Source organism: Heterodontus francisci, chromosome 12 (assembly GCF_036365525.1).
Source record: "Heterodontus francisci isolate sHetFra1 chromosome 12, sHetFra1.hap1, whole genome shotgun sequence".
In the NCBI taxonomy this organism is placed as follows: domain Eukaryota; kingdom Metazoa; phylum Chordata; class Chondrichthyes; order Heterodontiformes; family Heterodontidae; genus Heterodontus; species Heterodontus francisci.
In genome coordinates, this window is record NC_090382.1 from 58,594,929 (window position 1) to 58,667,017 (window position 72,089).

Genomic DNA, 72,089 nt, shown 5'->3' on the forward strand with positions numbered 1-72,089 from the left:
ATCGGTGGCGGGTGGCGGGAGCCGCCACCCCGGCCATGCTAATGAGCCTCTGCGTTTGGAGTTGTGGCGGCTCCGCGACATGTCCACCGTGTGTGCGGGCTGCCATTTTCTTCGCCCATTGCCCATTTCGGCGGCGGGCATATAAAATCCAGCCCATCAACTTTAAGTTGCATTAACCTTTTTGATATTGTTTTCTTTTTTAATATTTGTATCTATTTGTTGTTCCTCATGTTCTCTTCTATTACTCCCGTTGTCTTCATTCAACTTCCTCTCAAACCAAAATACTTGTTAAGCATTGCTGTCATTCTTTTATTCTGTTATGCCTTTTCATCCCTCTGTGGCCCTATCTCTTCTTTGACAAGCTGCTTGCTTTTGATGTGCTTATAAAAGCCTCTGCTTTTACCCTTTATGTTGACTGCCAGTATTGATTTATACACTCTCAGAGCTCTTAAGCTGTTTTTGCTTCTCTTATATGTTTTTGACATTTTTCCTGCTTTTTTTTCCTGTGTTACAAAGCTTCATTTTACCATATGCTTCTTATATTTTATTTCCAGGTTTTATCAGGGTGACAGCGCTTGGGGCCTATCAGTTCTAAGTATGAAATTATGCTAACAATTTATTTAGGGTTTAGTAACCAGAAGGCTATTGTGGGGAGGTTGTCTGTCCAAAAGTAATTATATCAAAAGATTATTTAAATTAAAATATATTCTTAGAATCATATAGAAGTCACCACATGGAAAGATGACATTTAACCCAAGCGGTCCATGTTGGTCATTAGTTCTAATCCCATGGACCCACCCTGTTCTCTGTTCTTTCAGATTTGTGTTGATTCTTGATGCATATATATCTCATTGCTTTCTACTGAATTTTCAGCCTTCATAAATTGTATAGGCGACAGAGAACATTATTATAGCAAAATACTTATGAGTGTTGTAAGTGCTTAATACCATTAGTATACCGAGGTGATGGTATATTTCTGTGAATAACCTGGAATTTCATAAAGATTAAAACATTGTTATTTCTCAGTTCTGGGGCAGAAATTTGTTCTGCCCTTGAAGATGGGCACAGAGGCGTAGGAGCAAACAAAGTGGCAGGGGATGCCATTTTCCGGAACCCCTGCCATTTTGTCCGGGGCGGGAAGGCCGAGGGCAGCCTTCCCACCCTAGGCCAATTGAGCCCCTCAAGTGGCCAACTAATGGTCACTTCAGGGGCTCTTGCACATCAATTTTGCGGAAGGCAGAGGGGCCCAACGCTGCCATGGGGTCAGAGTCCCTACTTTGGGGGCAATCCAGGGCCTCCGGTGGGCCCCCCAGGGGACAATCGCTCACCCCTCCCCTCCTCTACACACCTCCACCCTCAGCAACTACGTCGCCAGGGCCTGCATGAATGGATCCAGCGACCTCGACCCCACTCACTTTTCCCGGGCTCTCCGGACATCTTCATACTGCAGGGCCTCCTGCACTTTCCACAGTGGCCACTGCTCCTAGTGGCGCTGCTGCTACCGCAGACTTCCGGCTTTCCAATTAGCTGGCAGCTCTGGAGGCAGGAGCTTGGGTGGCCATCTCCGACAGCGGGCAGTTAATTACCTTTCCACTGTCAAATGGCTTCCGGGGTCCAAGGTCTCCCCCACCTTTTGGCCCACCACTGGGACCTCCAGCGCCCTAATAAAATGCAGCCCTGGTTTCAAAACCTAGTGCAAGTGATAGTGTTTTTTGGCTGAACATATGGTCATTAGTAAAATGAGTTTAGATTGTCTTAGTTCAGTTCCTAGATGGCTCAAATCCAGAACAGAATTTTCATAATTGGATGCCGAAGATTATTGTCAACACTTTGGGAAAATCTCACATTGATACAGTAGAGTTTGGATCATACTACAGTATGGCTTCCCTATCTAACCTAGAAATACTAATGTTGGACAAAACAAAATGAAGGTGAATTCCATTCCCTTCCCCCTTTTTGGGTGCAACATTTATCAAATATTTCAAATAAATAAATGAATAAATTATCCCCCCGAAATGGAAAAGAGATCACAAATATAGAAAGGAAGAGAGTCTTAATTGTTTCATATGCAGTGTCCTATAAAGTTGGAAATATGGTATAACTGATCAAATTATAAATGTGTTCCTTTTTATTTAATTAAGTGATGCAGTTATTCTTTTGTATGGGAGTACGATGGAATTGGAGACAAGTCCTAGAGAGATACAGCACTGAAACAGGCCCTTCGGCCCACCGAGTCTGTGTTTACCATCAACCACCCATTTATACTAATCCTAATTAATCCCATATTCCCTACCACATTCCCACCTACCCTCAATTCTCCTACCGCCTACCTACACTAGGGGCAATTTACAATGGCTAATTTACCTATCAACCTGCAAGTCTTTGGCTGTGGGAGGAAACCAGAGCACCCGGTGGAAACCCACATGGTCACAGGGAGAACTTGCAAACTCCACACAGGCAGTACCCAGAACCAAACCCAGGTCACTGGAGCTGTGAGGCGGCAGTGCTAACCACTGCACAACTGTGCAGCCCCATGATCAGCAGTTTCTTGTCTGGATTTCCTTCAACCACTTTAACCAATTTGGTTGATATTTTGTTATTAAGGGTTGTTAACAATACTCTATATGTTCATTCTTCTTTTAAAAATATATTTTTATATTTGAACAATGTGCTTTAACTGCAGTTTACTGTACCAATGTGAGATTTTCCTTGTCAGTCATCCTTTGTATGCTGTAAGTGAGTATCATTGATGTCAAATGACACTTAAATGATAGCAAGTCTGTGCTCCTTAGAAAATTGAGTGGGGTGTACAAAAAGTGGCTAATCCAATACTGCCTGGTTCATGCACTCATCAAAGTTGAACGTTCTCCCTATTGCTGTAGTGTGTAAAATAGGGATAATGCTGTCTCCTTGGTACTTTAATATGTAAAATCAAGACTAAAAAATTGATTGTTTACTTTTTTAATTGTTAAAAATATTGGATCCATCTGACACATTTAAATTTTAACAAATGTTACTGGTGTAAAGTGGAAGTGTGTGTAGGGTAAGGTTACTTGGTATTTTTAATTTTTCATCCTTTTTGCCCACTTAATTATAAAGTCTCAATTATATTAATGACAGCTGCAGAACTTTCAAAATAATTGATGTCACCAGAAATACCTGCACGGTTGAATTTTGCTGAATGTGAATATTGCCTTACATTTTGGGAAAAGCTTGAGGGTTAGTACAGAATGTTGATTCTGAATTCTTGCAGCATTATCTGAAAGAATAAATAAACTTTTAATAACTTTTAATAAATAAACTTTTAATCAACATGAGAGATGGAGAAAGTGACAAGTTGAGATATAGGCACAAAGGGAGAGACCGAAAGGAAGCTGCAAGATTTGAGCTAGTGATCCATCCTGAGCTTAGTTATATGCAGCTGACAGAAATGAACTGGATTAATTTCAAGTGGAGAATGAAAGATATTGTAACAACTGAAGTAAGGAGATTTAAAAAGAAAGGAAATCAGAATGGAACTATAAAAAAATCTATATATTCAAGTCTACTTTGAGAAGAGCAGGAATAAGCGACAATTGCTTTTTATAATGTGAAGATGGCGAAGATTCCAGATGGCGCTCTTGATGAACCTTTTTTTTTAACTTTGCTTTTGAGACTCTAAGATGGCAGCAGGAAGAATTCTGTATTACAGAATTGATGTTAATGTCATACAGATTAATACAAATGCAGATGGTTGATATTGTACACAAGACTGGTTGGGCTTAATTAGTGTATACAAATAGAGTTAATCAGAATGACACTAAAATTATTAATTCTCACAGTGATTTTTCTCCCTTTTGTGTGTAGAGGGCCAGATAGAACGTTAATGATAGGAAATGTAATATTTCAGAATGTTCAAGTGCATAGAGTGTTTGATTCCTGGCAGATTATTTACTGTATTTTCTGAAGAATTCTGGAAAGTTCATGGGTTTAAGAGCTAAGGGATTCTAAGAAAATAAGGATCAAATTTTGAGCAAAATAGCTTTTTATTCTGAGACAAATTAATTTCCCATGTACTCTCCGAGAAAAATAGCTTTTATTCTAATTGATTCAACAATCAAATGGCTGTTATTAAAATTATTCTACACAATGGGATTGATTTTTGGAAATGTAGTTTTCATACTAGTAACCTGATCTCCTTGGTGCTGAGCAGTTATAATAACAGCAGCCTGCTGCATTCAGGATAGCTATGTCTAAATGTGGCCTATCCGGTGGTCCTTAAAGTGAGTCCCTCACTTCCGCCCAGAAAATACCTGACGGTTGCTGCTGGGGAGGTGGCTGGTTCAAATTAACCCTCATGGAATCATGCTCAATCTGATCCGCAACATGTTGGAAATATACAGTTGAGGCCCGATGCCCAATTGCGGGTGAGCCTCTGACTTCTGCTGCGTGGTCCCAGCGCACTGCCTATTTCAGGTCTGATAATGGACAGAAACGAATTTCCACCTCAACGTGCCTCCAGTTGGTTTGTGAATACTACGGGGGAGAAATCCGTTCATGTAGCACTGCTTCCAGGTAGCAGCGCTACACAACCAAATTTCTCCCCCTATTCCTTTTCTTATATTATGTTTCTATGCATTCTTTAATTTGTCCATCAGCCACCAGTTTCTTTATACGAAATCCATATCGTAGCTATTTAAGCTAGCATGATGTTCAAGCAGATCCAAGGAAACTAATGTTTTCTCCAGACTGTAAGCTGGGTAATAGACGAGAAGGATGATGACCAAGATATTTGTCAGAATGTTACCAGAGATAACAGGTTGTATTTATGAAGAGACAATTGAGCAGTTAGGGTTTTTTGCACTAGAGCTGAGAAGGTTAAGAATTGATCAGATTATGAGGGATTATGAGAGTAAATTCTTCTTCTTTTGGGCCTCCTTATCTCGAGAGACAATGGATACGCGCCTGGAGGTGGTCAGTGGTTTGTGAAGCAGCGCCTGGAGTGGCTATAAAGGCCAATTCTGGAGTGACAGGCTCTTCCACAGGTGCTGCAGAGAAATTTGTTTGTTGGGGCTGTTGCACAGTTGGCTCTCCCCTTGCGCCTCTGTCTTTTTTCCTGCCAACTACTAAGTCTCTTCGACTCACCACAATTTAGCCCTGTCTTTATGGCTGCCCGCCAGCTCTGGCGAATGCTGGCAACTGACTCCCACGACTTGTGATCAATGTCACACGATTTCATGTCGCGTTTGCAGACGTCTTTATAACGGAGACATGGACGGCCGGTGGGTCTGATACCAGTGGCGAGCTCGCTGTACAATGTGTCTTTGGGGATCCTGCCATCTTCCATGCGGCTCACATGGCCAAGCCATCTCAAGCGCCGCTGACTCAGTAGTGTGTATAAGCTGGGGGTGTTGGCCGCTTCAAGGACTTCTGTGTTGGAGATATAGTCCTGCCACCTGATGCCAAGTATTCTCCGAAGGCAGCGAAGATGGAATGAATTGAGACGTCGCTCTTGGCTGGCATACGTTGTCCAGGCCTCGCTGCCGTAGAGCAAGGTACTGAGGACACAGGCCTGATACACTCGGACTTTTGTGTTCCGTGTCAGTGCGCCATTTTCCCACACTCCCTTGGCCAGTCTGGACATAGCAGTGGAAGCCTTACCCATGCGCTTGTTGATTTCTGCATCTAGAGACAGGTTACTGGTGATAGTTGAGCCTAGGTAGGTGAACTCTTGAACCACTTCCAGAGCGTGGTCGCCAATATTGATGGATGGAGCATTTCTGACATCCTGCCCCATGATGTTCGTTTTCTTGAGGCTGATGGTTAGGCCAAATTCATTGCAGGCAGATGCAAACCTGTCGATGAGACTCTGCAGGCATTCTTCAGTGTGAGATGTTAAAGCAGCATCGTCAGCAAAGAGGAGTTCTTTGATGAGGACTTTCCGTACTTTGGACTTCGCTCTTAGACGGGCAAGGTTGAACAACCTGCCCCCTGATCTTGTGTGGAGGAAAATTCCTTCTTCAGAGGATTTGAACGCATGTGAAAGCAGCAGGGAGAAGAAAATCCCAAAAAGTGTGGGTGCGAGAACACAGCCCTGTTTCACACCACTCAGGATAGGAAAGGGCTCTGATGAGGAGCCACCATGTTGAATTGTGCCTTTCATATTGTCATGGAATGAGGTGATGATACTTAGTAGCTTTGGTGGACATCCGATCTTTTCTAGTAGTCTGAAGAGACCACGTCTGCTGACGAGGTCAAAGGCTTTGGTGAGATCAATGAAAGCAATGTAGAGGGGCATCTGTTGTTCACGGCATTTCTCCTGTATCTGACGAAGGGAGAACAGCATGTCAATAGTCGATCTCTCTGCACGAAAGCCACACTGTGCCTCAGGGTAGACGCGCTCGGCCAGCTTCTGGAGCCTGTTCAGAGCGACTCGAGCAAAGACTTTCCCCACTATGCTGAGCAGGGAGATTCCACGGTAGTTGTTGGAGTCACCGCGGTCACCTTTGTTTTTATAGAGGGTGATGATGTTGGCATCGCGCATGTCCTGGGGTACTGCTCCCTCGTCCCAGCACAGGCATAGCAGTTCATGTAGTGCTGAGAGTATAGCAGGCTTGGCACTCTTGATTATTTCAGGGGTAATGCTGTCCTTCCCAGGGGCTTTTCCGCTGGCTAGGGAATCAATGGCATCACTGAGTTCCGATTTGGTTGGCTGTATGTCCAGCTCATCCATGACTGGTCGAGGCTGGGCTGCATTGAGGGCAGTCTCAGTGACAGCATTCTCCCTGGAGTACAGTTCTAGGTAGTGCTCAACCCAGCGGTCCATCTGTTTGCGTTGGTCAGTGATTATGTCCCCCGATTTAGATTTGAGGGGGGTGATCTTCTTGATGGTTGGCCTAAGAGCTCTCTTCATGCCATCATACATTCCTCTGATGTTTCCGGTGTCTGAGGCCAGCTGAATATGACTGCATAGGTGTTGCCAGTAGTCGTTTGCGCAACGCCTAGCTGTTCTTTGTGCAGTACTTCTGGCTGCTTTAAGTGCTGCGGATGTTAAATCGCTGGGGGCTTTCTTGTAGTTCAAAAGTGCAATGCGCTTAGCGGCTATGACAGGTTCCAGCTCTTCATTATGAGATTGAAACCAGTCTGCATTTCTCTTCGCACTTTTGCCGTAGGTGGTCAAAGCTGACTCATAGATGGCGTCTCTGATGTGGGCCCACTTGGTCTCAGCATCCCCTGTGGGAGTGTTTTGAAGGGCTGTTACAAGTGAATTTAGAAATTTTTGTAACAGCTGTGGGTGAGAAATTCTGCTCGTGTTGATGCGCGGGTGGCCCTTCTGCTTGGAATGATGCAACTTCTTTGGTCTGAGTCTAACCTTGCTGCACACCAGGGAGTGGTCGGTGTCGCAGTCCGCACTGTGGAAGCTGCGTGTGATTTGAACACTGTTTAAGGCGGCTCGCCTTGTGACAATGAGGTCTAGCTGGTGCCAACGACGTGATCTTGGGTGCCTCCATGAAACCTGGTGACAGGGTTTAGTGTGAAAGAACGAGTTGGTGATGCAGAGGTTATGATAGGTACACAACTCAAGCAGTCTCTGCCCGTTCTCATTCATCCTTCCAACGCCATAGCGCCCAAGGCAGGAGGGCCATGAGTCATGGTCGGCTCCAACCCTGGCATTAAAGTCCCCCAGCAGGAATAGGTGTTCGGTGTTGGGGATGCTGCTAATGATGTTATGGAGTTGTTCATAGAACTGGTCTTTAGCTTCAGGTGCGGAACAGAGTGTTGGAGCATAGATGCTGAGTAGGTGTACTGGACCAGAGGTGGTGAGCAGTCGGATGGACAGTATGCGTTCCGAGCCATTTGAGGGAGGCTCTATCATGCTGAGCAAGGAGTTTCTGATGGCGAAGCCCACTCCATGCTGTCTTGGTTCTTCAGGATCCCTGCCCTGCCAGAAGAAGGTGTAGTCTTGCTCTGCTAGAGAGCCACTCGCGGGGAGGCGAGTCTCCTGAAGTGCTGCAATGTCCACATTGAGTCTACTGAGCTCGTTGTTAATGATGGCGGTCTTCCGAGAATCGTTGATTTGTGTAAGGTCTTCCGACAGGCCAGGACACATAGTTCTGACGTTCCAGCTTGCAAAGCGAAGGGCTGGTACCTTCTTTCCTTTTTTCATGTTGTTTGGTGCGGTGTATCAGTCCACCTTTCGGGCAATGACCCTGAGCTCCAAGCACCCATTGAAGCAGGCAGACTGTGGCGGGACAGAACCTTATTGACCGGGGGCTGCCCGGTTTGAGGCGGGCGGTAGCTGTCCAGTGAGGTGCAATGACCTCTCCCACCGACAAAGGCAACCCGTGGCGCCCAGTTTCTACGCCAATTTATCTGGACTTATAACCCGTAACTGCTGCCTTCCGTGTTGTTTCAGTCGCTGTGAGGCAACTATGGAGTGACCTCTCCATGGCGCATGCCTGGGCAAATTTATGGAGGTTGAGAGTTGCCCAGTCGTCAAAACCCCCCTCTCGGCCTTTCTGGTGGGGTCCAAAGGAGTGCAGGACACGACGTTTGGCACCAGTATGGCTGCAGGAACTGCCGGAAACATGCCAAAGGTGACACATGACCGCCTACGGGGTTCCGCTCCGGATTTTCTGTTAGGGTTTACTCCCTTAGCCTTGGTCTCTCCCGAGACGCCCACAAGGCAGTGGGGTTGTTGGGGCCCCTACACAGGTGTAGGATGGTGCCGGTGGGAGGAGGGGATGCAAGGGGGAGGGGTAGAGGGAGGGGGTGGGGGGGGGGCAGGGGAAGGGGGTGCGGGGTGAAGATGGTGCGAGGGGGGGGCGGGCTGGGACGGGGTTGTGAGGGGGTGAGCTGAGAGGGTGGAGCAGGGAAGGGGACGGGGGTGGGGGGGGGTGGAAGGGGGGTAAAGGGGGGGGGGGGAGGGGAGGTGGAATCTGGTGCAGGTAATAAGCCATTTCCTCAGTGCCCACCATCGACGTCCGGAAAGCTCATCCACGTCCTTCGGGAGGTGAAGCATCATTTGGCAGACTTAGAGGTGATTACATTTGCTAAGGGTTTTTTTTTTGCAGTGGTTTAAATAAAGGCATGCAGCATTGCCGACAGTGCGCTGCAGATGCTCTCCGAGCCATCTCCCGCGGGCGCTTTGAAGTTGCGGCCGGGGGGGCCGTTCGTGGATGTTTTGGGTGTTCGGGGCACCTTTTCACAGGACTTCTCTCGGGTCCCGCAGCTCCTTCTTCACCTCAATGGACTTACCGCATGCCGTGGCTGCAGACACTCTGGACTGTGAAGACAGCAGGATCGGAGATTAAAGTATCGGCAGCTGTGCTCGTCAGTTTCATCCGGATCAATTTCATTGAGAAAACAAAGAGCAGGTGTGGCTGGGGGAGGGCAGTGGGCCCAGGTAAATAGTGATCGATTATTTCCAGTCTTTCTCTGTGCTGTAACAATCTTTCATTCTATTGGGCTCTTCAGAGGTTAGAGTGCAGAGAGATGGTCTGCTTAAGAGCAGCCGGTATCAAGCTGGATAGGGAGCACAGTATTCTAATCGCTGTTATTAACAATCACTTGGTCATCGTTTCCTCCTGTCTGTGTTAAAACCACAGTCAGCTGAAGTTTTTCTACTTTGCAGCTCAGGCCATTGACTCACTGTTTGTGGCCTTTGTTTGTGGGGTCAAAGTTAAAACACCTGTCGGTTTCTTTTTCTACCCACCTTCACTTTTAATCTTTTTATCAGGAATTACTTGGTCCTATCTTCCCTGCCTTGACACTGAAATTCCACAATGAGTATGGACACGTCCTCAACACACAAAATCATGGGCGATTAAAGCCTTCAGCCTATATTTCTTACCAGAAGAGTGACATCCTATGGAACTGTGACTGTGGTGAACCATCCCTCCTCATCTTTCTCCATTGTACAGCTGGGTGGGACTGCCCTCACCTGGTTCCATTTTTATCTATCCAGTCATAGCCATAGAATCTCCTGCAATAGCTTCTCTTCTAACTCCCATACCAATACCTCTGGAATACCCCAAGGATCTGTCCTTGGACCCTCTCCTTTTTCTCAACCACATGCTACCTTCGGCAATATCATGGGAATACACCGCATCAGATTCCACATGTATACTGATAGCACCCAGTTCTACCACACCACTGCCTCTCTTGACCCCTCTGTTGCCTATGATTTGTCGCACTACTTGTCTGATATTCTGTTTTGTATGAGCAGAAATTTCCTCCAATTAAATATTGGGAGGACTGAAGCTATCGCCCTCAGCCCCGACCACAAACTCCACTCCCTAGCCACCAACTCCATCCCCCTCCCTGGCAACTGTCTGAGGCTAAATCAGACTGTTCACAATGTTTGCTTTCTATTTGACACTAAATTGAGTTTCTGACCCCACTCCATCACCAAGAGTGCCTGCTTTCATCTGTAATATTGTCTGTCTCTGCCCTTGCCTCAGCCCACCTGCTGCTGAAACCCTCATCTACGCATTTGTTACCTCCAGATTTGACGATTACAGTACTCAACTGGCAGGTCTTCCACCTCCCACCTTCCGTAAACTTCAGCTCATCCAAACTCTGCTGTTTGTATCCTAACTTGCACCAAGTCCTGTTCTCCCTTCATATCTGCGCTCGATGTCCTACATTGGCTCCAGGTCCAACAGTGCCTAAAAATTTAAATTCTCTTCCTTCTGTTCAAATCCCTCCATGACCTTGCCCCTCCCTATCTCTGTAACCTCCTCTGGCCCTACATCTCTCCGTAAACACTACATTCTTCCAATTCTGACCTCTCGTGCATCCCAAATTTCCTTCGCCCCACCATTGACGGCAGTCATTGACAGCCTTCAGCAGCCCAGGCAGATCCACCCGAGTGGTGACCTGTCCTGATACGCAGATCACAGTCCAATGTAGGGAGCAGGAACTCGTGGTTTATAGGGTCCTTGGCACTGCCTTTACTCCTTTCCAGCAATTGTGTTGCATGGGAAAAGATTCTGTGTTTTACAGAGTGACCAGGAAACTGCTCCAAATGATGGAGACCTGGCACAACATGGGATGAATTTTTATTGATGGATCTTAATTACTTCATCAAGAGGAAATGCGAGTCGGGTACCCACATGTACCGGCATAAGGACCGAGAAAGAATTTTTGAGGAAGAGGCCAATTATATGCCGACTCTGAGAGCCCTGTTCAATTAAAGATGGAGGATGGGGTCCCGAGGCTGGAGGGTCAATAGGAGGACCTCTAGTACTGAAAGGGGGCAGACCCACCTTCATAGGTGTGAGCTGCTGAAGCAGGTAGGAGAGAGAGGGCATCTCTAGATGGAGGTGCCCTCTGAAATGATTTTAAAAATTAACAGTAAAAAAGCCACAGCTGCCAGGCCGTCATTGTGGAAAGGCAACATCTCCGCTGGATGGCCAGCAGCTAAAGCTGTGGCCCATCAGCTATGTTGAGTGTCGGGGTTGAGGGGCATCCGGGGGTTCCCTAGGACAATAGAGCACTAGCCCTCCCCTTGACTCCACCCTGGTCTGCTGCATCCATCCCTTGGCTATGTTTCAGCCTCAGTGGGGAGCCTGCCTGCTGACTGGAAAATTCCAGTCGGCATGTGGAGATTGGTCTTAATAGGTCCTTTAATTAGCATAATAGGCTATCACCCCCATTCCCAATCCTCCCAGATCAAAAATGGCCTGGAGGCGAGACCATGGTGGGAGTCAGCATGCTGGCTGGTGGTGGGAAATTGCAGGCCTGTCCACCTCTGGTCCTGCCTCCACAATCATTTAAAAATTCAGCCCCAGATCTCTGCTGTTTTCCACCAGTTTCCCACTGGAATTTTGAGGTCTATTTCTTCACCCATGGCAGAGGAGGAGGAGCAGAGAAGGAGGGAGTTTCAGGTTGGGGGAGGGGAATGCCAGGAATTGGGGGACCACAGGAGGGCCCGCTCCAGGTACAGGAGGCTGGAGAAGGGTATAGAGGAGCATGGCAACAATCTCTGGGTGCAGAAGAAGCTACCTTCCAAAGAAGGTCTACTGGCTGTGTCTCAACTATCTGCAGATATCCATGCAGAAGTGTCTCCAAAGACTGTGCTTCTCCAGGGAGGCTGTCCATGATCTATGTGCCATGATGCAGGATGAGCTGGGACTTGGGCCCCCAATGCTAGTGTCTCTAAAAGTCACCATGGTACTGAATTTCCATGCCACCAGATTATTCCAGGGATCCACTGACAATATGTGCAGAATCTCCCAGTCTGCACTGCATTGCTACATCAAGGAGGCCACCAATGCCATGTTCAGGAGGGCCAGTGACCATGTATGCTTCTGCACAGATCCGAACAGTCAAGCTGAGAGTGCTATAGGGTTCTGGGCTATCGCTGGAGTCCCCCCAGGTGCAGAGGGTAATTGACTGCATGCATGTGGCCATCAAAGTTCCCAGGGACCAGACTGCTGCCTTCATCAGTTGGAAGGGTATAGAGGGTACATTCCCTCAATGTACAACTGGTCTGCAACCACAGCAAGTGGATCTTACAGGTGTGTGCACGATTCTCAGGAAGCAGCCACGATGCATATATACTCAAGGCAGTCCAAGGTGCCAGAACTTTTCAGTGCCCCCGCATGCCTTTAGAGATGGATCCTTGGAAACAAGGGCTACCCACATATTCAAGGAACCCACACAAGGCTGCAGAGGAAAGATACAACACTTGCTACAGGTCAACCCGGCCTACCATTGATCAGCTCAAGATGAAATTTAGGTGCCTGGATCAATCCAGTGGAGCCCTTCAGTATGCTCCAGTGAGGCTCTTGCGTATTGGGGTAGTCAGCGGTGCATTACACAACCTGGCACTAGAGAGTTATAGAGAGATACAGCACTGAAACAGGCCCTTCAGCTCACTGAGTCTGTGCCGACCATCAACAACCCATTTATACTAATCCTACATTAACCCCATATTTCCTACCACATCCCCAACTTCCCTCAATTCTCCTACCACCTACCTACACTAGGGATAATTTACAATGGCCAATTTACCTATCAACCTGCAAGTCTTTGGCTGTGGGAGGAAACCAGAGCACCTGGCGGAAACCCACGCGGTCACAGGGAGAACTTGCAAACTCCGCACAGGCAGGAACCAGAACTGAACCCGGGTCACTGGAGCTGTGAGGCTATGGTGCTAACCACTTCGCCACTGTGCCATCTATGATGATATTGTGGAGTGAGACTCCAACTCAGATGATGCGGATGCAAAGGAAAACACTGCCCAGGCTGTTCCAGGTGAAGGGCCCCAGGCACAGCATGAAAAGTGTCATGAGTTATGCATGAGACGCCTTCATATACTAACGCTTCCTTTGAGTCTTACCATCTTCGGGAACCCCCAACAATAAAGCTTCACCATTAAACCATCCCTGTTGTCACATCTTCCTTTTGTACTGCAACACCCCGGTGCAGTTCACAAAGTACCAAAGCTGCAGCTTCCAGCACTCGGACCTTGCTCAGTCACTACCAGCCCCTTAGGATGAAGGTTTGCAAGAAACTCCCAAAAGGAATCCACAACAAAAAGGAGTCAAGGTGAGTGAACACCATAGCTTGACAACCATTGCAACAAATCCCTTTTCTACAACATTATCACCCGTGAACCTCCAAGTGTGTCTATGTGCTTTTCTTAACTCGTTTGCGGGTGCTCCTACGTGGTGCTCCCCCTCCACTGTCAATGAAGGCGGAGGCAGGCTGCTGACATTGCTGCTCCTGGCTTGGGATGACCTTGGTGGTCATCCTCTGGCTGCCTGAAGCCTGGAGGGAAAGATTGTGATTCTAAAAGTAGTATGCATTTCGATCTTATGATTTTAAGAGTTCTCTGTTACACTTGCTTTTCCCCGGGGTGTAGACTTGAAACGATGCAGGCCTGTAATCCTTTTTTGTCCACTGAAAAGAAGTTCTAAAGGTTTAAGAGGAAAGATTCGCTGTCGTTTTATGTTCGCAGTAGAAGATTTCTTTTGTTATACTTCAGTCAAGGTTCAATGGTGAAGTCCTGGTAAGGTTCCTCAGGTGGAGAGTTCAAGGGCTAACTCCAGTCTCTGCCTACATACGGCTTAAAGCTGGTGGTCTCTTAGGCAGGATCTTTTCTCTTCATTGACATAGATGTTTCTGCCTGTCTGCTTAGAATATGTGATCAGAGCATCTCTTTCCATTGTCCTCATAAATAGTTTCCGATGGTTAAGCAATTGGCAGACAATGGAGCCTGGGCATCACTCAGCCACATACCATCTTGATAAAATAAAGCTTTCACACCCATTCTCTGGACTTCAGGTTTGGAGTCAAAGAGCCTGCAGCAGTATCGTGAACCCAGTTTTTTTAATTAGTTGGAGAAATGCAGCCATTATCACAGGAGTGGTTGTATGCATTTTAATGACTTCTCAAAGATATGCCCAGAAAGGTCATTTGCAATTTAATGACATCTCAAAAATATGTCCAGAAAGGTCATTTGCATTTTAATGACTTCGCAAAGCCTAGTCCAGCAATGAAAATTAGCTTGGGGTTCTTGCAGTTCCATATGTATTGGCAAGAAAGAAAAGGTCACCTGACCTCTTAACTCGATTTTGTTTTACAGGAAAATGCCTGTTTTGGTTTGATACTTCATAACTTCATACCTATAGTTTAAGTTCATATTGCATGAGCATGACAATACATTGACAGTCGGGCACCTCTAACTGAGGTGTGACCATGCTTTAGACCCCATTGGCGACTCCTGAACCCCATTGCCACAGCTGGGTGGTCCCTCCCTCTCTGACAAATGAATTCTCTTGCTCTGACACAAGCTGGGCGCAAAGGGTTGGAATGGAATGGAACACTCATCTTGGCAGAGCAGATCAGGTCATTGACCTTTTTCCAGCATTGGATCCAGGTCCTTGGAGTGATCCCATGGCTGCTGACCTCCTCCGCCATCTCTATCCAGGTTTGCTTGATCAGGCGGGCAGGCAGGTCATTCTGCCTGCAGGCTTCCAAGCCAATGCTGGGCACACTTGAATAAAGAGACTCCAATGAGCAGTCAGGCAGGGGCAGTCAGCCATTTAAGTATGGCGTCTGGAGCTTCTACGGCGTCACATGACACTGCCTCTTCTGCCACCTGCATTCTCTCACTGGATGGCCCTCGTAACTCCCGATCCTTAATTGACCAGCTGCCACTCAATAGCGTTCAGCCGGCCACTGATTACCCCAATGAATGCTGTACCCGCCTCCGATCCCGACGTCGGGACCTGCGGCCTGGAAATAAAATGCAGCCCATTAACTTTGTTTCTCTTTCCACAGATGCTGCCAGACCTGCTGACTATTTTCAGCATTTTCTGTTTTTATTAAAGAGAGAAGCATTATGTTTTGGATCCAGGAATGTAATGCTGCTCTAGTGTGAACTTCCGAGCTTTGTTCATTTATTCGCAAATGTATCTTGTAAAAGATAAAGGCATTTGCTGTTTCTCTAGAGATTATTAGCAAAAATGAAAATGCACTGAATTGGAGGCAAACCAGTGACATGGATAATGAATTGGTTGGGAGGTAGGAAACAGGCCGGGATTTCAAGAACCCGGTGAAAGGGAAGGTGGAACTGGAAGTGTGAGTGAAGACCTTCCCGCTCTGACTCCTTTCTCCATTGGAATCTTGCACCAGCTGGCCAATTATCAGCTGTCTGGTGGGGTGACCGGCCACTCAGTGGCCAGGGGTGGGCTTTCAGTCGGTGCATATGTCGTCAAGCCCTGATGTGGACGTCCGTTGCTGCAGCATTCCTCCCAGCAACCATCCTCAAAAGGCTCAGGCCTGCCAGCATCCAGCTACCAGTGAGCCCATGGCATCCAGCTACCAGTGAGCCCTCCGGCATCCAGCTGCTAGTGAGCCCTCCAGCATCCTTAGAAGAAAGCTGCAGGAGGAAAGTGTTTGTAGGCATGGCAGAAGCTAGATCCTGGGTGGCACTACGGTTCAGTGATGACTCCCTGTGTTTTCTCCTCCAGGCTATTTGGGCAAGGTGGAAGGTTCTCTTACCCAGGGACAGAATGAGGAGACTTCCCTGCCTAACTAAGCAAGCCTGGACAGAGGTCGCAAAGGAGGTCAGCAGCTGTGGGGTCATCCGCAGAACCTGGCTGCAGAGTTGCAAGTGCACCAATGACCTTTCTCCGCTCCACAAAAGTGAGTACCCCACTCGGTTCCCTCTCGGAGCAGTAAATGGATAAGTGTGAGAGCGCAGATGGTGGGGATGGAGAGCCCATCATGTTGGTAGAAATGAGTGGAGGCTGCTGAATTTCCTTGGAAGGCTGCAGCTCTGTCAAGGGGAGTGAGCCTGGCACTGCTGATTCTCACAGGGCGGCTCTAGAGTGATCTAATGCCACATGCCTGCCATTGGCCTCAGACACAGCAGCAAGTGTGCAAGGCCATTAGGCATTGTGCTTGCTCTAGTGCGGCCACTAACATTTTCCTTCCATGTTCCCACAGGAATTGAGGGCTCAGGATGCTAGGGAAAGGGTCTGGACTGCTGGTTGAGTCCCAGTGATCACTATCCTGACGCCCATTGGTGGAGGAGGCTCTAGAACTGGCATTGTATCATGGCGGCTGCTCCATCATGGACGGTGAGGCCAGAGTGCAGTTGCAGGAGGGTGAGTTGCCTCATCGGCGGGCATGAGGGAAGCCTCAGGTGAGCATGAGGGATGGTGTATGTGTGTCCTCCAATGTGCAGACATCGATGTGAGATGCAGCCGACTCTGTTGGCACCTGTCTGGAGGGGCGAGAAGCGCTGATCATTCTGTTCTCTCTTGCAGGTCAACTACAAGAACAGATAGCTGCCAGCTCCGGGTGACAGTTGTCCACCTCTGAGGAGGAGGAGGGGACCTCTGAGGGCGCAGGGTCAAATCAGCCCACCGCACCCTCAACCAGTGCTATCACCTCGGTGGCTATGCATTTGCAAATAGATTCGGGGTCACAATCTGGTGAGAGCACTACACACGGTCTGAGACCAGCTGCCAGAGGCTGTGACAGCCGATGCCACAGACACTCAGAGGAGAGTGGGAATCCAGGCCCATGCTGAGGCCCAGGTTGATGATGAGCCTCTGGAGTTTCCCATGAGGCAGCAGATGCTGGAAATCCAGTGCGAGGTACATGAAGATATGGCAGAAATACCAGAGCGTATGTGTATTATGGTTCAGACAGTGGAGGAGTCCATCCAGGCCATGCTGTGATCCCCCTTTCGTCTGAGGTGTGGCCTCCTTCATTGAGAGATAGGTGACTCTAATGGAGAGCCACATCCATCAGGTCAGTCAGTGGATGCCGGAGATGCGTGCAGACCTGCATCCATCATTTTGTCCATGAACTGCATCCAGCAGCGGCATGGCGAGAGAGGGATGAAGCATCTGGAGTCTCCACCAGGTCCTTGAACTTTTCAGGTCAGCAGGGAGAAACAAGTGTGCCTTACAAGGGAGGGGGAGTGGCTGCCTTCCCATCTGGGGGCTCCTCTCAGGGTCTCCTGTTGTGTACAGCAGCTACTCGGCCCCTCTGCCAATGACACCAGCGCCTCAAGTTGTGACAGAAAGACAGAGGGAGGCTCCTGCACTTGTGAACACTCAGCATGCCGGGGCCCACTCAGGCTGCCAAGGTCATCCCAGGCCATGGGGCAATAAGGACAGCAGCCTGCCTCCACCGCAGCTGGCAGTGAAGAGAGAACACCATGTAGGAGCACTCATAAAATAATTAAGAAAAAACACTGCGGAGGGGATTTTATGTGGGCGATGGGGGTCTCAACCACCAGCTGATGTGACAGCGAGAACCCCACTACTGGGGGAAGGCCTGCCACACTACGTGCCTATTAGGCACTTCAGTAGACAGCGGCAGTCCTTCTCCAGGATTAATAACCCCAGTGACGGAAGTCCTGCTTGCTGAGAGCTGTCAGCTAATCAGAGGCCGGCAGCTCTTTCAGTGAGCAGTGCCACTGCAGAAGCTATGGCTGCTGCCAATAATGGAACCACTGGAGGCGAGGAATCCAGGCCATAGGCGAGTCACGTTTCGCGGGGTGGGGGTCAGCAGCAAGAACAGGGGGTGGCTCTCAGCGGGCCATTGAATGAGGGACACCCCCTCCCCCCACTTGGGTTTGCTTGTTGTGCTCCCCATGTGGCGACAGACCCGACCACTGCTGGGCTAATACTGGCGGCAGTGGGATGAGGCCCTTAATTAATGTCCCAAATAAGGGCCTCAATTGGTGATGGGGAGTGTGGCAGGCCTTCCCCTCCCGAACTTAATTGGGGTGGAGGAGAAAGGATGTCGGGGTTCCCCCCGCCACCATCCCACCTGATTAAACACTCTCTGCCTCCAAACTCGTGATGGAGAGCATAAAATTGCCTCACAGATGTACTTGGGCCTCATGAGTGAATAGATAGTTAAAGATTCACTGTTTGTGTGTGATGATTTATGTAACAAATGTCAGATTCGGATTCCGTAAGTTTCCATCCATTGTTGGTGACCCTCTGGCAGTACAAGAGTGGCATGGGTTGACCCAAAGGTTGGCTAGGGGCGACTATGGTGTGTGTGTTCATCCTTTGCACGTTTTGGAAGCACCAGGTGCTCGTGGCTGAGGGGTCAGGTCTAAGAGCAGTGCTGAGTGGCGTTAGTGGTGGAATATGATTCTTTATTTGGCTGGTTGGCTGCTGTGGTAGGGGTCAGGCATAACGATTTGAGTATAAGAGCCTCCCAAGCCTGCCTTGCGCCTAGGTCATTGCGCCCTCCATGCGGCCCCTGATGTCTTTCAGGATGCTGCGGCTGGTCATCAACTTCCTCATTTTCCTCCTCATCGGAGAACTACTCGTGCTCCACTAAATCCTCAGCAGCCAAGTCCTCCCCCCAGCAGTGCCAGGTGTGGAAAGCGCAGCAGACCATCACTGACCCTGGCAGGGCATATAGAAGTGCCCCACTGGAATGATCCAAGTGTCTGAATCTTATCTTGAGGAGACCGATAATCTGCTCGATGGTGGTGCGGGTCGCCATGTGGCTCACGATGTAGCGTTCCTCAGCCTCTGTTTTAGGGTTCCTCACAGGTGTCAGCAGCCATCTCTTCAGTGGGTATCCTTGTTTGGCCAAGTATCCATCGTTAAAGGCAGGTGGGGGGCAGGTGTGAAAGGCAGTGGTACCTGGGAGTGCTGAGAATGTAAGCATCGTGGCTGCTCCCAGGGTACTGTGCACACACCTGCAGGATCCATTGATGGTGGTCGCAGGTGAGTTGCACATTGAGGGAATGAAATCCCTACCTGTTGTTGAAGGCCACTGGTTGGCCTGAGGGAATCTTGATGGCCACATGCATGCAATCTATTACGCCCTACACCAGGGGGCGCCCTGCCATGGTGGCAAATCCTCTGACTGACTGGTCACATCAGTTCAGTAATGAATGTATTGGCTGGCCCTCCTGAAGAGGGCTTCTATCACCACCTTGATGCAGTGATGTGTGGCTGATTGGGAGATGCCACACATGTCTCCAGTGGGCCCCTGGAATAAGCCTGAGACAGAGAAATTCAGGGCTATAGTGACCTTGCCAGCCACTGGTATTGGATGACCAGCACTGCAATCAGAGCTCACCTCCTCTGCCATCATAGCACACAGAGCGGTTACAGCCTCTCGGGAGAGATGCAGTCTATGGCGACATCTGGAGGTAGCTCATCCTTTCTCTGTATGACCTTGCTGCAGGGTACCCATTTCCAGGCTGGTGTCTGCTCGTAATCCCCTCTGTGGCCTTCTGTAGCTTTCCCATTGGGAGGTTGCCAGTGCAGGTGGCCAGGAGGTTTCTGCTGTCCCAATCCCCACCGTTCAGGTTCTTCTGCTCACTGGAGAACCTGCCTCTGGGCCCATGGCACTTGGGCACTGCCTGTCTGACTGGCATACCCTGCCCTAGCTGCTCCAATGCTGCCCAACCCTCCCACCTCTCCAGCCCCTCTCTCATAAGCCCCCCTACCAGGAACACAATCTCATCAAGGGGGCTTTGACCCCAAAGCAATAGCTGTACAACTAAAGGAAAAAGCTATACTCCATGGTTGCCAAGTGCAGCAATGGCAACAGCCGCTGCCTCGTTGCTGTCCTTTAAAAGTTGCTGTGTTCCCCATGCGCTCACCGTTAAATCCAAAGGTGCCTGTTAAATTGCAGTCAATTGCCTCACTAACAGGCTTAAATGTCTGTCAATTGTTACTTGAAAAAATTCGAGTGGCGTACCCATGCGGCTTCCCATCTACCGCTTGTAAAATTCGGGCACGGCATGATGACATCGGAAACCCAAGCTGACACACTTCTGCGTAATTTTACAGCCCCCTGCCTCCATTGCCATTTGTTTCTATGGTGTAAAACGCCGCAGGGATAAAGGGTTGTTATGCTGATAGGTGGGATGTGACAAGTGGTATTTTCCATAGATCTGTATTGGACATGTATCTATATCATCATTTGTTTTTATTCTTCCATGGATGTGGACGTCACTAGCTAGGCCAGCATTTATTTCCCATCCCTAATTACCCTTGAGATGGTGGTGGTGAGCTGCCTTCTTGACCCGCTGCAGTCCATGTGGTGTAGCTACGCCCACAGTGCTGTTCGGAATGGAAAAAGAAAAGAAAAGAAAAGAAAATTACAGCACAGGAACAGGCCCTTCGTCCCTCCAAGCCTGCGCCGATCCAGATCCTCCATCTAAACATGACACCTAATTTCTAAGGGTCTGTATCTCTTTACTTCCTGCCCATTCATGTATCTGTCTAGATACATCTTAAACGACGCTATCGTGCCCGCGTGTACCACCTCCGCTGGCAATGCGTTCCAGGCACCCACCACCCTCTGCGTAAAGAACTTTTCACGCATATCCCCCCTAAACTTTTCCCCTTTCACTTTGAACTCATGACCCCTAGTAATTGAATCCCCCACTCTGGGAAAAAGCTTCTTGCTATCCAACCTGTCTATACCTCTCATGATTTTGTATACCTCAATCAGGTCCCCCCTCAACCTCCGTCTTTCTAATGAAAATAATCCTAATCTACTCAACCTCTCTTCATAGCTAGCACCCTCCATACCAGTCAACATCCTGGTGAACCTCCTCTGCACCCTTTCCAAAGCATCCACATCCTTTTGGTAATGTGGCGACCAGAACTGCACGCAGTATTCCAAATGTGGCCGAACCAAAGTCCTATACAACTGTAACATGACCTGCCAACCCTTGTACTCAATACCCCATCCGATGAAGGAAAGCATGCCAAATGCCTTCTTGACCACTCTATTGACCTGCGTTGCCACCTTCAGGGAACAATGGACCTGAACACCCAAATCTCTCTGTACATCAATTTGTGAACTGTATAGTTCACTCTTGAATTGGATCTTCCAAAATGCATCACCTCGCATTTGCCCTGATTGAACTCCATCTGCCATTTCTCTGCCCAACTCTCCAGTCTATCTATATTCTGCTGTATTCTCTGACAGTCCCCTTCACTATCTGCTACTCCACCAATCTTAGTGCCGTCTGCAAACTTGCTAATCAGACCACCTATACTTTCCTCCAAATCATTTATGTATATCACAAACAAGAGTGGTCCCAGCACAGATCCCTGTGGAACACCACTGGTCACATGTCTCCATTTTGAGAAACTCCCTTCCACTGCTACTCTCTGTCTCCTGTTGCCCAGCCAGTTCTTTATCCATCTAGCTAGTACACCTTGGACCCCATGCGCCTTCACTTTCTCCATCAGCCTACCATGGGGAACCTTATCAAACGCCTTACTGAAGTCCATGTATATGACATCTACAGCCCTTCCCTCATCAATCAACTTTGTCACTTCCTCAAAGAATTCTATTAAGTTGGTAAGACATGACCTTCCCTGTACAAAACCATGTTGCCTATCACTGATAAGCCCATTTTCTTCCAAATGGGAATAGATCCTATCCCTCAGTAACTTCTCCAGCAGCTTCCCGACCACTGACGTCAGGCTCATCGGTCTATAATTACCTGGATTATCCCCGCTACCCTTCTTAAACAAGGGGACAACATTAGCAATTCTCCAGTCCTCCGGGACCTCACCCGTGTTTAAGGATGCTGCAAAGATATCTGTTAAGGCCCCAGGTATTTCCTCTCCCGCTCCTCACAGTAACCTGGGATAGATCCCATCCGGACCTGGGGACTTGTCCACCTTAATGCCTTTTAGAATACCCAACACTTCCTCCCTCCTTATGCTGACTTGACCTAGAGTAATCAAACATCTGTTCCTAACCTCAACATCCTTCATGTCCCTCTCCTCGGTGAATACCGATGCAAAGTACTCGTTTAGAATCTCACCCATTTTCTCTGACTCCACGCATAACTTTCAACCTTTGTCCTTGAGTGGGCCAATCCTTTCTCTAGTTACCCTCTTGCTCCTTATATATGAATAAAAGGCTTTGGGATTTTCCTTAACCCTGTTTGCTAAAGATATTTCATGACCCCTTTTAGCCCTCTTAATTCCTCGTTTCAGATTGGTCCTACATTCCCGATATTCTTTCAAAGCTTCGTCTTTCTTCAGCCACCTAGACCTTATGTATGCTTCCTTTTTCCTCTTAGCTAGTCTCACAACTTCACCTGTCATCCATGGTTCCCTAATCTTGCCATTTCTATCCCTCATTTTCACAGGAACATGTCTCTCCTGCACGCTAATCAACCTCTCTTTAAAAGCCTCCCACATATCACATGTGGATTTATCTTCAAACAGCGGCTCCCAATCTACATTTCCCAGCTCCTGCCGAATTTTGGTATAGTTGGCCTTCCCCCAATTTAGCACTCTTCCTTTAGGACCACTCTCATCTTTGTCCATGAGTATTTTAAAGCTTACGGAATTGTGATCACTATTCCCAAAGTAGTCCCCTACTGAAACTTCAACCACCTGGCCGGGCTCATTCCCCAACACCAGGTCCAGTATGGCCCCTTCCCGAGTTGGACTATTTACATACTGCTCTAGAAAACAGTCCTGGATGCTCCTGACAAATTCTGCTCCATCTAGACCTCTAACACTAAGTGAATCCCAGTCAATGTTGGGAAAATTAAAATCTCATATCACCACCACCCTGTTGCTCCTACATCTTTCCATAATCTGTTTACATATTTGTACCTCTATCTCACGCTTGCTGTTGGGAGGCTTGTAGTACAGCCCCAACATTGTTACCGCACCCTTCCTATTTCTGAGTTCTGCCCATATTGCCTCACTGCTCGAGTCCTCCATAGTGCCCTCCTTCAGCACAGTTGTGATATCCTCTTTGACCAGTACTGCAACTCCTCCACCCCTTTTACCTCCCTCTCTATCCCGCCTGAAGCATCGATATCCTGGGATATTTAGTTGCCAATCATGCCCTTCCCTCAACCAAGTCTCAGTAATAGCAATAACATCATACTCCCAGGTACTAATCCAAGCCCTAAGTTCATCTGCCTTACCTACTACACTTCTTGCATTAAAACAAATGCACCTCAGACCACCAGTCCCTTTGCTTTCATCATCTGCTCCCTGCCTACTCTTCCCCTTAGTCACGCTGACTCCATTATCTAGTTCCTTACAGGCTTTAGTTACTACCTCCTTACTGTCCACTGACCTCCTCATTTGGTTCCCATCCCTCTGCCACATTAGTTTAAACCCTCCTCAACAGCGTTAGCAAAAGCAATCCCAAGGACATTGGTTCCAGTCCGGCCCAGGTGTAGACCGTCCAATTTGTATTAGTCCCACCTCCCCCAGAACCGGTCCCAATGTCCCAAAAATCTGAACCCCTCCTTCCTGCACCATCTCTCAAGCCACGCATTCATCCTGACTATTCTTTCATTTCTACTCTGACTATCACGTGGCACTGGTAGCAATCCTGAGATTACTACCTCTGAGGTCCTACTTTTTAACTTGGCTCCTAACTCCCTAAATTCTGCTTGTAGGACCTCATCCCGTTTTTTTACCTATATCATTGGTGCCTCTGTGCACAATGACAGCTGGCTGTTCACCCTCCCCCTTCAGAATGTTCTGCAGCCGATCTGAGACATCCCTGACCCGTGCACTTGGGAGGCAACATACCATTCGGGAGTCTCGTTTCCGACCACAGAACTGCCTATCTACTCCCCTTACAGTCGAATCCCCGATGACTATAGCCCTTCCAATCTTTTTCCCGCCCTTCCGAACAGCAGAGCCAGCCACGGTGCCATGAACCTGGTGACTGCTGCCTTCCCCTGGTGAGCCATCTCCCTCAACAGTATCCAAAACGGTATACTTGTTTTGGAGGGAGATGACTGCAGGGGACTCCTGTGCTGCCTTCCTGCTCTTTCTCTGCCTTTTGGTCACCCATTCCCTTTCTCCCTCAGCAATCCTAATCTGCGGCGTGACCAATTCGCTAAACGTACTATCCACGACCTCCTCAGCATCGCGCATGCTCCATAGTGAGTCCATCCGCAGCTCCAGAGCCGTCATGCGGTCTAACAAGAGCTGCAGTTGGACACACTTACTGCACGTGAAGGAGTGAGGGACATTAGCCGTGTCCCTGAGCTCCCACATTGAGCAAGAGGAGCATGACACGGGTCTGAGATCTCCTGCCATTTTTAATCTTAAGCTTAACTTAGTTAAATGAAAAAGGAACAAAAAGTTTTTATCAATCACACGATAAAAAAAAAAGAGAAATAGAAAAAGCCTTACCTTATCTACACACCACCGAGTCCTTTTTTTTTGGTTAGAGGAGGAGGGCGGGTGGGAGACACTAGCCGTGTAGTGTCTTGGGTTCAGAAACGGCCCAAATATACAGGGTTTTACTTACCCAGTAGCCCCCTGGTCTCCGCCGAAAACAAAAGGAAATTAAGTTTACTTTGGAACTGACCTTCCCAGCTGATCACTCGCTCGCACTCTCTGCTCCCGAATAAGCTGCTGCAATGAAAGGCAAGTTATTTTAAACGGCCCAAATATATAGGGTTTTACTTACCCAGCAGCCCCCTGGTCTCCGCCGAAAACAAAAGGAAATTAAGTTTACTTTGGAACTGACCTTCCCAGCTGATCACTCGCTCGCACTCTCTGCTCCCGAATAAGCTGCTGCAATGAAAGGCAAGTTATTTTAAATGGCCCAAATATATAGGGTTTTACTTACCCAGCAGCCCCCCGGTCTCCGCCGAAAACAAAAGGAAATTAAGTTTACTTTGGAACTGACCTTCCCAGCTGATCACTCGCTCGCACTCTCTGCTCCCGAATAAGCTGCTGCAATGAAAGGCAAGTTATTTTAAATGGCCCAAATATATAGGGTTTTACTTACCCAGCAGCCCCCTGGTCTCCGCTGAAAACAAAAGGAAATTAAGTTTACTTTGGAACTGACCTTCCCAGCTGATCACTCGCTCGCACTCTCTGCTCCCGAATAAGCTGCTGCAATGAAAGACAAGTTATTTTAAATGACCCAAATATATAGGGTTTTACTTACCCAGCAGCCCCCTGGTCTCCGCCGAAAACAAAAGGAAATTCAGTTTACTTTGGAACTGACCTTCCCAGCTGCTCACTCGCTCGCATTCTCTGCTCCCGAATAAGCTGCTGCGATGAAAGGCCATGGAGTTCTAGGATTTTGACCTAGCGACACTGAAGAACAGCGATATCGTTCTCAGTCAGGATAGTGTGTGACTTGGAGGGGAACTTGCAGGTGGTGGTATTCCCATGCATCTGCTGCCCTTGTCCTTCTAGGTGGTAGAGGTCACGGGTTTGGAAGGTGCTGTCAAAGGAGCCTTGGTGAGTTGCTGCAGTGCACACTGCTGCTACTGTGCGTCAGTGATGAAGGGAGTGACTGTTTAAGGTTGTGGATGGAGTGCCAGTCAAGTGGGCTGCTTTGTCCTGGATGGTGTCGAGCTTCTTGAGTGTTTTTGGAACTGCACTCACCTAGATAAGTGGAGAGTATTCCATCACACTCCTGACTTGTGCCTTGTAGATGATGGACAGGCTTTGAGAAGGCAGGAGGTGAGTTACTTGCTTAAAAATTCCCAGCCTCTGACCTACTCTTGTAGTCACAGCATTTATTTGGCTACTGCAGTTCAGTTTCTGGTCAATGGTAGTCTCCAGGATGTTGATGGTGGGGGATTCAGTGATGCTCATGCCATTGAAAGTCAAGAGGAGATGGTTAGATTCTCTCTTGTTGGAGATGGTTATTGCCTGTGTTACGACCAGGTGAGGAAGGGGTCTAGGGCTCCCCTCTCGGCCTTTTTCTGGTTTGTCCGTAACAGAGTTTAACTTTTAAAACACAGTGTTTTTAGCTTTCCCACAGTGAGTCCTTGCTCACTGCTCTCTAATTATAATTGTAAATAAACCAATCAGACAGGTTGTCTTAGGTTCAAATAAGAAAGGTGTAAGTTTATTAACCTTACAACTCTAATTCAGTTAAAACTACTAAAAATACATGATGCAACCATGTTAGCATGCATATGTGATAAACACACACACAAATAGATACAGAGGAGGAGTAAGAATTAAAGGGGGAAGGTTTGAAGCAGTAGATGGAATTCAGTTATTGGTTTTGGGTTGGATGTAAAGTCTTCGATTGAAGTTAAGTCTCGCACTTCTCGTTGGAGCCCAGTGTACACTTTTAAACTTGTTTTGCTGGTACCAGAAGGCGACAGGGTCTTCTGTCTTGAGGCTTAAGTTAACTCTGTGGGTCTCTGGACCTTTGCGTGAGAGAGACCTTTGCGTGCTTCTCTTTGGGCTTCAAAAACAGTCTGCCTCAAAACTTTACTGTGAGCACAATTCAATCAATTCTCAGGTTGGCCAGCAAATTAGTCATGTGACTAGCTCTTTGTTTGATTCTTCCAAACTTACCAGACACACTCAGTGGCGGGGGGTGTTTTGGGGGGGGTGGTGGGGTGCGGGGTGTGGTGGGGTGGAATGCTGGCTCCTACACATTCAATGATTCTCAATGTCTCTTGATCATCACTATTGACAAAACCCATCTGGCTAATTGAAATCATTGTCTCTCTGGGCAACTGTCTGTCAGAATGCAAATGTGCAGCCATGTTTTCAGCCACTGCTCTGTGGTCTTTTTAAACAGGTTATTTCACTGTCCAGTAAATGTTCAAATAATGTTGCATTGCGAAACTAATATGTTTTCATCTGGCAGGTGTGGTTTCTGTGACACCTGGCACTTGTGTGGCGTGAACGTAACTTGCCACTTATCAGCCCAAGCCTGAAATGATGTCCAGGTCTTGCTGCATATGGACATCGACTGCTTCAGTATCTGAGGAGTCACAAATGGTACTGAACATTCATCAGCGATCTTTCCCACTTCTGACCTTATGATGGAGGGAAGGTCATTGATAAAACAGCTGAAGATGGTTGGGCCTAGGACACGACTCTGAGGAACTCATGCATTCATGGCCTGGGACTAAGATGATTGAGCTCCAACAACCACAACTATCTTCCTTTCTCCTTGGTATGACTCTGTGGATGTATGACAGTGGAGAGTATTCTCCCTGATTCCCACTGACTTCAGTTTTGCTCGGTCTCCTTGATACCACACTCAGTCAAATGCTGCCATGATGTCAAGGTTTCTGGTCAAGACAAGAACCGGTCAGCAGCTGCACTGGGGAAAATGTTGCCAGAGCTACCACCAGGATCCTGAGAGGTAGAGACATTTCAAATTGAATTTTATCAGCCCTCTAGAGACAGACAGGGAGGCTGCAAGCCCATAAAATAGCGAGGGAAGGCAAGTGATGGAGTGCCTGTCGCCTCCCCAACGTCATCCAATTTTGTCGGTGGGGGGGGGGATGGCTGAAGACATCCTTTCTCCCCAGAGGCAAAAAGAGGCCCTTAAGTGGCCAACTAAGGGCCACTTAAGGGACTCTTCCAACCGCTGTTGGTATTTTATCAGTGGCTGGTGGTAGCCCTGCCATGTGGGTAGGACACCTAGTAACACCATATGGCCTCCCTACAGGCTGGGGGCAGTGGGCCCTCCTTCTCGGGCAAACTGTGGCCCACGAAGGCCCCCCAGTCATAAAGGCCACCGCTGCTCTAAAACCCACCTGGCTGACCTCAACAATCCACCCCTCACTGGTGTCTGCCTGACCGGCCACGGCGAATCTGCCCCCACTTATGAGGCTCCAGCGCTGCTCCTGGACCCGTGCCTACTGCAGTACCAGCAGTAGCCACCGCATCTGTGACTGCTGAGCTGTCAGCCCTCTGATTGGCTGGCAGCACTTGGAGGCAGGATCCCATCCTTAAAGGGACAGCTGCCTGGGTCATGACATCGCTAGAGGTCTAACCCTTTGTTTCCAATTGTCCATTGGCAGGACTTCTACATGTGGATGCTGGGCAGGGAGAGTATCAAGATTCACAGGGAAATGAAAATGTAAATGGCCAATAGGGAGGAGAAAATTGACATGAGTATATTATAAAATTAGGAAGTGTAAAAATAATGGTGCACAAAAAGTTATGATGTAATCAAAAAATAGGGCTAGTGTTACGACCCAGTGAGAAAGAGGTCTAGGGTTCCCTTTCAGCCTTCACCTGGTCTTACTGTAACAGGGTTTAATTTTAAACACACCGTGTTTTTAGTTCTCCCTTGGTGAATCCTTGTTCACCGCTTTCCAATTATAAGGCATAGAAACCAGCACAAACAGGCTTTCTTAGGTTTAAAGAAGAAAAGTTTAATTTTATTAAACTTGAACTTAAACTCTAATTTGGTTGACGCCTACGGATACACGATGTGCCCACGCTAGTAGGCATACTCAATACACATACAAATAGAGACAGAAAAGAGCAGAAGAAAAATAAAGTGAAAACATTTGAGGGAATATCTGAAGAGTTTTTGTTACAGTTCTTCGAGCTCACTGTAGAGTCCTTGATTGTAGGTAGATCTTGCTTTTCAATGGGGCCCAGTATTCTTCTTAAACCTTGTCACTGTCGGAGGCTTTTCTGTCTTGGGGTTCATGTGTCTTCAGTGAATTCAGAGGCTTGTGAGAAAGAGATGGGAGCAGACAGGAGAGATCTTCTCAGTCCAGGAACAAACAGACACTCTCAGTTCTAACTGCTTGTACAATTCAGAGAAACCCAGGTTGCCAAAAGGTTATCCATGTGACTAACTGGTCTGACCACGTCTTGGATTGTATCACCTTAGCAGTATCTGGAATGCTCCTCTTACAGACATACCTGGTGATCAAGGTCCATTGTGGGTTGAATGTGTCAGGGAATGGTCATTTGTCCTTCCAAGCACTGTCTGTTAATATGCAAATGTATTTTCCAGTCACGGCTGATCTGTTTAACAAGTCCTTTCTTCACTCCGGTAACAGTTTAAAATCAATGTTTATGACAAAATTAATATGCCTCATTCTTGGCAGGTGGGGGCCTAGCATGACAGCTAGCTCTTACTTTGAGAATGTCTCTACAGCTTTATATTTCTAACTAGCAGAGATCCACAAAAGATCTACGTCCAAAGCAATAGTACATGTTTAAATGCCAAGATTTCTAGTTATTCTTTCACCAAAGACTTTGTCAGAATCAAAACTTCTCACTCTGCAAAAAGCTACATTAAGTTGTCCGTGTGTAAAAACAGGCGTAGGAATATAAATACAAATTTTGTCAAGAATCTGGCGTTTTGACTTTCTGAGTCATAGAATATGAAAGTCTAATTGGGAACCTTTTTCTCTTGAGATGAAAAGACAGGTTTATAGGTGATGGACTCAATATTATTCAAGGAATTAACACTCTATTTTCTTGAAATCTGCCTGTTATAATTTCGGTATCTATCATCGAAGAAAACAGCTTCCAAACTACCTATCTTGTTCCATGACAAAATCCTTGTTTTGTAGCAACATTATAACTGCGCCTTCCTTGAGTCTAAGTTTGTGCGCTGGCTTGCCCTTTGGAATTAGACTATGTAGAAACACAGGAGGGGATAGATTGTTATCATCCTCTTCACCTACAGAATCAACACTGATATATTCTTTCAATTCACCTGACAGTTTTTCTAAAACTTTTCCATTCAAGTCGAGTGAATAGCACTATTCGGCTTATAGGTTGTATCAAAAATAATTGTTCCTGCCATTTTGCCACACTTAACCAGTTCCATCATTTCGTTGATGGCCCCCCCACCTCCATGCCACTTTTCCCATGCTATCCCTCTCCCATTCCTTCTAACCCTCCCATGCCATCCCCATCCTGTTCTTGCCCTCCCCATCCCTCCCATCAATCCCATCCCATCCCTCACAGAAACAATCTCTCCAGCCAGGGTAACTTTGTTGTTTGAATCCTCTTCCCTTCTGCTGTTTTCATCTTCACCAACCACCCCCCACCCTGCCGCTGCCAGCACCAGCTGTTGGCAGCCACACGTGCATCCACACGCTCCAGTCCTTCGCGTGCCCCAAGTGCCTCCATGTGCACCAGGCACCGCCCACCAAATAAACCCACCAACAGACGCGACCCTTCAACTGACCAATCTAAACAGTCCGAACAGACAAAAACTATTATAGATTGTAACCCAACTGCATCATTAATTGTTTGAGGACTCTAGAAATGTTAAACAATGTACATGACTCTTACAGATAAAGATGATTGAGGTTCCTTATATTTCTATTATTCTGCTCAGAAATGTCTGATATTATAAATTGATATAGAATAATATTTTCAAAGATCACTAGATAGAAACAAAAGCTGTAATTTGCCTTTAGTAAATGTGACCAGGTTGTTGTATCACTAGGAAAAGAAATAAAATCCAAGACCATTAATAAAGTAAAAATGATTGCCTAAGAAACATAGAACTGGATTTTAGCCTAGAGCCGAGTTCTGCACTGGGTGCTGTTGTGCGTTTGGCAATCCTGGAAAAATGGGTTTCCTGAATGTCCTGCAGAATTTAACTGCTGAGCTCCTTTAACTGGGGTTCCTGCCTAATTGATAGGGTGGAAGACTGCTCAGAGGGTGGAAACTGACAGGAGCAGATATCAGGGTAGTGAGACAGATCATGAGGGGTTGGGGGGGAGACCTGATTGCGGGGTGATGGTCTAGATTGCAGGTGGGAGTCCTGATAGCAGGAGGCAATTCAGATAGTGGGAAGGGTTCCATGGTTGTCTGGAGGGTCCTGATCGCGGGGGAAGGGAGGGCTTTACTGGGGTAACTTGGGCCTGGAGGAAGTACTCCTGTTCCTCCTAGCCCACAATAGTGCTGTAAAGGCATTTACTTCATGGATTCAGCCCTTATCACCTAATTTCAGTTGCCAAGTTTTCTAAGGCTTGGAAGGTCTGGCCACTTGTGGTTAAAAATAGAATGATGTCAAAATGAAGGCCTTATTATAATATTTAAATGACAAAGTGGGTTGCCTGCCCCTTGTCCCGTCTCCATTCAAACCAGAAGTGGGCAGGTTCAAGTTGGCTTCAGTTCCTGTCCCAGATTTTTTTACATTTTAACCTCTGACACGACCCCAACCCATCGTTTTTAGCTGTTATAATTCAGCCCATGAAGCCTGCTTTAAAGATGACTAAGCACCACATTTCTCATTTTTATGGGCTTAGATTTATCTTCTTCACAGCAGTGGAATTGCATGGTTCATTTAATCACCATTCATTCTTGGTCTAATATCCATTTTCCAGTTAACTCCAGTCAGTGAGATGAAAGCTGAATCCTTTTATATTTTTGACCTTGAAGAGATGAACTGTAGCCTGTTGTTAGAGCTATAACACCAACAGCAGATGTGCATCTCAGAAGCTGGCCTGTGGAACAGTTTGGAGTATTCTGGGAGGAATTGACTCATTGTTTTCTGATGGAAAAGAGATCAGAAAGGATAAGTAATTAACTGTGTTCCATTTGAAATATAGATGAAAATGTACAAAGCCCAATGTGCAGATGTGAATGTAGATCATTTTTTATATATAATGTGCACAAATTAAATCCTAAAGTTCAAAACATAAGATTAGATGACAGTATCAACTGAATGTTTTACACATTCCCATCAAGTTATTTAGCAGCTATTTTAACAAAGGCAGTAACCCATCATGGTTCCACTTACATTAAAATTGCAGAGATATGGTCAATATTAAACATCAGATTAAAGCATTTAAAGATCAATCTATTTGTTTTAATTATGTTGCTCAAAGAAAACAGGCTGCAGTCAACTAGATCATTTAATGCCACCTCCTTTAAGATCCAGTTCAATATTCACATTCAGGAAATTGTAAATGATTGCAAGAAAAGTAACATTGCAAAACACAGTTTCAGCTTTTTAATGGTAATATTGGCCAGTGGAGTAAGGGGTGAATGTGAGACCGACACCCCTAAAAATGCACTAATTTTACACCTTAAGCATTTGGATTTCTCCTTCAGGCTTTTAGAGACTTATGTTTTGTTTTCCTTCAGTACAAGGTGAAGAAATGTTAGCCATGATTTCCTTCTGTCCAATTTATGGTGTTGGAGTGACAGACAGGCTTTGTATCTGCCCAGCTGACTAGGCTGCTAACCCCACCAAAGTTTCCAGGGCCAGCATAGTTTAGATATTTTCAGCAGGCTCTTGGTCTTGTTCCCACCTGCACTCAGTAACTCATTGCTCTGGGGAATAGGCAAGGGGCTGTTACAGGAGTTCAACGCCTACGGCATTGTAGAGGACCAGGCAACAGTTTTCAATCCAGCTCACTCCATGGAAAGAGCAGACTTTGCTGTAATTAGGATATCTCCCTCAGTCCTCCCTCTGTCGATTCAAGTGACAATAATAAGTTGTTCTATCCAAAGATGTGAAACGCGAACATGCCTGTCTGCTGTCACCTCAACCAGAAAACGTGCTGGTCTAAATAAATTTAGGATTTATGCCCAAATGACATCATCAGTTTTAAATTCAGTCATTTCCTAGGATTTGGAGACCGAATGTAAGCCACTACAACAGGGGGCAACTTAATACAGCAGTTGAGGAAGTCTGATACTAGAATCTTAAAGGTGAATTGTTATGTTTCATTGCTAGGTTGTTTAAACTCATTCTTTTACTTCAGAATGACCTTTTTTGGAAAAATGTTTGCATTTGATTACTGAGGCTCCCAGCTTCATTTAGAAGTCTCAAGACAGTTTCTTGCTTGAGGAATTTCCTTAAATTTATGGGGAAGTCTGCAAAATGTTTTTCCTCATGAGCATAGTTCCTCCCACATCTCCGTCTCCTGAGTAAGTGAGTTCCCAGAATTTGCATTACCTCCTCCTGTAGCCTGCCTTTCTTGGGAATAGTGTGCAATCATTAGATACGACAAAATAATGCATCTTGTTGCCAATCAGAGACTGTTGAATTTGACAACTGGGAATTCCAATGGGATTTGCACAGAGAGATAGTGAAGCTTCAAACAGGCACACATGCATTTAATTAATATTTTCGATAATTAATTGAAGTCTTCCATGAGCAGGTGTCACTAAGTACATCACGTGGAGGAGGCGGCTGTCCATCACCAGCAATGGTGTCAGTTGCCTGTACGCAGCTGCTGGCACCATTTTTAAAGGGCAGCCAGCCCTGCCGGCAAATTTAAATTTTTAAAGTGAAACCCCACAAAATTTACAAAATAAAATTGTAACATCCCTTTCCAACCCCCCAATAAAAATTACTGTACGCTTTTGCCCTTGCGTCCCAAAACACTTACCTTTGAATTCTGACCTTCCTCTCGCCCCCACAGACTGCACAAAGTTGAAAGTGCGCCCCTTCCCACCATCCCCTACATTGATGATGCTTATTTGACCTTGACCCCCACCGCAGTAAAAATCTTATCTCCTCCCCACTCCCCACCAGTGTTACACCTGCTTTCCCCAGACGTGAAATTGAAGGCGTGGAAGTGCCGGCCGCTGCGCTGAGGATCGCAGCGGGCCCGGAAGATTCAAGGTAAGTTGATTTAAATTTATTCATCTCATTAATTTAAATATTTAAATCTAGGTCCCATCGCCAACTGGTGGGGGGCTGTCATGGAGCCTTGCCACTGCCAGGAGGATAGCGGCAGGCCCTCCCAGCATTGGGCTCCATGGAAGACCTCTTCTGCAACCATCTTCTACCCCCACCCCACTCCCCTAAGCCATGGAGCCCCACATAGTGGACTTTGTAAAATCCAGCCCTAGGTGTATGCATAAAAGCGAGAACAGTGCAGAGGATGACTCAGCCTATGGATGTGCACAGGTTGCAGAGAGAGTGTTCTGTACATGTTTGGGTAGTGCAGAGGGTGATCACCCTCCTGGCATCGTGCGGGCATAGAGGAGTGGAAAGACTTCCAGACACAATTGGGAGTCCACCTGAGTGGAAGGAAGGCAGCAGCTGGCAATGGGAACACAACTCTCAGAATTTGGGTCTAGTGGCAATAAGGACCAACATCCTCCGCAGGAAGGGCAGAGTCCCAGGCATGAGGAGGGCAGTGGAGAGGGACGAGGTGCAGGAAGGGAACAGAGTCATACACTCAGCATAGGCTGTACTGCTGAAGACAGAGCTACCCGGAGATGTCAAAGAACAAGCACCGCAGGAGACTGCCCTTATCGCAGAAAAACTTACACCACACAGTACTGTTCACCATGACCTGCCAACAGCCATCAAAGTCACTGTGGCCTTGAACTTCTTTGCCTCGGATCCTTCCAAAGATCAGCTGTGGACCTTGGTGGCATCTCATAAATGGCTGCACGCCATTGCATCTCACAGGTTACCGACGCCCTCGAAGATCTCGACAGCATGCCATCAATGTCAGGAATCATTAAGATAGGAAGTTGCATCTATCAGTGCTGGCAGGTCCTCAGCAGTACTATGGCCTCTCAGCCTTGCTGGTGTTGAGGGGTGATGGGGTCAGTGATCAGTAGGCACTCTGGGCACACATTCCTCCCATATTCAGGAGCAGCACATGCCCTCTGGCTCCTCAGCTGGAGTATTTGCTGGAGGTCAAATATCCAGAAGCCTGTTGCACTCAGCTTCCCAGAGTGAAGAAGGTCATTGAAACTTTCCCTGCACTACACACAGTTCTTCCTGACCACACTCTGTCAGCTCACGGTCTCAGGAACCTCTATCTAGGCCTGCTTGGTTTAGGAGGGTGGCCTTCTCCTCTCATCCTCCAGAAAGAGGACCTCCCTCCTCTCCCTCATTGCCTCTCTGCCTTTCCTGCTCCATGAGTAATACAGCAATTGATTCAGTAAGACGATAGCCACACTAATAGCTGTGGTCTGTTTAAATCAGGCCCGCACTCTTTCAGTCCCGCCTCTATCCCCAACCCCGCAGCTGTTAATTGGCCATGCACTGAGCCCTCCAGCCAATTAACAGGTCACCCCCATGAAAATTGGGGACTGTGACTGCTTCCCCCTGGGGGTGGGATGGGACCCAGAAGTAGTCCCGCATCTTTTTCCTTACCCTGGAAGGAAAATCAGGCCCAATAATACCCCTAACTTTGTGAATGAATTTTGATGTAAATTTGCAGCCATAAAACTTACCTTTTTTAACCTTGTGAGATCTTAAATTTTGCGTTGCATGGGAATGGTGTCCCCAGGGTTAGCGAGTGGCCACTCACTGACCAGGATTTTATCTGGGTGACGGGGCTCTTTGCCACCGACAAAAGCACCAGTGAGAGCCCCACGTCGCTTACTCTGAGGAAGACCCACCAGATTACTTGCTAATTAGGCACTTAAGCGGACATTGGTGAGCCTTCTCTGGGATCAAGGACCCTGGCAATGGAGGTCCCACCTGCTAAGAGCTGCCAGCCAATCAAAGGCTGGCAGCTTTTTCACTGAGCAGTGCCACCATGGAGGCAGTGGCTGCTGCCTGTACTGGACTCACCGGTAGCCGTGGATTGCAGAGGGACCCAGGCCACAGGTGAGTCAGAACGGGAAGGGTTTCACAGGATGGGGCTCACAGGGGGGCAGAGTGAGGGACTGTAGGGGGTGGGTGGGTAGCAAGGGCAGAGGACCAGCTCTTAGCGGGTCCCCCCCCTTCCCAATGCCGGGTCCTTCGATCAGGCATTAGGTGCCTTTTAACGAGGGAACCCTTTCCCCAGAGCCAGCAAGCAACCCGCACAGTTTTGCTTGCTGTGCTCCCTGTGCAGCGACAGGTCCGCCTGCTGCTGGGCTGATACCAGCAAACGTAGAATGAAGCCCTTAATTGGGCATTAATTGCCCACTTAAGGGTCTCAATAACAATCGGGTGAGAAGGCCGTTCATAGGCTTTCCCGCCCCAGACTTAACTGGAGTGGAGGCAGGAAGGGGTGGGGGCTGCCATAGTCTAGCCTGGTTAAATGATCTCCCCGCCTCCTTGCTGCTGGAGAAGACATAACATTTCCCCCACTGTCTGTACTGCTTCCTTTCTCATGGTTCTAGCTGCCATATAGGCAGTTCCTTTGCCCCTCACTCGCACTGTTGCATTCCCTGCCCACACCTCCAAATGTCCCCATGCCTGATCTCAGTCATAAGAATACTTATATCATTGTCTGAAAAGTTTGCTACTGGTTTTCCAGGGCTGAGGGAGAGAATCTTTGGTTTGGATTGTCCTCTTATTCCCATCACCCCACTTTGTGCTATGTCTTGCCTCTTTGCAGTTTCCTCACATATTAAACTGTACGAAATAAGGAACTTGGTATGTTAGGAAATGTACTGAAAGTTCACTTTCTTGATATACTTTTTGTTATTCACCAACACATAGGTTTTAGAAATAGAACTATTATATTTTATTAATCAAACAGTAAAATTAAATTCTAACAATAAAAAGGTTAGTGCATTCCTTTACATGTATAAATGTTCAAAATAATTTGATACTCGAGACTAGTTAATTCATTCTCCAAACAATAATTCATTTTCCACATTTATTCCATTTCATATTATTCTATAAAAAGAGGAAAGCATGTGTATGTTTAAAATTACTATTGTCCATTGTTCATGCCTAATAATTAATGTCACCATGACAATGATTGTCAAAAATATCAGTAATCACTGAAAGGTGGACAAAGTAACATGGCTGTTGACTGCAGGAAAGCTTTGCCACCTAGTGGAGCAACAGTCTTCTGCATTTCACATTATTTTGATCCAGCCATTGAAAGCAATGCCACACATTTAAAAACAGTTGTATTACTTCCTTTGTTACACTTTTCCTTTGCAGCCGATGGCAGGCACTAAATAATTGATGAGGGGTGAACTTCAGTGGTTGATGACTAACCTCCCTCATACTGAGATGGAGTGCTCCATTCTGCACAGTGTTGTACTTACTGACTCACCGAAGAACAGACAAGGCAGGCTAGAAAGAGGTGAATTAAAATGGTACTTGAGTGAAATGAAAGGAGACAGAATATGTTCTGGAACTCTAGTGGTCTGTTGTTAGAGCTAATGGGACACTAAGACAGGAGTGCTTGCATGAGTAAACTGAAAGGACTATGTGCTGGGATTTGAAAATGTGCAGTTATCCTACTTTACGTAGTATGTAGAAGTTACAACATAGAAATAGTCCATTTAGCCTAACCAGTCCATGGCAGTGTTTATCCTCCATGCAAGCGAATACTTCTAATCACATTTACCATCCTCTTTCCTTATCCTTTTAATCCCTTTTTCTTCATCCACCTCCACTAACCAATTTGGAATGCTGACAATGGCTTCTGCCTCAACCAGAGTCCATGGAAATGAATTTCACAACCTCACAACTCAGTGTGAAGGTGTTTCTCCTACCCTCTGTTCCAAATCTCTTACATTTAATTTTGTATATTTGTCCTTTCATTCTTCGCCACTCAGCTATTGGAACAAGTTTACTTCTACCTGTCCTTTCCTTTCATAATTTTAAAAATTTCTATTACATTGCATCATAATCAGTGTTATTTGAAGGCAAAAAAAATGTTATTTTTCAAGTCTTTCTTTGTATTCGTATTTCCTCATACCAGGCAGCACCCTAGTGAATCTGTGTTGTCTCTCTCTCGAGAGCCTCAATGTCTTTAATAGGTGGAGCCTAACACTGCACATGGTACTCTAACTGAAAGTCTTATCAAGATTTTACACAATTACCCCTTGGCTTTACTGTGGCTGAAACATATTCAATTGCATTTCAGTAATCATAAGATAGAGCGATAGGTTAAATCATGACCAAAGCACTAAATGATTTTAGTTGTAAATTCTCCTTTTGCAGAGTACACATTTTGCAATTATTACAGTTCAGCCTGTAAGCAGACATATCTGATTATCCTTGGGCTGCTCCGGTATTTCCCATCCTTCACTTTCTCCACAGGAGGCACTTGTTACTGTGCAAATTGCTTTTCACAAACACAATCTTGACCACAGATCTCTGCATCACTGTGATTGACCAATAGCAACTACACTTACAGACTGAACTGACCTACTTTTCTGTTCATCCTCTTCATCTGGAGACCAAGCTGTGAACCAACAAAACTCTCTCTTAACAATGGAAGGTCAGTTGAAATGAAGGTGCTCTGGGAATTCCACCATAGCTTCTAATATTATAATGAATAACTGTGCATTGTCCCATAGTCTCCATTCATTCTGTGCTAGCATTTTCATCATTCAGCTGTCTCCTAATTACGAGGATTAGCAACATGGACCAGATAAAATCTGTTGAACAATTGATGAGAGGTTTTGAACATCAAAGCAACCCCCCCCCCCGCAACTCCAACAATGTCAGCAGCAGCTGGAGGCAACTGCTTTTACCATTATACATGATCTTACTAATCCAGGTTTCTCAAATGAACTTGACGGTATATTAATCATCATTGTTCTTCTTGTTTCTCAAATAAAACAAATGGCAACATTTATTGGTGAAGACAGTACCCCTTCAAACAATCATACATTTTCAACACGCCACTGACTCCATATTGCTGTATAGGTCTTGAGTAAATTGTTAATGCTAACCTCAAAATAATTCAAGAATGGGATGAACTGCCTACAAAATCAGCTTGATTTGGGATACACACCTATAGAAAATATATTCATGGCCGGAATTTTACACCACCCTGAAGAGCGAGATGGTGGCAGGGGGTGGTGGCGTAAAATGGAGCGGGAGGCCTTCCCGACCCGCTCCTGCCTCTGCCGCCACTTCCGTGTGGCAAGCGGGTGTCCTGGAGCCGGGAGAAGTCACCTAATGAAAGCAGGCAGCTTCCGAGCATCCCGGGGTGGCCCTCATGGTCAGCCACCCTGTGCCCGATGGAAGGGTGCCCCCGCTACCCCAACTACCCCCAAGACCCAACATGCCCCCTTCCCCCCAATTGAGCACCCTTGCCTCACCAGGGCCCAACCGATTACCCCTGGCGAGGCAACCTAAACTTACCTTCCTTCCTGGCTCCCAGGCATCTTGTCTTCATATTGGGCTGCAGTCCCAGCAGTGGCCACCGCTTAAGGTGGCACTGCAGGGACTAAGAGCTGCCGGCCCGCTGATTGGCCAGCAGCTCTATTAGGCAGGACTTCCTACCTCAAGCGGGTAGAAGTTCTGCCTCACACCAATTGAAGCCTGGGGACAAGCAAAATATAGTCGGATCCCCAGGTGGGGCAGATGCGGGTTTGCCACCGACTTTTCAGCCGGTGGCCGGCTCCCGTCCGTCTAAGGTAAAATTCCGGTCCATATTTTCAAACTCAATAGTGAGATTGAAATTATACATGCCACCTTAGCCATCCTGGGTTTAGAACTCTAAACGTTTCAAAAACAGTCGGAATTTTCTGCCGATGAAAAAGTTGAACTAAAGCAGATAAGTCATAAAAAAAATTACTGTAGCTTCTAGTCAATATTTTACCAAATAACTGTGGCATTGGCGGATTAAAAGCATACTGGTCATGAATGACCTTTGAAATCTGCTGAAAGAATGATTACCCAGCTGCCAGAGTAAATATGATGTATGCTGTATCTGTTATTTGGTAATGCCTGTCATACCATTTCATTTCAAATCTTTTTAAAATGTTCCTGTAAAATGCACAAATTCTTTTGAAAATACTTCAAACAGAAAAAAAATAAAATAAAATTTCCTGGCTGCTGTGTTTAATCAGACCAGTTCCAGTCAGTCTATGAAGGCTCAGGTGGTGTTTTAAAAATTTAATTTGGTTTCTTGTTTAATAACAGCTGAAGGGACTGTGGGGTTTGGATGCTACACAGGTCAGCAATGGATCTGAGGGGTCAAAATGATCTTCAGACCTCTTCAACTGTAAAGTTACAGTTTCTGTGTTTGAGTAACATACAGTAGCAATCCTCATCTTTTTAACGCGTTTAGACCATTGTAAGTGACAGGGATTCTTTATTTTTTAGGCAATCGTTGTCTTAAGCGTTTCAAACTATGCAAGTAATGATGATGTTGGCGAGAACTGGGACAATTTGATATACAGGGCAGGTTTAAAGAGGGATTTCTGCCCCGACCAGTGCTCTGTTGCTCAGGACGAGGGAATGCAGTTTAGCTGCACCAGTTGAAACTCTGCTATAGGCTCAGAAGTACAGAAATTTGCATGAGAAAGAGAGATAGGCCCAGAAATTGGATAGCGCTGCATCCATTTTTCAGGTGCTCAATGGGTGCCTATGTCTCCAGTATGGTAGCCAGGTAGCATGCACATTTCGTGCTGGAAATGCCTCACCCAGTATATTGGTGCAGGGAAAATAGTTACAGATGCAGAGCCTGCACTTAGTACAGGTGTTAGTCCTATTGCATGTGCAAATAAAGGGGTTAATGCCTTTTTGAGGCCCCCTGTGCAATATTGTCTTGCCCTGAGGCTGCACTGGCTGCATTCAGAAAATCCAGTTCCACGTGTGATCTCACAAAATGTCCTTAAAAGGTAAAGTTGTCTAAAATACTTATCTGAACATGGAGCTGGGAGCAGTGCAAGTGTTTCTCCTGACCCCACATGAAGCTGCTATCAGACACCACTTGTCACCTTCCACAATTGTGGACTTGACCACCTGATTGGTACTGCAACCCTCCCCACCACACCCCCTAAATTGCAGAATCCCTCCCTCCTGACTGCCACTCACCTCCCTCCCGATCACCCTGCTCCTGGTGATCACCCTACTGGTCGTCCCATTCCCCCATCACCCTCTACTATTTTGCCAGCACCCCCCTCAGATGACCACCTTCTCCCAATTACCTCCTTCTCCCGATCACCATCCTCCTGCACCCCCCACTCCTGTTCTGCTTTATGTGTTTACCTGAGGTTCACTGGTGGGGACACAGTGGCCTGGTCTTTGAGGCTTCTTCTATAGTGAGCTGCTAGGGCACTAGGGATGCTGCCTGGTGTAAGGAAATGCAAATATGGTCACAGGAATCCAATTACTTACAAACTTCAGGTCACTCAGATTATTTGTTGGTTGTTCAAGTCAATTGAAATATGCTTATCGATTTTTGAGATGCAGTTGAGAAACTGCTAGCATGTTAAGATTTACTTGTAGCTGTAAAGAAGTTGTGACATTTGCAGTGAATGCAAAATGTGCAGATCTGCAGTTTAACATATGTTAGTAGACCTTCTGTGGTGTTGCTCATCATAAGTCAGAATTTTTCTAAGTAGGAGAAAATTGGCATAACTTCAGTGAAAGTATTTGAAACAAGATATCTGAAAAGGAAATATCTTCAGTATTCTGTTGAGAGAGGAAGGCTGAACTTTGAGCTAGAATCTTTGTGAAATGTGTCAAAGCTGGAGATGAGAACTAAGTAATGAGATGAAGCTGTAAAAGTGTGTCTTAGCACGATCAAAACCAAGTAGGATAGCAATGAATGAGTACAAATGGAGATCATGTCAAGGAGAGGAACTGAACTTCTTCGAGGCAGGAATTCCTAGCAAAGAAGTGGCAGTAAATTAAACAATATAAATACAAAGCAAATGCTGTGAATACTGGAAATCTGAAACCAAAATTGAAAATGTGGGAAAAGTTTAAGCACTTTACAAGTCATTCTACTTCCTCACCTGTATGAGTGTTTGTTTGTGTGAGTGTTTATGTGCCTCCCCTTCCAGTTTTTCTGTTTATTTTTATAAATGCGGTTCAACTTTTTGTTTCCACTTATGATGAAGGCTCTCTACCCAACGCATTAACATGTCTGTTCTCTGCTCAGCTGCTGACTGGACTGCTGACTGATCCAGCATTTTCTGTTTCCGTTTCGTTTTTTCTTTACAAATACTTGTGCATCTCTCATGGCATTCCTCATGAGTTTATATGGGATTGGACTCCTACCTTTTGTCTCCAATACTCAACTTTGTGAGAAAGTGCAACTTTACGGCTCAGGAGATGTTATATCAATGCTTTTTGTAAAAATTGGAAAAGTGGGGCTGAGGCTAAGTTAAGCACAGAACTGTCATGGTGACTGCATATTTTATTTTGTAGAAGCTGATTGATTGCATTTACTAAATCTGATTTGAATTAATCAATCTGAAGGCAGAAAGTACACTTAACTAATCACAGTGAAGAAAATTACAGATGTTACAGGCACTGTTTTAAATAAAGATACATGCATTGAAAAATTTTCCTGAATATGGAATATGCTTGCTAATGGCTCAACACTCATTTTATAATAATACTTCATTAATAATACCATCAGGGCGAAATTAAATTTCATTTAGTCCCACAATGGTTGGCTTTGCTGCTATCATCAACTGTCTCCCTATATCGTAGTGAAAGATGCCTGTCACAAATTTGTTGTGCTATACAGTATCTTGCTGACTAAATACATCCCTAATGGCAACTCCCAACTGTCTTCTTTTCAGATGTACTCAGCTAAAGTGCTCTCATTAACATAGTCACACCAGATAGTTCACTTATTCTTCTGTGGAATAGCCTTCTGACACCAACACTGGGGGCCCCCTAAGGTTTATCACAGATGCATATCATGAACATCTCTAGCCTGTAACTAGAGAGCAGGAGAATCAATCAGGAATTTGTTGAACTTTAACCTATAATGGAGAATATATGTCTGTGTGTATGTGCATAGAGATGGTTATAGAGTTCTGGAAGTGGTTCAAGACTTCACCTACCTAGGCTCAACCATCACTAGTAACCTGTCTCTCAATGCAGAAATCAACAAACGCATGGGGAAGGCGTCGGATGCTATGTCCAGAGTGGCCAAGAGGATGTGGGAAAATGGCGCACTGACACGGAACACAAAAGTCCGAGTGTTTCAAGCCTGTGTCCTCAGTACCTTGCTCTACGGCAGCGAAACCTGGACAATGTATGTCAGCCGAGAGCGACGTCTCAATGCATTCCATCTTCGCTGTCTCCGGAGAATCCTTGGCATGAGGTGGCAGGACTGTATCTCCAATGCAGAAGTCCTCCAGGCTGCCAACATCCCCAGCATATACGCCCTACTGAGCCAGCGGCGCTTGAGATGGCTTGGCTACGTGAGCCGCATGGAAGATGGCAGGATCCCCAAGGACGTATTGTACAGCGAACTCATCACTGGTATCAGACCCACCGCTGTCCGTGTCTCCGCTTTAAAAATGTTTTCAAACGTGACATGAAGTCCTGCGACATTGACCACAAGTCATGGGAGTCAATTGCCAGCGATCGCCAGAGCTGACGGTCAGCTATAAAGGCAGGGCTGAAGAGTGGCGAGTCGAAGAGACTCAGCAGTTGGCAGGAAAAGAGACAGAAGTGTAAGGAGAGAGCCAACTGTGTAACAGCCCCACCAACCAACTTCACCTACAGCGCCTGTGGAAGAGTCTATCACTCTAGAATTGGCCTTTATAGCCACTCCAGGCGCTGCTCCACAAACCACTGACCACCTCTAGGTGCTTACCCATTGTCTCTCAAGACGCCAAAAAGGAAAAGGAAGAGTTTTAGAAAATCTCCCGCAACTTGACCCAATCCGCTAGGGAGTGTTCACAGACATCTAGTTGAATATATAAGGATATTGTTACGACCATGGTGGGAGGAGTGCACTGTCTTTCTCCAGATCCACTTATCCACTGGTCACAGCATATATTTAAATGTTTACCCATTTACTGATATGGCCAATTATATACTCTATTTTTATTTCAGAATGAAATCCACCAACCAGATTTCTTTAATAAACAACAAAATTATCAAATTTTTATAAAACAAGACACATTCAGTAAAGATGCGAAGCATTAACACACAGATTGAAATATGAAAGTTCCCTTGTACCTTAGCCCAACACACCCACACACATATAAACACACACACACACACACACACACACACCAGTTAAAGAAAAAAATAAAGAAATTTTCTGTGCAGAGAACTTTTTACAAAAAAGACACAAAAGAATACTTTGGCCAAATACTTGTAAATTCTTGAAGGAAAAGGAGAAGAAATGGAATGACATCAGTTGTCCCTTTATTCTGGCATCCCAGATATGCATAGTTGGCTGGCACTGGTATCTTTCTGGAGCAGTTCTTTTCAGGCCGCGTCGAGGATTAATCTGGCAGACTTTCCAGGAGAAATGCAGCATTAGGGGTTTCAACTATCACACACTGGATTCGCAGGGTTTCTCAGAGAGATGGAGAAAATATGAGCTGGGTGTTTCTCGCAGCAGGCTACAATCCCAACTGACGCAAAACAGTATTCAAAATGAAACCAACTCTTGACCACCATAAATCTTGACATGTCATTTTTCTGTAAACACTCCCATAGTCAGAAGACACCTGCTGTTTACTTAGCTGAAGGCATGTAACTTCCAGTAAGCATTTTTAAACAAAGTCCTTCCAGTGACCTTTTTAAAAAAAAGTCCAGCATCTATGGAATCACTTCAGTTCTCCAAACAAATCCATCTCTACAAACATTAACCAAGAGTCCTCAAAAAATATTAAAACTTAGAAGCACTTTCATAACAATGTACTCTTATTTACTGAAGGCACAAAGTACTCAAGGTCATATCATAATGTGCTTGTTACTAAGAAATCTCCTTTTTAAGTTGAGTCTAGTTAGCAGTTAAATGCATATTCCATTGTGATACTGAGCCATGCAGACCAGGAGCATCCAAGGTTCTGTCCCTAGATTGTGCTATGTTAGCTGGTCTCAGATGGTAACCAATGCGCTACGGCTAGTTTGGAGTAATGAGAGAAAATATCAGGCAAGATTCCCAATCTCAATTTACCGATTGTGTGGATTGTAGATGAGGATTGGATTTGATGCTCCTGAGGTCAAATAATCTGTTAACACTCACACAGGAAGCATTATGGAGCTCACACCAACATAAGTCACCACCTTGAGGAGAGCAGTGAATTAATAACAAAATGGACTGCAAAATCTGAAATAAAAATATTGCCACAGTGCTTGATTTGGTTCCCAAATTGATCCACTGGATCAACCAAGAGTTATCTGTGGTAGATATTTTTTGGCAACATTAAACTTTTTTACACATAACATAAACCATAGATCTGGAAGGTTGAGCAAGATGGAGCGAATAATTCTCATATCTGTTATAGCTGTAGCTATCTTTGTGAATTAATCATCTGACTTCAAATGACACCAACCAATCTGAATATTAAAGTTTTCTTGTATATTCTAAGAACATTTATAGCAACAAAAGTATCAGGATAGTTAATAAATCATTAGAATGTTTGATCGACAAATGCTCAAGGTGGTTAAAACATATTCAAGGATATTTTCTAGTAGCTGTCAGGATAAAAGAATGCTTAGTCCATTATTAGCATGGGCAGCTTCATTTTGGAGTTGTTCACGTGCACTCTGGAATGTCTGCTGTGTGATGTTGGCTGTGAAGAGGAACCAGAGTTGAACAAAATGCTGGAACAATAATTATTCTCCACCAGGGGTCAGTATTTTACAGAGTAAGATCCTGTGTACTGTCAAGTGAACATTCTATCAGTGGTCTACTGTTCGAGATGTATGGAAGTGTATAAGCACTGTTTATTTTTGATGGCAAAAGTATGCCTGCCTTTTGACAACCTGGAAAAGAGGTATGGTCACTTTTCCTTGGAGACTACGTTATAAATCAGGATTAAATGAGCGACTGGATTTGTTTTTAAAAATAGACTTTTTGGCTGCAACATTCAATTGCATAGCGCCCATATTGGTGGTACGGGTACTTTTTTAGGTCCAAAATGGCAACTGCACTGTGTGCGCATACTTCTGATGTGGGCCACGCAGCGCATTATTTTGGATAGGTTGTTAGCCTGGGCTATGTGAACATGTGCCAGAGGTATGCAGAGTTGGCAGATCGTGACGTCAGTTAACTTGTAACACTGATTTGACTGTAGTGATGCCATTTTCGACCTCAACACTCCAGCTAATTCCCTATCTTAATCTTGCATAACTGAACATGCATTCAAGCAGCAGGAAGGACACCTACCAAAGCTATTTAAAGAGGTCAGCAGCTACTTTCAGGTTAGTTGCTGATTGATTGTGCAACAGCTCCATTGCACTAAGGGGGTGTTCACTGAAATCTGCCACTTGTTTGCAGGCAGACGTACAGCCTCAGAGCAGGGTAAGGATGGTATTAGCAGTGGCTGTGAAGGTGACTGTGGCCATGACATTTTTTCACATGTAACTCCTTCCAGGCTGGAGCAGGTGATATTTCAAACACCTTGAAGTTTGCCATGCACTGTTGGATGAGAGAGGTCACTGAGACTCTTTATGGCTACATTTCATTCTCTTTTGCTAGAGAGGAACAGGCAGAGTGAGCACACAGAATTTCCAGGATTGCAGGCTTCCGCAAATTGCAGGGAGCCATTGACTGCACACACGCCACTCTGCAGGTGCCACATGTACATTCAGAGATGCACCACAACCAGAAGGGTTTCCAGTCCCTTAATGTCCAGCTAGTGTTTGACCATACTCTGCACGTCATGCCCATCGATGCCCAGGATCCTGGCAGCAGGTATGTTGCCTTCATTTTGCAGCAGTCTGCTGTACCATTAGCATTTGAGCAACCATGAGAAACCAGAGCTATCCGCTGCCCACCTGGCTCATGACTCCACACACGTGGGCAGCTTGCATATAACGAGAGGCATGCTGCTGCACAAAATGTCATTGAGCAGATCAATGGGGTGCTTCAGCAATGTTTCTGTTGCCTGGACTACTCTGGAGGAACCCTGTAGGACTCTCCAGAGTGCGTCTCTGCTGTATCCTGCAGAGCCTTGCCATCATGAGGGTACAGACCTTGCCACCAGGTGTATGGCGAGCAGCTGAGGAGGAAGAGGAAGAGAAGGGTGAAGAAGAAGAGGAGGATGAACAGAGGAGGTAATCTACACAGGCCCTTTTTGGCTGATCAGCTGAGATGGTGGTATCAGTGAACAGAACCCCAATTCTCCATTCAACATCAGCCCCACACCTTACCTTCCCACTGCAACTGACCATCATAGTGTTCTCTTGGCCACAAAGTCACCACAGAACAAACATTCCAAAGAAATTTTATTGATCAAACCACTCAATATTCCATACAAAAGTCAAATAGTCCCCCTTGTGCATTCCCTTGGTGCCTGCTTTCCATGTGCCTTTGCCTGGCCTAGGGCTCCTATGCAGTGCTATCCCAATGGCTGCAGCATGCCTGGTGGAAATCTGCTGACTTTCAGTACAGGAGACTGCAGATGGCCTTGCAGGATGACTTCGAACAACTCTGAGCCTACAAAGCCCATCTTCAGACTGCATCACCTCGGCATGGGTGGAAACAATCTGGGCTGACTGCCTGACAGGCAGCAGTAAGGCCAGTAAGGTGGTAGTGGGGGGAGGATGAATGCTGTCATCCTGAAAGAGGACAGCAGGTTCATGATCCATGAAGTCACTGCCTCATCCCTGGGGCGGCGCTTCAACAATACTAGTAATCTGCTGCAGCACAGGTTGCTGAAAAGCTGTGACACCCTGCAAGTCCCTTTGAACACTAGCATTTGTAGCTGTGATGGCAGCAGTCGGAACTTGTCTAGCAGCAAGCAATCTTGCATTAGATTGTAACTCATTTTAGAACTGAATTCCATGATATTATAAATGAAGACAAGTATCGACATCTCAGTTGTCACCTAGTTATTGCTAAATATTAGGTATTAAAGTACAAGATATTGCTTTCTATTGGTTTCACTATTGGGATGATAAGATTGTGAACCTGATGGTATGAAGAATTGGAGATGAGAAAGATTCTACACTTATTGGAGACTTGCAAATTACTTTAGTGCCTCCCTTGAGAATGTAGTTACATAGTTTAATATCGGAACTGTCACAAGACTTTAAGCCATAAACCATAATTATGGGAAAAGCTCTGCATTGCACAGTCATGGAGAAGAAAAGTGAGTTTAAAGAATGCCTCTCTGCCAGATGCTGCATATTAGTATTATCAGAGGTTAGCCTCAGATTTTGGGAATAAGCCAGATTTTTGCAATTAAACAAAATCTGCTTTATCTTTTTTCCCAACACATCTGTACTAGCTCGGATTTTCCTATGTAGAAGTGAAAGTTTTTGTCCCAGTGGTGATGTGAAAATGGTGCTGAGCAATTGAAGGAAAAATTCTAATGAGAATATGTATTAATCTTCGGGGTAGTAATTACATCTTGTGGTGTCATGACAGGAGTGAACTTGCTAACCCATTAGGACTTGTGGGTGGACAGCTGGCTCATTAATATAGGCCAAGGAAGCAATGAAGATTTATAAAGCCACAAGCAGTACAGGAACAAAATGGACCCTTTTAAAATAAATTATGGCTCACCTTCTTTATTTTTTCTATACGGTCTTTATTTGGACATTGTATCTCCTCTTTATACCTTTACAAAGCTTTTATTGTTTCTTCTATTGTAATTTAATACTGATTGATACACAGTCCCAGTCATTCTCTTGCTGGATGCCATTGTGTCCTTCTCATGAGGGCTGAATTTTGTGGCGCCGGGGATGAGGGGAGGGGTCCCAGCGCCGAGCTGATAAGATGGGTTGAGCCCCGCCTCAGCCAGTTGAAGCCCCTCCCCTAGCACGATCGTACTGTGCCCGGGCAATTAACAGTCGGGTGTCAGGAACCCATCCCTTTAAAGATGGGGATCCTGCTTGCAAGTGCTGCCGGCCAATCAGAGAGCCGGCAGCTCAGTCGTATTGGCAGTGCCACCAGGGGTGCTGCTGGTACTGCAGAGGCCTTGGATCCAGGCCCAGCGCTGGAGACCTGGACTTCAGGTAAGTGAGGCGAGGACTTGAGGGCCAGTCCAGCAAGCCCCAGCGAGGGTGGGGGTTGCAGGGTCGGCATTGAGTACAGGGTGAGGAAGGGTCAGCAGGTGGGTTGTTTGCTGGCAGGGCCCCCAAGCCAGCAGGGTGGTCTCATTTTACTGGGTGATTTCCCCATGCGGCAGAGGCCCCACCCCCGCCGATGGCTTAATGCCAACAGTGGGGGGCATAGACCCTTAAGCGGCTGTTAATAGGCCTCATAAGGGCCTCAAGTGGCCTCTGGGTGCGAAGGCCATCTTTGGCCTATCCTGCCCCCAACAAATTTGCAGTGCGACGGGAAGGCAACAGGCCCTCCACAACACCCACCCCCATCCCACCTCCTGTCGCAATTCTATGGGCCCCCCACCTCCTAGCCCATCTCTGGAGGGCCCATAAACTTCAGTCCTGAGTGTGTGGTTTCTGAAGAAACATCAAGTCTATGGATGTGCTCCACTCTGGCAGGACAACCTCTGAATTAGCTGTTTATTTTCCCATACACATTAAGGGTTCAGTTTCCCAAACTTTAGCTGGATTTATTTTATTTTATAACTGCTTAGAGTATGTCTACACTGTATGTTTGGCACTGGTGCAAAGCAATTCCACTTTGCACCAATGCTGCGCTTGTAGGTGTTAACATGGACAAGCAGTGGCATTCTTTTCTCTGAGTAAGATGGCAGCAAAGCAAAGGTAGGTGCTATATAAATACAAAATTTTTCTTTACTGTTGAAATCTGAAATCAGGATCTGATGAAATTATATGTGAATCTCTGGAGAGGGCAGTCTCCAACCACTTCAATTTGACATTATATGGAGTGCAAATCCAATACAATTTCAAATCTGGTTTGCAAACTGCTAAAGGGATCTATTGGGTCCCACGCACTTTCTTACCAACCTGACCTTTGTTTAAAAGTGACTGGAAATCCCCTCTGCACCATTGGCTAAACATTAAAGGAGTAATTATAAACTAACCCCTATAACAGAAAACATGCAGGATCAGATTAGCCACCAGCTTTTACCCCTCCTGCTTTTACTTTTCATTGAAGATGCATTGATGACTTGATTGATGCAACTGCAGTCTGGAAGATGTGGGTAATGGCGTTAGCAACAGCTTGTAAAGTGTCTGAGGCAAAAATATTAAGGCTGGTGGTAACTTGGATAGCCATTGGCAAAGCATGACCATCTAGGTCAGGAGAAAGCTGCACAGATCAGTGACAGTTTGTCTGTTGAAGCGCAGCCTATGGTCCATTGGTTCGGGTCCCGGTTTCCATCTCGGCAACAGGACAACCCTTCAGATGAGAAAATTTTGGCCAAGGTTGACTTCCTGCATCACCTCTTTTCTGAATGCTCCAGCTCTCTATTTTTTCTTGTAGTCTTTTCCAAATATTGTGCTATTTGACTATAATTTTCTGGGCAGGTAAATTATGGAGTAATGTGTCAGCAGACCTCTGTGTTCTGAGATACTTTTCAGATATTCCTGGAGCTGCTCACTCCTCAATGCCTTGTGTTGTAGAGATACCTCCTCTGATAGTGCCACAAAGGATGGCATTAGACTACATCACATTCTTCTTTTTCAAATACATTATATCACTAGCAGTAAGCCTATAGCACTGCCTAGATAAAATTTCAGGCTAAAATAATTTCACTTTTGATTATTTACATTAAACTATTTCAATTCTAATTCAGTTCCCAGACAGTACAGCATCAGATGCTTTTCCAATTGAATACTAAGAAGGCCCTGAATACACAAGAATAAGCAGGTAAGCAAAAATTTGTTCTAATTCTTAGTAGAGTAGCAGAGAACTTAGGAAATAATAGTGACAAGATGTAAAGCTTAAATATTGACATGTACAGCATACGTGCTGTGCCAGATCCTATATGTACAAAGGACTCAGGAGAAGTACATATGACTTCAGAGTCTTTGGAATAGAGTGTATGAGAAATAGCTAAGTAAAACTGAAAAAAAGTCATTTTTTTAATGCGTACTGAATACAACAAGAGAACCATTCTGTTTCATTGAGTGTGTTGTGAATAATCACACTATAGTTTTCACTTTTTGCAATAGTGTAAACTGGATGGTGGCATACCAGCAGCCTGTTTTTCATTTCTCCTGATTTTCATTTCCATTGAAGTATTTTTTTTATTCCACCAGTTTTCTCCCTTATGATCCTCAACATGTCTGTCTCTGGCAGAACTCTGGTACCTTCTTCAAATGGCAATTATTGTTGTGCTGATATGCTATTTTGACCAGGGAAGACATGAAACTCAAGTATAATCCTATTTTGGAGTAGAACCTCGAACGTATTGTTCCTCTTAGTTTAGGCTGATAAAGACAACTGTTGATCTACCATCGCTCCAACTAACTTCAGGATCAAACCTGGAACCTTCCAAATCTCTGTGCTTCAAGCCCACATCAAACATAATTTATACCCATCGGGGAAATCTGAATTATTTTTATATAGCAAATATAGTGTTCAGTGTGAAATCCTATTTGTACACCTTAGTCAATCAACTGCATTAGTTTATCAGGGCTTATGCCCAATCAAGTACTGAGAAATGTTACGATCAGCTAATTTTGAAAAGCGGACACTAGCATCTGATGGCTAGATTCAGGCACATCCAGGATTCCACCTCCCTGCTGAATAGTTGCTAGAAAATACGGAGAGCTTTACCACTACTCCAGAATTCAGAGCTGAGAATTTTTCTCTTTAATATGGTATTGGGCAGATTCAGCATTTGTTCAAGTAATTATCTTAGTGGGAATTATTTTGAAAGTTATAGGACAATTTGGAAAATGTCACTGATGGTATTGGGTATTTTAAGTAATTGTATGTTTTAAGGAATGGTACTTTGAAGGGATGGAGAGAATGAATCTAATCATCATTGGTTTAGTGCAGGATTCAGCTTCTGCAGCTGTCAATAAAATAACAATTAAGTTTTTCGGGCCCTTGGAGTCATAGAGTCATTACGGCACAGAAGGAGCTCATTGAGCCCATTAAGTCCATGCCAGCTCTCTGGAAAGCAATCCAGTCAGTCATATTCCCTGGCTCTATCCCTGTAGCACAACAAATTTATTTCTCTCAATTCCCCATCCAACTTCCTTTTGAAATCATTAATCATCTCCGCTTCCACCATCCTTGTAGGTACAGAGTTCCAGATCATTATTACTCACTGCATAAAAAGGTTTTTCCTCACATATCCCCTGCATCACTTGCCCAAAACCTTAAATCTGTGTCCCGTAGTCCTTGTACCATCAGCTAATGGGAACAACTTTTCCTTGTCTAACTCACCTAAACCTGTCATAATCTTGTACACCTCTATCAAATTTCTCCTCAATCTCCTTTGCTGCAAGGAGAATAATCCCAGCTTCTCCAACCTAACCTTGTAGCTAAAATCCCTCAAAGTTGGAACCATTCTGGTAAATCTCCTCTGCAACCTTTCAAGGATCCTCACATTCTTCCTAAAGTGTGGTGACCAGAAATGGATGCAATATTCTAGTTATGGCCTAACCAGAGCTTTATAAGCATTCAGCGTAACTTCCCTGCTTTTGTACTCAATACTTGTATTTATGAAGCACAAGGTCCCATATGCTTTGCTAACCATTCTCTCAATATGTACAAGATCAAGGATCTGTGCACACAGACCCCAAGGTCCCTCTGACCAAGCACACTCTTTAGAACTGTGCCATTTAGTCTATATTATCTCTCCCTATCCCTTCTGGCACAATGCATTAGCTCACATTTCTGTATTAAATTCCAAATGCCATTTGTCTGCCCATTCTGCCAGCCTATTTGTGTTCTGTTGCAGTCGATTTGTATTAACCTCACTGTCTGCCACACCTCCAAGTCTGGCATCAACGGCAAATTTTGAAATTTTCCTCTGTTTTCCAACATATGAGTCATTTATTTTTATATATATATATATATATATCAAAAAATGGAGTGGTCCTTGCACTGAACCTTGGGGTTCACCAGTGTTTAACATCCTCCATTCTGAAAAACAACCATTAACCACAATCTCCTGTTTCTGTTGTAAAGCCAATTTTTTATCCAAGCTAACGTTGACCCTCCTATTCCATGAGCCTCAGTTTTGTTAATCAGCATTTTATATTGTGCTTGCTAACTTTCTTAAAACCCATATAAATAACATCCATTGATTTCCCTTCATCAGTGTTCTCTGTTACTTCAGCAAAAATTCAATTAGATTAGTCAAGCATGATCTGCCTTTCACAAATCTCTGCTGGCTATTCTTAATTACCTCTCCAAGTGCCTGTTGATTTTTTCCCTGATTATTATTTTTAAAACCTTACCCACCACTGATGTGAAATTGACCAGCCTGTAATTACTAGAAATGTCTTTACACCCTTTCTTGAATAAGGGTGTCACATTTGCCACTTTCCGATCCTCGAGCACTTCCCCTGTATCTAGGGAAGATTGGAAGATTATGACAAGCCCTTCCACTGTCTCCACTCCACTTCCTGTAGCAACCTGGGATGCAAGCCATCTGGGCCAGGTGACTTATCCACTCTAAACATAGCTAGCATTGCCCGCCTATCAATTTATACTTCATCCATCACCTCTACCACCTCCAATTCTACTGATATGTTATCAGCATCCTCTTCCTCAGAAAACACCGCTATGACGTGCTCATTAAGTATTCTAGCCTTGGTCTGCGCCTCTAAGCATACATCATCTCTTTGTCCTGAATGAGCCCTACCCTGACTCTTACTGCCCACTTACTATTTGCATGCCAGTAGAAGATTTTTGGATTCCTTTTTATGTTAACTGCCATTCTATTCTCATATTCTCTTTGCCAGCCTTATTTTCCTCTTCACTTCCCCTCTCAACTTAGTATATTTGCCCTGGTTCTCATTTGAAGAATTCACCTGAGATGCATCATACACCCTCTTTTTTTGTTTCAACATATTCTCCATCTCCCTCGTCATCCAAGGAGCCCTGGCTTTGGTTCCACTATCTTTCCCCATTGTTGAAATGTACCTAGCCTGTACCTGAAACATCTCCTCCTTACAGATCACCCATTGTTCAGCTACAGTTTTTCCTGCCAATCTTTGGTTCCGTTTTCCTCTGGCTAGATCCACTCTCATCTCATTGAAGTTAGCTCGCTTCCCATTTAGAAGTTCTACTTTAGATTGTTCCTTGCTCTTCTCCATTACTAATTTAAGCCTTATGATATGACGATCGCTCGAACCCAAGTGTTCCCCCATAGACACTTAATCCACTTGGCCTACCTAATTTCTCAGCACCAGATCCAGCAATGCCTCCTTCCTAGTTGGACCAAGAATATACTGGTGAAGAATGTTCGCCTGAACACTTCCCAGAAATTCCTCCCCTTTCTTTCCTTTTGCTCTAACATTATCCCAATTGATATTTAGATAATTTGATATTTGGGTGATTGAAGTCCGCCAATATCAGCACTCTATAGTTCTTGCATATCTCTTTGTTTTCCCTACAGATTTTCTCCTCTATCTCTCTCTCACTATTTGGAAGCGTATAGAATACCCCCAGTAGCGTGATCATACTGTTTTTGCTTCTCAACTTTAACCAAATGGATTTTGTCCTTTACCCTCAAGGACACCCTTTCTTTCCAACACTACAATGTCTTCTCTAATCAGTATTGCCACCCCACCTCCCTTTTTTTCCTTCCCTATCTTTTCTGAACACTTTGTATCCCTAAACATTAAGCACATAGTCCTCATCATTTTTGAGCCATGTTTCTGTTATTGCGACTGCATCATATTCCTGCATGGTTATTTGTGCTTGTAGCTCACCAAAATAATTCAGCACACTTTCTGTGTTTACATACATGCATTCTAAGACTGTCCTTGTATTCCTCCTTTCCCTTCTTAGTCTTCTATCTTTGTATTCAGATTTTTGAACATTCAAATTGAAATTTTCTAAACTTAATAAAAGGAAGTGCATGTCCTTTGTGCAAGTATATATACGGTCTTAGATCATTTTATGAACTGTTTAAAAAGATTTTGGGGGCAGAGAATATCCAGCATCTTATATTCAAAGGTGCTTTTTGCAGCTTCATGCACAGATAATGAGCAACTCTAGTTGTAGCAACTTTTTCTCACAAAAATGTAACTTTAATGCTAGTATCTAGGCTCGATGTTTTTATATATGAGTTTATTCTCGACCCTGGAGTCAGAGTTCCTACCTAGAACATTTTGATGGCATTTGTTACTACCTCATTGTGTGCTAAAATTTAGTATTTTTTTCTCCTGTTTCTATTAACAAAATAGGGTGTTAATGAATTAAGCTTTCTTGCTGTTAATTCCTGGAAAGTAACTCTTTTAATTATAATTTCTTCCCTTTAGGTTTCCTTTGCACCATTAGGTGAGTAAAGATAACTTGCTACAGGTCCTGTGCCAGTGTTTCTGTTGAGCTGATGACACAAAGATAGGTAGGAAAGTAAGTTGTGAAGAGGTCAGAAAAAGGCTATAAAGGGATACAGATAGATTAAGAGAGTGAGCAAAGATCTGGCAAATGGAGTATAATGTGGGAAAATGTAAAATTGTCCATTTTGGCAGGAAGAATAAAAAAGAAGCATATTATTTGAATGGTGAGAGATTGCAGAGCTCTGAGATGCAGAGGGATCTGGGTGTTCTAGTGCATGAATCACAAAAGATTAGTATGCAGGTTCAGCAATTAATTAGAAAAGCTAATAGAATGTTATCGTTTATTGCGAGGGGAATTGAATACAAAAGTAGGAACGTTATGCTTCAGTTATGCAGAGCATTGGTGAGACCACATCCAGAGTACTGTGTAGAGTACTGGTCTCCTTATTTAAGGAAGGATGTAAATGCGTTGGAAGCAGTTCAGAGAAAGTTTACTAGAATAATACCTGAAATGGGCGGGTTGTCTTATGAGGAAAGATTAGACAGGCTAGGCATGTATCCACTGGAGTTTAGGAGAGCAAGAGGTGATTTGATTTAAATCTATAAGATCCTGAGAGGTCTTAACAGGATGGATGTGGAAAGGATGTTTCCCCTTGTGGGAGAATCTAGAACTAGGGGTCACTATTTAAAAATAAGGGCCTGAATTTTATGACCGCGCCACAAATTGAAGTTGGCAGTCCACCCACACGGATCGGCCATTACTGAGCACTGCTCTATTACAATGACGTAGAGGGGGCGGCCGCTCCATCCATGGCAATGGCGTCAGTGCGGCCAGCTCAATTTTTAAAGGGCTTCAAGCCCTGAAAGATCATTTAAATGTTTAAAGTGAACATTACCTTTAATTTAAATTAAAATAATAAAGTTCACATCAAAGACCCTCTTCTACCCTCCCCACCATCATCAAACAATACATTTATTTCCCTCTCCCCAACCCGAAAACATTTTTGTCGGTCCCGATCTTTCACCCCCAAACTTTATGATCTTTGCCCTTCAACCCCCTTCTCACCATCCACTCATTTTCCTCCGCACCCCCCACAACCGACCTGAAAATTACACTTCTACCCCCTCCCTACCAGTGTCTCGCCTTGGATCCACAAATGGGGATCCGAAGGCACGGGACGTCTGGCCACTGCCCAGAATATCAGCGTGGGACGGCCGAACAGTCCAGATATGTTCATTAACATTTATTTGTATTAATTTTATTATGTAAATGAAGGCTCCACCGCCATGCGGTGGTGGGGGGTGGGCACACTGAGGGCTTGCCGCCTGCGGTAAAATGCAACAGGGCCTTCTCGGCACAGGGGTTGAGGCGGGCCTCCCCAGCTGAATTTTCTGGGCCCCCCTGCCATGACCACCGATGTCAGAGGGCTGGTAAAATTCAGCCCAAGGAGTCGCCATTTAAGACAGAAACCAGGAGAATTTTTTTCTCAGAGGGCTGTGAGTCTTTAGAACTCTGCCTCAAAAGGCAGTGAAAGTAGAGTCTTTGAATACTTTTAAGGCAGAGGTAGATAGATTCTTGATAAGCAAGAGGGTGAAAGCTTATCGGGGTAGGCAGGAACGTGGAGTAGAGGTTACAATCAGATCTGTCATGATCTTATTGAATGGTGGAGCAGGCTCGAGGGGCCGGGTGGCCTATTTCTGCTCGTACTTCGTATGTTCGTATGTTTATATGATCTGATTTCTAGAAAATGTTTGTGAGTGTTATGACCAGGTGAGAAAGGTGTCTAGGGGTCCCTCTCAACCTTCACCAGGTCTTACCATAACAGGGTTTTATTTTTAAACACACCGTGCTTTTAGCTCCCCTTTGGTGAATCCTTGTTCACCGCTTTTCAATTATAAGGCAAAGAAACCAGCACAACAGGTTTTCTTAGGTTTAAAGAAGAAAAGTTTACATTTTTAAAATTTGAACTTAAACTCTAATTCATTGATGCTTACAAATATGCAATGCACCCATGCTAGCATTCATATGCAATACACATATGCAAATAGAGACAGAAAAGAACAGAAGAAAAATAAAGTGGAAAGGTTTGAGGCAATATCTGAAGAATTTTTGTTACGGTTCTTCAAGCTCTCAGTAAAGTCCTTGATTGTACATAGATCTTGCTTTTCGTTGGGGCTCAGTATTCTTCTTAAACCTTGTTCGCTGTAGGAGACTTTTCTCTCTTGGGATTCATGTATCTTCAGTGGATTCAGAGGCTTGTGAGAAAGAGATGGGAGCAGACTGAAGAGATTTTCTCTGTCCAGGAGGAAACAGTCTTTCGGAATTCAAACTCTCTGTGGCTAGTTCAAAGATCCTGGAACAGCCATTTAGTCATTTGAGCAGCTGGTCTAACCAGTCCTGGATTGTATCACCTTAGCAGTCTCTGGAATGCTCCTCTTACACACAATACATGGTGATCAATATCCATTGTAGGTTGAATGTGTCAGGGAATGATCCTTTGTCCTTCCAAGCATTGTCTGTTAATATGCAAATATCTTTTCCAGCCACGGCTGATCTGTTTAACAAGTCATTTCCTCACTCCAGCAACAGTTTAAAATCAACATGACAAAATCAACATGCCTCATTCTTGGCAGGTGGGGGGCCTGCATGACAGTGAGTGAGTGACTCTTTCCCAATTTTTCTTCTATCCTTGTGGACAGGCTTCTTGTCAACATTTTCCTCTTGTTAGACTGTTATTATTTGGAGAGTAGGAGGAGCTTTAATGGCAGAAATCCAAGCGCTGTACAGATGGTGGGATGAACAAAGAGCTGATATCCAGCCTCCCCCTTGGTGCGAGGCTTTTAGCCCTGAGCATGTTCTAGAGTAAAAGTTGGAACTGACCACTTTGGCACGACAAGCCTTGGTCATGAGCACAAAATAAAATTTCCTGAGTTATCGGCTGAGCCATAGACGTATTTGTTCATACCTTGATGTTAAATTAATATTCTTGTGTTGGTTGATGTAATGTCTGGGAGTATTGTGGTTCATCCAGGGCATGCATGGGAAGTCAAGACCAACAGCAGATCAAGCTGAATTATTGGGCAGGGGGCTAATTGGACTAAGAAAGGAGAGGAGGAGGAGGGATGAGGAGATGAGAGGACTGGAAGGAGAGGTGAAGGGAGATTTAAATGGTGAAGGGGAGTGATGTTGGGCAAGAGGTCGCAGAGAGGAGGTATGGGGAAAGGAGAAAAGAGAGGGTGAGGGTGAGAGAGGAGAGGAGGAAGGAAAGAGAGAGATGAGAGGAAAAGGATGAGATGGTAGACAGAAGTTGAGGGGAGAAAAGTGGAGGGAGTGGAGGAAGAAAGGGTCAAGGGATGGGGAGGAGAGGGGAAGAAGAGGACAGGGGAAGCAAGAAGGGGTAGTGGAAGTGGTAGGAGTGGCTAGTCCAGCAAACTTGTTCAGTTGGAGAAAGGGGAGGGGTTGCTGGGCCGGGTAAATGTCTTAAGGAGGGTCACTGCTCAGATGTTTGGGAGATGGGAATTTGTATCCTAATTATGATCTTGCAGGAGTGGTCTGGCCTGTTTGTCAGATGGGGTAAAAGTTGTGGAAAAATGGATTGAAATGAATAGGTTCAGATGAAGGATACTATGGTATTCAAACTTTCTTAACTGTCTGCGTGGAATGACTACAGGTGTCCAATTAAGCCTGTTCCTGTGAGAAAGCTGCTGTGCTGGGGAGCCTGCTTCTAATTCATGTATGCCTCTGGTTCTGGAGCCCAGGGCTAAAGGTACCCATTATTACAAAGACATGGAAGGTTAGTAGTTTGAATATAGCCATTAAACTAATGAATATTCACAACTGAATTTTAGTCTTATCTAAATCTGTCAATCCTTCAGAGTACTAGCTACTTAGAGATTGAAGGGCAGTGATTCCAACTGGGGTTTTGGCATCAGTAACGTTCGCAAATTATACTGAAACCATCTATTACAGTGCCACCTATAGATGTAACAGGCAGTGTATGTGTTAATGTATGTGTTTCCTATATATTCTGACTTTGAATCTTGGAACCTACCTTCCATTTTAAATGTATTATTATTTAACTCTTCACATTCTTTGTTTACTTGATGAAATTTCTAAGCTAATCATAATTAAGCAAAACATATCCTTACTGAACTAGTCATGAAGAATAGCTAGTACAGAGAACCTATGCGGGTAGTAAATGCTACAATGTTACATTGTCTGATATTTATTTCACAAATAAAATCTTGCACAATTATGTATGAACCAACAAGTTTGAAATTTACATTTTGTCATTTATTTTTCACTCAGTAACTTGCCAATCAGTGGACAATTCTCTTAGTGCTCACGATATTAAACATTTAGATAACAAGTCTGGATTTCATTACCAGGAAAACATTATTTCATGTAACTTCAATTCAAATGGGGTTCTTTGCGTTTGCAACGCTAAGTATTACAATACATAATGGACTTTAGCATTCATTGAATAAATTACTTAGTTTTAGAACATTCCATTTGGAATGTAAACCCTCCAGTGGTCTTCATTTTTAAAGTGTTACTTTACAAAATTATGTAAAGGCAACATAATTATATCATTATAAAGACTGTAAAGATATGAGATTTGAGATGAGATTTATCCAGTTTTTGTATTGAGACCAAAAAGCAAGCATCAGGCTAGAAGTTGGACAATCAGATATATTTCAAGTGAAGAGAGGAGTACGACAAGGCTGTGTACTGTTGCTAAAATTAATCGATCTGTACACAGAACAAATACTTAGAGAATTAGACGTACTTCTAGCTGTAAATATTTCTGGTAAGAACATAACAAACTTGTGGTACGCTGACACAGCGTTACTTGCAGAATCAGAAGAGACCCTACAAAATATCATAGATCAAGGCCGTGATTTTATGCTCGTGACGGAGGTCTTGAAGTGCGGAAAAAGTGATGCCGAGAACCCTGTGCCGCCTCTTCTCTGGAATGGCCACTGAATCTAGTGTCAATCAGGCTCTTAAGTGGACAGCAGTGGGCCTTCCAAGACTCCGACATGGAAGTTCTGCCCTCGGGGAGCTGCTGGCCAATTGGAGGCCAGCAATTGTTCCACTGAGCTGTGCCACTGTGGAGGCGGTGGCTGCTGCTGATGGAGCAACTATCTGAGGCCCAGGAGTGGCACTGGACCCAGGCCACAGGTAGGTCAGGGCGGGAGGGCTCTCATGGGGTGGGGGTAACGGGGGAGGGGGGTCGCTAGCAAGGGCGGGGGGTGGCTCCATGTGGGCCCTCCCTTCCCGATGCCAGGTCCCTCATTCAGACACTATGTGCCTTTTAATGCCCCCCCCTCCACCACGCCCCAGAGCCGGGAAGCAGCCTGCATGGTTTTTCATGCTGTGCTTCCCGTCTGGCGACTGGGCCACCCGTTGCATGGCTAATCGCAGTGGTGGTGGGATGAGGCCCTTAATTGGGGATTAATTACCCAGTTAAGAACCTCAATTGGCAGCAGGGCAGGAAGGCCATTCACAGGCCTTCCCGTCCTGGACTAAATTTTGTGGAGGCTGAAATGTGGTGGAAACAATTCTTCCCCAAGTAAAATCTTGAAGTTTAGAATATGGATTGAGTATGAATACCAGAAAGACAAAAACAATGGTAGTTAGAAGGAATATATTAGAAGAAACCAGAGTGAAGATTGAAGTGTATGGTGTTGCACTGGAACAACTAGATAAATTTGTCTTTTTAGGACAAATGATAGTAGAAGATGGTAAATGTGATGCCGAAGTCAGAAGAAGGATAGAGTTAGCCAGAAGTAATTTTGTGAAGCTGAAGGATGTGTTACCAACAAGAAAGCCTTCTAACAGGGATCGTTGGATAACAATTAGAAATAGTTAAATTGGCTCAATTTTCTCCTCCCTAAATGCTCGTGCCAAGGCCAATTGTAGTCCTTAAAGGTAGTCTGTTGATGATGCAGGAGTGATAATAGATGCATTATTTTCAACATCCATATAAAGTGATGAAGCAATTTAAAGAAAGCAATAGAATGTTAAGATAATGCAGCCAAAACACAAAACCTAGCCTGCCAGGAAAGTATATTGAGAATCAACTGATTTTCCATTCTTTGGAAGTACATTTGTAAAATCTATCACTGGATGTCATGGAAGCATTCTTTCCTTAGTGACATATGTTTACAATAATTTTTCATGCATGCTAATAGAGGCAGAATTATTAGAGTTATTAAATGTACAATCATATGGTATAATGAGTGAATTAATGCATCAGAGGGTTGAGCTTCAATTGGTAAATTTTCAATTTTCTTATCCCTGACTTTTCTTATGGACCACTGTAAACATGGATAGACTGATAAGTATGCTGTTTTTAAAAATAGAGAGCTTTTGAGATTAATATCATGAGAGGTATTAAAATCTAGTTGTATCTAGACTTAAAACACCTTTGGAGCAAATAACTTCAAAAATTACAGATTAACTTAAAAGATGGTCTCAGATAATTGGTTTAATTGGTGATTGGAAGTTAAGGAATGGTAGTCACTGACTGCTGTGTTAGTGTATATATCAGTAATATCATCAAAGATTACAATTGCTTCTATAATTACCAATTGCACCCTAGCTTAAGCAAGCAATAATATTCCCTCATATCCCAAAACATGAAAAATGATGTCTTAAGTAACACAGGAAGTATTACAATGGTTACATGACTCGCCTCCCCGCGAGTGGCTCTCTAGCAGAGCAAGACTACACCTTCTTCTGGCAGGGCAGGGATCCTGAAGAACCAAGACAGCATGGAGTGGGCTTCGCCATCAGAAACTCCTTGCTCAGCATGATAGAGCCTCCCTCAAATGGCTCGGAACGCATACTGTCCATCCGACTGCTCACCACCTCTGGTCCAGTACACCTACTCAGCATCTATGCTCCAACACTCTGTTCCGCACCTGAAGCTAAAGACCAGTTCTATGAACAACTCCATAACATCATTAGCAGCATCCCCAACACCGAACACCTATTCCTGCTGGGGGACTTTAATGCCAGGGTTGGGGCCGACCATGACTCATGGCCCTCCTGCCTTGGGCGCTATGGCGTTGGAAGGATGAATGAGAACGGGCAGAGACTGCTTGAGTTGTGTACCTATCATAACCTCTGCATCACCAACTCGTTCTTTCACACTAAACCATGTCACCAGGTTTCATGGAGGCACCCAAGATCACGTCGTTGGCACCAGCTAGACCTCATTGTCACAAGGCGAGCCGCCTTAAACAGTGTTCAAATCACACGCAGCTTCCACAGTGCGGACTGCGACACCGACCACTCCCTGGTGTGCAGCAAGGTTAGACTCAGACCAAAGAAGTTGCATCATTCCAAGCAGAAGGGCCACCCGCGCATCAACACGAGCAGAATTTCTCACCCACAGCTGTTACAAAAATTTCTAAATTCACTTGTAACAGCCCTTCAAAACACTCCCACAGGGGATGCTGAGACCAAGTGGGCCCACATCAGAGACGCCATCTATGAGTCAGCTTTGACCACCTACGGCAAAAGTGCGAAGAGAAATGCAGACTGGTTTCAATCTCATAATGAAGAGCTGGAACCTGTCATAGCCGCTAAGCGCATTGCACTTTTGAACTACAAGAAAGCCCCCAGCGATTTAACATCCGCAGCACTTAAAGCAGCCAGAAGTACTGCACAAAGAACAGCTAGGCGTTGCGCAAACGACTACTGGCAACACCTATGCAGTCATATTCAGCTGGCCTCAGACACCGGAAACATCAGAGGAATGTATGATGGCATGAAGAGAGCTCTTGGGCCAACCATCAAGAAGATCACCCCCCTCAAATCTAAATCGGGGGACATAATCACTGACCAACGCAAACAGATGGACCGCTGGGTTGAGCACTACCTAGAACTGTACTCCAGGGAGAATGCTGTCACTGAGACTGCCCTCAATGCAGCCCAGCCTCTACCAGTCATGGATGAGCTGGACATACAGCCAACCAAATCGGAACTCAGTGATGCCATTGATTCCCTAGCCAGCGGAAAAGCCCCTGGGAAGGACAGCATTACCCCTGAAATAATCAAGAGTGCCAAGCCTGCTATACTCTCAGCACTACATGAACTGCTATGCCTGTGCTGGGACGAGGGAGCAGTACCCCAGGACATGCGCGATGCCAACATCATCACCCTCTATAAAAACAAAGGTGACCGCGGTGACTGCAACAACTACCGTGGAATCTCCCTGCTCAGCATAGTGGGGAAAGTCTTTGCTCGAGTCGCTCTGAACAGGCTCCAGAAGCTGGCCGAGCGCGTCTACCCTGAGGCACAGTGTGGCTTTCGTGCAGAGAGATCGACTATTGACATGCTGTTCTCCCTTCGTCAGATACAGGAGAAATGCCGTGAACAACAGATGCCCCTCTACATTGCTTTCATTGATCTCACCAAAGCCTTTGACCTCGTCAGCAGACGTGGTGTCTTCAGACTACTAGAAAAGATCGGATGTCCACCAAAGCTACTAAGTATCATCACCTCATTCCATGACAATATGAAAGGCACAATTCAACATGGTGGCTCCTCATCAGAGCCCTTTCCTATCCTGAGTGGTGTGAAACAGGGCTGTGTTCTCGCACCCACACTTTTTGGGATTTTCTTCTCCCTGCTGCTTTCACATGCGTTCAAATCCTCTGAAGAAGGAATTTTCCTCCACACAAGATCAGGGGGCAGGTTGTTCAACCTTGCCCGTCTAAGAGCGAAGTCCAAAGTACGGAAAGTCCTCATCAGAGAACTCCTCTTTGCTGACGATGCTGCTTTAACATCTCACACTGAAGAATGCCTGCAGAGTCTCATCGACAGGTTTGCGTCTGCCTGCAATGAATTTGGCCTAACCATCAGCCTCAAGAAAACGAACATCATGGGGCAGGATGTCAGAAATGCTCCATCCATCAATATTGGCGACCACGCTCTGGAAGTGGTTCAAGAGTTCACCTACCTAGGCTCAACTATCACCAGTAACCTGTCTCTAGATGCAGAAATCAACAAGCGCATGGGTAAGGCTTCCACTGCTATGTTCAGACTGGCCAAGAGAGTGTGGGAAAATGGCGCACTGACACGGAACACAAAAGTCCGAGTGTATCAGGCCTGTGTCCTCAGTACCTTGCTCTACGGCAGCGAGGCCTGGACAACGTATGCCAGCCAAGAGCGACGTCTCAATTCATTCCATCTTCGCTGCCTTCGGAGAATACTTGGCATCAGGTGGCAGGACTATATCTCCAACACAGAAGTCCTTGAAGCGGCCAACATCCCCAGCTTATACACACTACTGAGTCAGCGGCGCTTGAGATGGCTTGGCCATGTGAGCCGCATGGAAGATGGCAGGATCCCCAAAGACACATTGTACAGCGAGCTCGCCACTGGTATCAGACCCACCGGCCGTCCATGTCTCCGTTATAAAGACGTCTGCAAACGCGACATGAAATCGTGTGACATTGATCACAAGTCGTGGGAGTCAGTTGCCAGCATTCGCCAGAGCTGGCGGGCAGCCATAAAGACAGGGCTAAATTGTGGCGAGTCGAAGAGACTTAGTAGTTGGCAGGAAAAAAGACAGAGGCGCAAGGGGAGAGCCAACTGTGCAACAGCCCCAACAAACAAATTTCTCTGCAGCACCTGTGGAAGAGCCTGTCACTCCAGAATTGGCCTTTATAGCCACTCCAGGCGCTGCTTCACAAACCACTGACCACCTCCAGGCGCGTATCCATTGTCTCTCGAGATAAGGAGGCCCAAAAGAAAAGAAGAAAAGAAAAGAAAAAAGAAACATGTCAAAAAAGCATAGACTTCATGTTTTCCACAGCCACGTCGAACAGTTTTGCATCTTGTGTAAAAGAACATTGATTTCAATGTTATCTAATTTATCCACTGTCCCAAAACAAAACTTACATGCATTTATAATGGAGTTTAAGTTAATGGTATATTTGCTGGATATGACTGTTTCTCTTGTCTGCAATATGATCAATTAACATTCTGTTTGAAGCTTCTTCTGTCTTTCTTAGGTTAACATTTGGTGAACTGCAGGAGAGATATAATTTTTTTTTCCAAAAGACACATTCATTCTGTCTGAAACGATACCAATATGAAGCTTATTTAAGAGAGGCATATTTTGATGCTTTTGTTCAAAATATGATCGCATTTTGTGTCACGTACTGGTCAAGAAAAAAGATACGGTTGTAGACATCACTGGGGATAATTTTCACCTTAACCGCCTGGATAGTAATCTAATGGAGAAAACCACTTGCCGATTGTAGAGCCTGTCCAATTTTGATCTCAAAGGGTCAATACTTGGAATGCCAATTCATCTGTTCTTTCCACAGATGCTTTCCGACCTGCTGAATGTTTCTAGCATTTTCTGCTTTTCTTTTTGCTTTCATGCATTTTTTAGGTTTTTTTGCTTTTTTGTTACCATAGCAACTTATTTGTTATGGAGCTAGTTAAAGTCTGTCACTCTATGACTTCTGAACAAATGCAAAAAAATTTGAATTCAAGGTAAAGACTGCATTCTCATAAATATTGCAAAGACAGATAGCACTTATATCCCTGCTTTGCCATTTCAGGGCAGCAAGACCATTCTACTCATTATAAAAAATCTGTCACCATGTAAGGTCTGTCACTGAATTCAATAAGAATGGTAAATAGTACAATCAGATGCATGCAGTTCCATGATAGCTTACATTAGTTGCATTTTTACTAATTTAGAAGAGCAACTGAGCTAGACATTTAAAGTAGCTGATGAAAAATAGATAAAATAGACAAAGTCCTTTCACCTCTGGGGTCAAGTTCAATTCATGACCAGGAAAGAAGGTTTGAGAGCTCTCCGCTTCTTCCTTGAACAGAGGCCCAACCAGTCCCCATCTACCACCCTCCTCCTGCTGGCTGAACTTGTTCTCACATTGAACAACAACTTCTTCAACTCCACTCACTTCCTTCAAGTAAAAGGTGTTGCTATGGGTACCTGCAAGGGTCCTAGTTATGCCTATAAAAGCAAAATACTGCGGATGCTGGAAATCTGAAATATAAACAAGAAATGCTGGAAATACTCAGCAGTTCCGAAGAAGGGTCACTGACCCGAAACGTTAACTCTGCTTTTCTTTCCACAGATGCTGCCAGACCTGCTGAGTATTTCCAGCATTTCTTGTTTTTATTATCCTAGTTATGCCTGTCTTTTTGTGGGATATGTTGAACATTCCTTGTTCCAGTCCTACTCAGGCCCCCTCCCCCAACTCTTTTTCCGGTATATTGATGACTGTATCCGTACCGTTTTCTGCTCCCGCCCCAAACTGGAAAACTTTATCAACTTTGCTTCCAGTTTCCACCCTTCTCTCACCTTTACATGGTCCATCTCCGACACTTCGCTTCCCTTCCTCGACTTCTCTGTCTCCATCTCTGGGGATAGGCTGTCAACTAATATTCATTATAAGCCCGCCGATTACCACAGCTGCCTTGACTACACTTCTTCACAGCCTGCCTCCTGTCAGGACTCCATTCCATTCTCCCAGTTTCTCCGTCTCCGATGCATCTGGTCTGATGATGCAACCTTCCACGACAGCGCTTCTGATATGTCTTTCTTTCTCCTCAACCAAAGATTCCCCCCCACTGAGGTTGACAGGGCCTTCAACATTGTCCGGCCCATTTCCTGCACCTCTACTCTCACCCCTTCCCCTCCCTCCCTGAACCGCAACAGGGTTCCCCTTGCCCTCATTTTCCACCCCACCAGCCTCCACATCCCAAGGATCATTCTCCACCATTTCCGCCACGTCCAGCATGATGCCACTACCAAACGCATCTTCTTCTCCCCTCCCCGTCTGCATTCCGAAGGGATCGTTCCCTCCACGACACCCTGGTCCACTCCTCCAATACCCCCAACACCTTGACCCCTTCCCACAGTACCTTCCCATGCAATCGCAGAACGTGTAATACCTGCCCTTTTACCTCCTCTCTCCTCACTATCCAAGGCCCCAAACACTCCTTTCAGGTGAAGCAGTGATTTACTTGTACTTCTTTCAATTTAGTATACTGTATTCGCTGCTCACAATGTGGTCTCCTCTACATTGGGGTGACCAAATGCAGCTTGGGTGACCGCTTTGCAGAACACCTCCACTCAGTCCGAAAGCATGACCCTGAGGTTCTGGTTGCTAGCCATTTCAACACACCCCCCTGCTCTCATGCCCGCATCTCTGTTCTGGGATTGCTGCAGTGTTCCAGTGAACATCAATGCAAGCTCGAGGAACAGCATCTCATTTACCAATTAGGCACACTACAGCCTGCTGTCTGAACATTGAGTTCAGTAATTTCAGAGCATGACAGGCCCCCATTTTTATTTTTAGTTACTGTTTTCTTTTTTCTTTTTTATTTGTTTGTTTTATTTCATTTTGTTTCATCATTCATTTTTTTACCATGTGCCTACCCACTACTTTTTTTTCATGTTTGTGCTTTGGGCCAGGCTGTTCTATTTTTCTGTCAATTAACACCCTCTCTGCACTAACACTTTGTCTTTCAGCACACCATTAACATACCATTTGCCTTTGCTGCATGACCTTCTGGTCAGTTATTCTCTGTGACCTTGTCCTATCAACACCTTCTCTTTGGTTATCTCTTGCCCCCCCCCCCCCCCCTGCTTTATTTGCTTAAAACCTATTACATTTCTAGCCTTTGCCAGTTCTGATGAAGGGTCACTGACCTGAAATGTTTACTTTGCTTCTCTCTCCACAGATGCTGCCAGACCTGTTGAGTATTTCCAGCATTTTTCTTGTTTTTATTTCAGATTTCCAGCATCTGCAGTATTTTGCTTTTATAAAAGTTTTTTTTCACTCAAATTGCTATAAAGTTCTAGGTGCAATGCATTTGGTGGTCCCAGTTCTTAGCCGATGCAGAACTGCCCTTAATTCTCCACTAATCTGTCTAATTTAGAGCCACTTTAAGAATGACTGGTGTGAACTATGTTAAAATATAACATTGGCACCGTAGAAATGCCTTGGATTGGTGATAAGGCTCATTGTTCGGGCAAAGAGGCAACAGCTTTACTTTTGCATCTGACTTGTCTGAAAGTACTTCACTGAGTACCAAAAATGACAAAGAGTTCCACTTTCCAGGTCTGATGTCCTTCATCATAACTAGCAAAACAAAGGGAAAAAAGCAACAGGTATGACTTTTCCTTTGGGAAACAACACATGGGAAAATTGAAATAAATTGTATCATGTAATCAATACTCACCTGTGGCCTTTTGCTCAGTAAATACATTTATCATTATCCTATTGGTACACAAAATACTCAGAAATAGAAAAGAATAATTCAATAAAGCTGATAACTTGTGGGTTAACATCCTAAAATAACCATGAAACATGCCACATTTTTTTCCTTCTCAAAAATATACTGTATTCATAAAATTCTGTAAAAAATACATTACAAAACAGTTCAAAACAGCAGAGCTCTGATGAAGGGTCACTGACCTGAAACGTTAACTCTGCTTCTCTCTCCACAGATGCTGCCAGACCTGCTGAGTATTGCCAGCATTTCTTGTTTGTGTTTCAAAACAGCACCAAGTTGACATTCCAAAAAGTGCAAAGGAAATCAGTTTTCTTCAATACAGGAGTGAGTTGCCTCACAACTCTTCCATTCCATTTTACATGCAATATATATTTTACAGCTAACCCATATTTGGTGTATACAGCCCGAGGGGTTTCCCATGGGTCCAGCCCCTTGGTTCACTATGGCGGTCTTTCCCCATTGAGCCTTTGTGGCAGCTGCCCCAAGCTTTAGTGCATCCTTCAACACGTAATCCTGGACCTTGGAATGTGCCAATCTGCAACACTCGGTCATGGACAACTCTTTGCACTGAAAGACCTGCAAGTTTCGGGCAGACCAAAGAGCATCTTTCACTGAAGTGTTGGTCCTCCATCAGCAATTGATGTTTATCTCAGTGTGCATCCCTGGGAATAGCCCGTAGAGCACAGACTCCTGTGTTACAGAGCTGCTTGGGATGAACCTTGACAAAAACCACTGCATCTCTTTCCAGACCTGCTTTGCAAAGGCACATTCCAAAAAGGAGTTGGGCAACCATCTCTTCCCCATCACAGCCACCTCGAGGGCAATGTGCGGAGGCGGTGAGATTCCGGGCGTGCAGGAAGGATCTGATGGGGAGGGCCCTTCTCACCAACGGTCAAGCTACATCTTGGTGCTTGTTTGAAAGTTCTGGTGATGAGGCATTCTGCCAAATGACTTTGGCAATCTGCTCAGGGAACCATCCGACAGGATCCACCATCTCCTTTTCCTGTAGGGCGTTGATGACATTCCGTGAAGACTACTGCCTGATGGATTGGTGGTCAAAAATATTTTTCCGCACAAACTTTTCTACGAAGGATAGATGATACAGCACGGTCCAACTGGATGGAGCGTTCTGCGGCAATGTGGCCAGACCCATCCTTCGCAACACCGGGGACAGATAGAAGCTCATCAGGTAGTGACACTTGGTGTTGGGCTCTACGCACAGCTTGATACAGCCGCACACAAAGGTGGTCTTCAGGATGAGGGTGACGTTGGGTACATTTTTTCCACCTTTATCCAGAGATTTGAACATCGTGTCCTTCTGGACCTGGTCCATTTTGCATCTCCAGATAAAGCAGAAAATGGCTCGGGTGACCGCCACGGCACAGGAGTGGGGTATGGACCAGACCTGTGCCACATACAGCAACAATGTGATCGCCTCGCACTTGACCATCAGGTTCTTGCTCACAATGGAGAGCGAACGCTGCTCCAACATTCTCAGTTTATGGTGTACCCTAGCTACTCGCTCCTTCCAGTTTTTGGCGCACGCCCCAGCCCTTCTGAACCATTTCCCCAGTACCTTCAGGTAGTCTGACCTGACGGTGGAGGAGACAAGGGATCGGTTTGTTCAGTTCCCAAAGACAGACTTGACCCGACTGCAATGACTTTGGACGGAATCTTGTAGTCTATATTAAGCAGTGAAATGGGCTGCCAATTTCAGATTTCCGCCCTCTCCCCTTTCTGCTTGTAGATGAGGGTGATGATGCCTTTCCTCATGGATTCTGACATGCTGCCGGCAGGTATACTTCCAGCAGGTCTGGGCCGATCCACTCTCACAGAGCTGTATACAACTCAACCGATAAGCCATTGCTTTTGGGAGTTTTACTCATCTCGAAGGACCTGACGGCCTTTGTCAGCTCATTTTTTTCCCCCAAAAATATACTTTATTCATAAAAGTCTGTAAAAAATGCATCACAAAACAGTTCAAAACAGCACCAAGTTGACATTCCAAAACGTGCAAAGGAAATCAGTTTTCTTCAATACAGGAGTGAGTTGCCTCACAACCCTTTCATTCCATTTTACATGCCATGTACATTTTACAGCAAACCTATATCTGGTGTATACAGCCTGAGGGGTTTCGCATGGGTCCAGCCCCTCAGTTCACTTTGGTGGGTGGACCTTACACTGTGGTCTTTCCCCATCGTGCCTTTGCTGCGTCTGCCCCAAGCTTTAGTGCGTCCCTCAGCACATAGTCCTGGACCTTGGAATGTGACAGTCTGCAACACTTGGTTGTGGAAATCTCTGTGCTGGAAGACCAGTAAGTTTCAAGCCTTTGTCAGCTCATTGTGTTAAAAATCTAATTGTTTCACTGATGTACTTCAGGGGAGGGAACCTGCCACCCTTATCTGTTTTGGCCTACAAAATATGGCAACTCTAGTCGCACACAACATGATTCACTCTTAATTCTCTGAGGGCAATTATTGATGGGTAATAAATACTGGCTTTCTAGTGTTGCCCACATTCCAAGAACAAAGCATATATAAAGCTTTTGTAAATAATTGCTATGCCCTCTGATGGAAGATTGGTTGTCATGGTTACTAGAAGCTCTGAACTGAGTTCTAGAACAAAAGAATTACTGCCACCCTTAGAAAGACTAAGATAATGACAATGCTTTATTTTGAAGTCACCATTGTAGTATTACATTGTACGAGATGCAGCACTCTTAGAGAAAATTCACCTATACGTAAAATGCTGAGAGGCTAAATTAGATTGCCCCCTACAATGGGCGTGTGGACCGTAATGCATGATTAATCTGAGCCCAGTGACTGCAATGTAGGCTGTGGGCCATCTTCGTTCATCATTCATTTGAATCATCTCTGCAGCTGCACTGTTCATTGGCTGGACCTATCGGGGAGGGGTGGGTCAATATCATGAGTGGCCCACAATTCTTAAAGCTAGCCTGCACCTCCTAAAGAGGAAGTATGTTGTGGCTGGAGTAAATCAGATCAGCACTCATATCTAAAATTTGTATGATCCACCATATGCTTGCACATTAATCACCGCTTATCATTCGGAGAGCTGGTGCAGATACGATGGGCGGAATGGCCTCTTTCTGTGCTGTAACAATTCTGCGCAAGCCTCAAACCCATATCTCCCAGCTTGCACACACTACCAGCTATTCATAACAGCCATGTCAACCAAACAGATTGCACCACACTCACTGACTCACTTCCCTCTGTCTTGCAGCATAAGGTGGCACACAACCAGAGGCAGCAGGAGCTAACCATAGGGGACAGGTGTGCCTGCATGCTCTAAGCCCCATGGAGGAGATGCCGATGGCCATTGCTGAGGCCTTGACCAGCAGAGGGGCTGAAACCATCAAAGATGACAATATCCTCATACCTAACCCTCCTCACATCACACTTTCCCCATCATTCCACGCTCTCTTCTGATTTATCAGCGACAAATG